Below are 72,089 nucleotides of genomic sequence, written 5' to 3' on the forward strand. Positions count from 1 at the left end.
CATTTAATTATCAATTGAGCAACCAATTCAAATACCGTGGGCGCCGTCTTTTTCGGTTGATGGGGCAGAAAAATCCATTCCAAAATGTGCAAAGGATCAGACCATTGTTCACTCCATTGGCCAATGATACCTGTAGGATGAGACTCTGGACAAGTAATAAAAACAGTGATATCAATGGATGGATCCACCCGGTAAACCTGCCGAGCAGAAACAGCCTGTTGAACATCCTCCAGCGCTCGCTGCGCTTCAGGAGTCAGCTCCCGAGGGGAGTTCAGATCAGGGTCCCCCTTCAAAAGATTGAACAATGGGGACAACTGTGCCGTGGTCAGCCCTAAGTAAGGACGCAACCACGTGATGATACCCATCAATTTTTGGGCATCATTCAGAGTTTTGATAGAATCCACAAATTGCACCTCTTGATGGCAAATGGTTCGATCTAAGATTTTGACCCCTAGATATTTCCAAGAAGGATGCTGCTGAACCTTTTCCGGAGCTACCTGCAGGCCATGAGAACGCAGAGCTCCGAACAGCTGGGGCTGTATCCTCAGCAGTTCATCCTGGGTGGATGCTGCCACCAGGATGTCATCCATGTAATGATAACAATAAGCTTCAGGAAACTGCTCACGGACTCCTGATAAGGCCTGAGCCACATACCACTGACAAATAGTCGGGCTGTTCTTGCAGCCCTGTGGCAAAACCTTCCATTGATACCTCTGCACGGGTTCAGCGTTGTTGATCGCAGGCACTGTGAAAGCAAACTTGCATTTGTCCTCAGAATGCAATGGAATAGTAAAAAACCAATCCTTTAGATCAAGGATCAGGATTTTCCACCCCGTGGGAAGCATGGTAGGTGACGGCATGCCAGGCTGCAGTGCCCCCATGCTTTCCATGACTGCATTGATCTTGCGGAGATCCTGCAACAATCTCCATTTCCCAGATTTTTTCCTGATCACAAAAACGGGACTGTTCCAGGGACTAGTGGAAGGCTCAATGTGTCCCTGCTGTAACTGTTCTTGGACTAATTCATGAAGGGCAACCAATTTCTCTTTAGCCAGGGGCCACTGGTTTTCCCAGATGGGTTTGGTCACCAGCCACCGCAAAGGCAGCGTGGAAAACTGTGTGCCCTTCGTCACAGTGGCCCCTATCAAAAATGTGTCCCAATCCGCACTCCCCATGCTGCCAAGACATCCCGCCCCCAGAGGTTAAGTGGAGCTGCAGTGACATAAGGCCGGACCGTAGCTGTTTGCCCTTCTGGGTTTTTGATCAGCACGGGCCGCTGGCTCACAAATGTCTGCGTGGTACCTCCCAGTCCCTCAATGGCCGAACCCATAGGAGTCAAGGGCCAGGACGGAGGCCACGCAGAGAAGGAGACGATCGTCACATCTGCCCCGGTGTCGATGAGACCTCGAAGCTGAATTTGCGGCGGGCTGGCAGTCGGCAGACTCAGGGTGCATGTCATTTGAGGACGCTGAGTAGAGATACAGGCGGACCAAAGGACTTGGGGCAATCCGGTAGATCCAAAGCCACCATCCCCGCGGGTCCGATCAGCAGTCCTAGGAACACAGGACTTAAAAGGCACAAGTTGAGCAATGCGAGTCTTCTCAGGGATGGTAACAGGGGGGGAAGGAGTAGAAACCAGGGCACAAATCTGTCCCATAAAGTCAGCATCAATGACTCCCGGGTGTAAAAAAATTCCTTGTAGGGTCGCACTAGATCTTCCCACAAGCAGTGCACTCAAACCGTGACCCAGAGGACCAAAAGCATCCAGGGGAACCTTATACACATGACTAGAATCTAATGTAACTGTTGTTGCGGTGTATACATCCACTCCTGCCGCCCCCTGGGTGCTGCCTCTAAGCTGGCTGAGTAGGCCTGGGGGGGGGCTGTGCCCTGGGAACTCACTTGTGTCAGAGCGCAGGTCCCCTGTGCACTCCTGTACACGTTTCCCGAATCCCCCAAAGGCTGACCATTGGCATGATATCTAGATCTACATTGATCAGCAAAATGACCTGGCTTGTGACATCTAGCACACAAGAACTTTCCTTTCCCTTTATTATTCTGCTGCACCTGCCGAGCCTTGCCCTGAGCATTCTTTTGCTTCCTGGAACCACCCTGGCAGCCTGGTTGTTTTGATGCTAGAGCTGCTGCCAGAGCAGACATTTTGTGCCCCACAGAGCCCACCTTGGCACAGGCTCGGACCATTTCTGGTATTGAGGGGTCCCCTGGAAGAGCTTCTATGATCTTCCTACAGTCTTCATTAGCATTATCCCTTGCCAGCTGTTTACACAAGAGCTGTCTCAGGTTATCATCTTCAACCTGCTTCTCCAAGGCTGCAGCAATTTTTTCAAGAAAGGGTAAGAAAGGTTCCTTTAGACCCTGAGTAATCGTTACATATCGTGCCCTGGGAGCAGCCGCTTCTATAGTTTTTAGCAATGCTCCCATACCAATCTTCTGCCCTTGCTCAAGGACTCTGATGTCCCAACGGTCCTGGAGGTCAGGATTGGAAAAGTCACCAATACCCATAAGGGCCTCTACTTTGACCCCCTGTCTGGGATCGTGTGCAGGCAGACGCGCATTCCCGTCTGCAGCCCTTTGAGCCATCTGCCTCCAATTGTCTTCAAAAACTTTAAACTGCACAGGCTGGAACAAAACTTGAGCCAGGTGCCTAATATCAAACGGAGCAAGCACATCAGTGTCTAACACCCTAATAATCTGCATAACCTCAGGAGATCCGAGCCCGTATTGTGCCACCTTACTCTGTATATCCTGCACCACTCTCCATGCTATCACATTATGCTTGTCGGCCTGTCCCGTATTCGGGGCGGCCTTAAACACAGGGAAGGCTTGGGCCGCCCCTTGGGGCGCCCCTTGGACGTCCCGTCCCAGCCGGACCCAGTCATCAGGAGCCGAAGCGGTTTCCAGTCCTCCCGCCGTCTCCCCCGCTCCAGCCCCTACGGTGTTAAAAATCCCGGTCCCGGGTGTCCCCAGCCTCTCGAGCAACTCCCAATCCCCCACTTCCAAAGCTTGCTGTTTCACCACGTCCCAAAAATGCCCCCGATGCATCGGAGACGCGGTCACCGGACAGGGTGGGGATGGGCCGACATGGCCCCAGGGCGGGCTCGCTGCCGGGTCGTTGCGGGCACCAGAAGAGGTGGACGGGCCGGCCACGTCAGGCGGTGCAGATCTTCGCTCGGAGGCCAAAGCAGGTACAACAGCAGAACAGCCGCACCGGGCTCGAGGGAGGGGCGGCACCGGCCCCGGCACGGGCCCCGCCGAAGGCAGCGGGGGGGGAGAAACCCCCGCTGCCGCCGCGGCAGAGCAGCCACAGTGAGTCTGGGGGAGGGGCAGCGCCGGCCCCGGCACGGGCCCCGCCGAAGGCAGCGGGGGGGGAGGAGCCCCCGCTGCCGCCGCGGCAGAGCAGCCACAGTGAGTCTGGGGGAGGGGCAGCGCCGGCCCCGGCACGGGCCCCGCCGAAGGCAGCGGGGGGGCGGGAGAAGCACCCGCCGCCGCTGGCGGCAGAGCCCGCAGCGGCGGTCCTAGGGGGGGGGGATTTCTGGCGCGCAGCCCGCCTCCGCCCGCGGCCCAAATCTTCCGGGGACCCGGGCCACTCCGAGGAAGCGCTACGCCACTCATCCACAGTCTCATCTTCCACCCCGGCCTCACTGTCCTCAGACTGGCTCCGTTCCAGCGCCTTAAAAAGCGCCCCCCAGGTGACTGCCAGGCTGCTCACACTGGTATCCCCATCAGTCAGTTCAGACCATAGACGGTCTCCTACCGACAGCCAAACCTCAAGATCAAAGGCATTATCCATAGTCACAGCAAAACCTTGCTCTTTTATCCACTGAAATAAGGCACGCATGGCATCTTCAGAAACACAGAGTCCCATACGGGGCAGGGCATCCTGCCAAGCGAGGTAGGCAAGCTGTTCATCAGCTGAATTACAGTTCCCCATTATGAGAACTTTATCTTGGTGGCTCCGCGAATGTAATTACACAAACGCTATCGGCTTGGACCCGGGATTTCAAGCTCTGCTTCACCAAGATAAGCCGTTCCAAGCCCGCTCTCCGGCAGGCTCCACTATCCCGTTGGTTAGAAACCAGCTTCCTCTTGGGAAGCCTGGGAGAATTCCACTTTCCCCTCTAGGGGGAAGGGCCGGTGTTTTTCCCGCTCGCTGCTTACCCTCAGGGGTTCAGCGTCACGTCGGTTGTCTTCAGACCTCAGGGGTCAGTAGATACAGTTCACGTCGGGCTACCAGACCTCAGGGGGGTCGGTCCATCCTCACGAGGGGTCACCAGATGTCGTTCTAATTAGGAACGGCAGGAAGAACGACACGGACTCTCAAAGGAGTCAGAACAGGAGAGAATCTCTCAGTTTATTGCTCCAGGCCTGTTTTATAGACAGATACGTGGAAAGTACAGAAAGGAAACTCTTATTGGTTAGTAAACTACTACATCACCATCATTGGTCAGTGGGGCTCACCATCCCCCTGACCTTCTCCTGCAAGGAAAACAAGGAGAACAAAACAACACCTGCAAGACTGTTTTGTTTCCCTGAGGATTGTTTTAATTCTTTCTCATGTTTTTCCCAGGCTACTTTCTCAGGCAAGCCTGAGGAGCTATGCGGCCTGTAATTTGTACAGGCACTCTGATTCAGATTTAGCATCCATAGAGGAGTATCCCAGGAGTAAAGCATGTGTTTGAAAAGGCAGTGGCCCGCACACAGAGGTGGGCAGAAGGTAAACTGAGGTATCATTCAGGGTTGTGGTAGTGCTGATGGCCATGTCCAGGCTGGCACACCCCAGGGTACCCCTTGCAAGGCTTAAGCTTGTATTTGTGTTGAATTGAGTTGGGTCCTGTTGAATTGAGGGGCAGTAGACCCCAGTTTTCCCCCCTTCGAGTTTCCCTGCTGTGGGAGAAGGTTGTCGTGTTTGTCAAATTTAGACCAGCATTGATTGCTCCAATGAAAGCCTTTTTGGCAGCGAGGACAAGGTTTACTGGGCCTTTTATTGCCCCTTTGTCCCTTTGGACATTGCTTCCTGATATGTCCTAGCCCCCCCATTCAAAGCACTTAACAGCTGCTCTGGCCACATGCAGTTGTTGGGCTATCTCAGTAGCAATCAGTTCTGCTTTAAATTGTTCTGAGCTGATATTAGCACATGTCTTGATATGATCATAAAGTTCAACATCATCATGATTACGAATCAGGTCCAGGGCTGTTTTACAGTCATTATTAGAATTTTCATAAGCAAGATATTTTAAGACAGCATCAGCTGCTTCCTGCATATCAGTTTTCCGTCTAACAGCAGATTGTAATCGATTGATAAAGGTAATATATGGTTCCTGAGGCCCCTGCCTCACAGCAGCAAAACCAGACTCCAACTTTTTTGTATCAAGTACCTTTTGTAGTGCCCTCATGGCAATAACAGGAGACTGATCCCATGCTTGGGGTGGGGGGGAGTCTTAACTGAGCCTTAGCAGTAGCATGTGTGTCTGTGCCAGAGAGCTGCGACACAGTGATATTAATGGGCGGTTGTTGATTACCATTATTCAATGCCTGAGTTTGAGCCAAATTTACAAATTCTGTCCACCAGACAGAATGTTGTCCTCCTGTAAAAATTGTCTTAAAAAGAGATTTCCAATTCACTGGTAACATAGTATGTTCTTCTGCAATTGCATCCAATAAATTCATCGTAAAGGAGGAATGTAAACCATTTTCTTTCACCGATCTCCCCAGTTCCTTTACCATCTTATATGACAATTGTTTGTGATGTGGGTTTTGATTACAATATACAACAGGCATTGCTTGAAAAAATTTAATATCACCTTCCTCCAATGCTTGCCTCCAGCATCTCTATAAATCTTTCTGGCTCAGGTCCTATAGGTGGTATTCTTTCCTCATCATAGTCACTAGAGGAATAGGATGAGGTATAAGACAGTGGTGGGATATGTGAAGTATTTGCTTGCAGCCTTTTGTGTGCTGTGTGTATTATTTCTTCCACGCTAGGGGCTGCTGCTGCCATAGCACATACTAGGGCTAAAGGAAGATATAAATCTGGTTCCTGTCCAGAATCAGTAGGACCGGGATCAAATGGATCCTTTTGTGGGCACACAGTTTGTGGTGATTGGGAATGGGGCTGCTGCCAAGCCTCATCCCTAATGGGCTACAACTGTGTAGGACAGGTGAACAGTATTGAAGGTAAAGAAACATGGAATGCTGAGGTGTATAGACCAATCACAGAAGGGTAGAGAGGGCACACAGGTGGAATGCATGTAAGATGAAGCATATAAAAGGTTGTAGTGGAAAACAATAAAGTGCTGATGCTTGAAGCCTTCTTCAATGGCAGTTGTATCTCCATCATCATCTGTTTCACCCAATGTGATCCTGAGGTGGCTTGGGTAGATGACTAAGATGGTGGAGCCCAGACAAACTGAGCAGGCTAACTAAAAGTCTGTAGATCTGAGCCAGGCAAGAGCCTGAAGAACTAAGCAGATTAATTTGTAACAAATGTACCACCCCTGTTGGGGGCAGAGGCACAGAATATGTGCCCTTATCTGTGATGCCTGGCTCTGACATCCAAGAAAGCACTGAATTTCACATAACACCATGGAGACAGCTGTTAAAGTTAAATAGAGAAACTGGAAATGTGAATGTGTAAGTTAGAGTTTTCTTAGGTCACTGGGTGAGAAAGTTAAAGGTTTAGGCTACTTTAGAAAACAAGAGACAAGATGGAGGACTTAGGGTGTTGTCCCTTTCTCCTTCTTCTTCCTTCTTCATCTTCTTCTTCTAAGGGTTTTTGGGTAATAATAAGTGATTTGATAGAGGATGCCGCAGTGCAGCACACAGGTGTCAGGTCATTGGGTCATTAAGAAAAATAATTTACTTGGCATTTGTTAATTGGACAAATAGACATATAAAATAACTTGATGAAGTTCTTTGTTAGCCATTTTGCACCCCTCTATCTTAGTGCATATAGCTTCTTGTACTCTGTATATATGTAATATATATAAGAAAAGAATAAACAACCAAGTCTGAACATGAGAAGACAGCCTCTGTCTCGTCACTCTCAGGCCTGGAGAAAAGAACCCAGTTATCAGTGTTGCTCTCGACACACCCCCAGGTGAGCAGTTGGAAATTTAGGAATTGGGGGCTCGGATATCAGCAGAGGAGGAATGCATATGAATTCACTGCTGTGAATTCTGTCTCTATATGACTCTCGTGGTTATGTTCTTTTTCCCCTTGAACTGAAGTTGATGAGAGGGAGGAAGTTTTTTCTCTCATTTGGACTTGGTTGTTTATTCTTTTCTTATCTGCATTACATGTATACAAGTGTCGTTCTAATTAGGAACGGCAGAAAGAACGACACGGACTCTCAAAGGAGTCAGAACAGGAGAGAATCTCTAGTTTATTGCTACAGCCATGTTATATAGACTAGTTCGTGGAAAGTACAGAAAGGAAACTCTTATTGGTTAGTAAAGTGCTACATTACCATCATTGGTCAGTGGGGTTCACCACCCCCTGACTTTCTCCTGCAAGGAAAACACAGGAACAGACAAACAGCACCTGCAGGCTGTTTTCTGTCTTTGAGGATTGTTTTGAATCCTCCCATGAAATTCCCAGGCTAGCTTCTCAGGCAGGTCTGGCAGGCCATGGGGCCTGCAGCTTGCTCTAAAGCTAGCCTCCACATACAAGGTACAAGGAGCTACGTGCACTAAGATAGAAAGGCGCAAAATTGCTAACAAAGATCTTCTTCAAGGTCTTTTATATGTCTATTTACCCAATTAACAGATGCCAAGTAAATTATTTTTCTTAATCACCCAATGACCCGACACCTGTGTGCTGCACTGCGGCATCTTCTATCCAATCACCTACTACTACCCAAAAACCTCTAGAAGAAGAAAATGAAGAAGAAAGAAGAAAGACAAGAGACAACGCCCTAAATCCTCCATCTTGTCTTCTGTTCTCTAAACTACTTTAAACCTTAAACTTTAACTTTTTCACCCAGTGACTTAAGAAAACTTTCTAATTTACACATTTACATTCTTAGCTTTTCTATTTAACTTTAACAGCTGTTTTCAGGATGTTATATGAAATTCAGTGCTTTCTTGGATGTCAAAGCCAGGTATCAGAGATAAGGGCACACTCTCTGTGCCTCTGACTCCAACAAATTCTATAGAGGAAAGGTAAAAGATGTGAGGAGTAGGCACTATGCATTTTGTTTGTTTGGTGTGGACAAAACGGCGTGAGTATGAATGCACAGACTGCCTTCTTTGTTGAAACATGGGAAGAAGCAGGGCATGCACTGTGGAACGCAGCTACATTGGGGGACGAGACAGCCGCAAGGTTGCTTACGACATGGTGTTTAGTTTGGGATGCTTTGTTACAAATAAAAGCCAATAGAAAAGCGGCAGTCACACCGTCATTTACACCCACCCACCCACCCCCCCCCCCCCCCCCCCCCCCCCCACTGCAGGATATATTCACAGTAGAACCTGTGTCCATTACGGTAAGAAGGCAGACCCAAAAAAAATATGGGCAAAATTGCATGAGCAAGCTCAGGAGGCAGGGGAGTTAGACTTGGTGAATCAGATTCTAATATGTCCCCTGATACAAAATAGTGGTAATAGCTCAGATGAGTGGGAACCTTTTCACTGGAGTGTAATCAGACTTAAGAAACATGGTGATGCAGCATGGCTTTATTTCTCATTTTGCTCAGTCTATGCTGCGAGGTATATTTACTAATGAGTTAACCCCCTTTGCTTGTCGGCAGATAGCAGATTTGCTTCTCCCCAACTCAGACATTAATTTTTGAGTCACAGTGGAGATGGTTAGTGAATGAGGTCACCTTAAGTAATTTAGAACATTCTCAGGATGACCCTTGCTTTGGAGCGGGTCCGCCTCAGCTCATGGCAAACCCTCTGACTAACACCCCACAGCTCCAAGCCCAACTGCATCCCTTAGTGCTACAGCAAGGAAAAGAGCTTGCATTTCTTGTGATGCAGCATGTACTGGATGTAGGGGCTCCTCATCAGTCATGGACAATGATTAAGCAGAAGCCTAGTGAGCCATATATCACATTTATAGATCATCTTAGAGAGGCGACTGAGAAAGAAATTGATAACGTAGCAGCCCAAGAAATTCTGCTTTTGTAATTGGCTAAAGATAATGTGAATGCAGAGTGTAAACGGGTCTTATTGCCACTGCAGAATCTTACGCTGGTAGATATGATGGAGGCTTGCAGCAAAGTCGGGACAACACAATATCAGGTGGAGTAGCTTACAAAACAGGTCACTACAGCTGTGCAAATCTCCAAAAGTTGCTTTTGATGCAGTCAAAGCGGGCATTTCAAGAGAAATTGCCCTAATCAGCCTGGTGGTTTTTCAGTGCCGGGGAATGGCAGGCAACGCCCTGTTGGGCCATGTGTATGGTGCAGCAGACCGGGACACTATGCCAAACAGTGCTATTCTAACTTTGATAGCAAGGGACAAGTGCTGTCACACAGAGGGCCACCAGAAGCTGGGAATACATCCATTTACCCTTCCAGGCTTATGCAGCGCACTCAGTGCCAGAACCAAGGGAAGTGTTGGGGTGGATGTAATCACACCTCAGTCACCATAGGTAACACCAAGGTACATGAAATACCATTAGATGCTTTTGGACCTTTGGGATACAGGTTAAGTGCATTACTGGTGGGATGTTCAAGTGTTACTTTGCAAGGGCTGGTTGCGTTACCCGGAATTATTGATGTGGACTATCCTGGGCATATTTGTGCCATGACATAAACACTTGTATTGTTCAATTGCTGTATAAATATATGTCTATATAGATACATAATTTTGCAGGTGAATAAGGAAGGAAATGAGTCACATGATATTCTTATTTTCTTTTTCATTACATTATTTTTCAAATATTATTTCTAAAAGGTGGTTTGCACTCATGCACTCATCCAAAGGATCCTGAATAAACCCTGGATCTCAGTTAAAGGTGAGAGGAATCAGGGATTTCAGAGTCACTATAATGCATTTGTAAAGATCTGGTGTTGTCAAGACGTGCAGTTAGATTAATTGGTCTCTTAAAATGGAGAGAAATAGGTAATTTGAGGCAGTAGGAAAATAGGGAAAAGTATGAAGGATACTAAGAAAGCTGTGATGTCTCAATATGAAGTCACTCTTGCAGACACCTTTTGTGACACAAGTACCTAGTGCAGAATCTGTTGAAAGAGAGGCTGGAGGGTTCAGATTTACAGGCACCCCCAAGGTCATTGGATCTAAATGGTCACTGACTCTAGACCTATTAGGAAGTGTTGTTTAAAACTCGTATGAGGTCCCCCTCCCCCCCCCCGCAAGTGACTGTTGATGGTATGATTGATGCTGGAGCTGATGTCACTATTATTTCGAAGACACAGTGGCCTTTTAGTTGGCCCACAGTAATTTCTGTAGCAGTGGCAGGAGTTGGAAGAAAAACTGGCAGTTGTCAAGGTCTAGTACTGTGGACATGATTTCTGAACCTGAGAGAATTTTCAAGTTCTCAGACGCTGACTGTTCCCAAGGGAAAGTCTTGGGAACCTTTTCTTGCTCAAGGATTATTTGTGTAAATAAGGTATTACTTTCCCAAAACAAGACACAGATGTTCTGAGCATGTTGTCTCTCTTATCCCACCAATGGGATGAGAGGGGTGTTGTTCCTTCTACCAATCAGGGTGACCTGGTCGGAGAAGCTTATAAAAGGTTTGACAGGACCCCAAAAAAAAGGTTTTTTTCACCTCACAAAAGCAGCTGTGTGTGATTATCTCAGGAACTTCACTCAATACTTAGTGTCCTCTAGCGACATAGTACCTGTGAGTCTTGTTAATCCTGATGGGTGGGTAGCTACAATCAGTCCTTATGTAATCTCAGTACTTTTAGATTTGAGGGGACGTGATTGTTTGACTCCATGATACAGCAACACACTCCCTGGAAGTATTTGGGAATGGAAATCTTAGACCAAACTGTTGAACCTCAGATGGTGTCTATTCTGCACTCCATACAAACATTGAATGGCTTTCAAAAATTGCTAAGTATAATTAATTGTTGGAATTATCAAATGTGCTGTTGGCACCACTTTTTGATTTATTAAAAGGTGATCCCTCCTTGTTATCTTCCAGGAGCTTCTCCCCAGAAGTGCTTGATGCGTTAGAGCAGGTAGAATTAGCAATGCAAGGGAGAACGCAGAAACATGTGGTTGATGGGAACATATAGACTCTATCTTATCCTTGCATGTTACTTTATGATGTTGTATAGTTATTGATGTTGTTAAAGTTGTATAGCTATTGATAGAATTATATGGCTGTTTGTCGCTAGAGGACACGAAATATCGGGCACAGGTTGAGCAAGAATACCGCCGAGGTCAATTTTTCATCTGTCTAAAAAGCCTTTTTCATTCTGAGGTTTTCCAACCTTATATAGTTTTTCCAGCCAGGTTACCCTGATTGGTGGAAGAAACAACGCCCTCTTTGATCCCATTGGTGGGACCAGAGAAAACACACCAAGGACATCTACTCGTATTATTTTGAGAAAAATTATTTCTTTACGATAACAATTCTGGAGAGAAAAAACCGTTCCCAGGAACTGTTCCCTGGGAACAGATGAGTCTCTGACACGCCTGAATTTTCTCTCTAGCTCAGAAATCCTGTCCACAGATGTTGATTTTAATATCCTAGTATATGGCCTTTAGCTTATTCTCGTGTGTTGTTTTATAAAATTGTACAGCTATTGATGTTGTCACTATTCTATAGGTGTAAGTATAAGGGTTTGATAGAGTGCAGGAGAAAGTTACCAGCTATGAGGGAGAAGAACGGGACTTTGAATGCCTGTTGGAGGCTTTTAGGATTAAAGATGACAGGATGAAAGAGTTGGAAGAAGAACTAAATGAAAAAGAATCTACTATTTAAAATCTAGAAAGTAATACAGTAGCTCTGCAAGAGAAATATACCGGTGTAGACAGAAAACTAAAAAATTACATTAAAAGGACATGGACAGACACAGATGGAACAAAACCAAGTGCTTGAAGCCAAATCAGAGGAGATCAACAGATTAGTTTTGGAACTGGTAGCATGGAAGCAGAAATATTGAGAGCTGAATAATCAGTACAATGTGTTTATTTGCTAGTAAAACCTATGTGTTGTATTTAAATATGTCTTTCTACCTATTAGTCCTAAGTGAAATATGTGAATATGTCATAATGTCATTTGCCTAAACATGTCTTTCTAGAGATGCTGCAATTTTATAATTAAAAAAGAAAAGGGGAGTTGTAGAAAGATGGACAGACATGGTGCTGAAGGCAATCTTGCCCCTGATAAAATGCAGCTGTGCCAATTACCAAAGAGTGGGAACAGCCTTGCCCTCGCAGCTATGGATGGGACTTATGAAAATGAGTACGAAACTGCACGAGGGGAAGCGTTGAAAAGAACAAGACGAGGAAGAGAAGCAGCAAGCAGAGATGTTGCTTCAGCAGATAGAAGAACTGAAATTACAGAAGATAAAAGCAACAACAACTGAAAAAGGAATGAGACTTTACTAAAGTAGTAGTGGGAGCTAAAGACAGTTATATTATTCAATACAATGTGTTTATTTGCTGGTCAAACATATATGTTGTGTTAATATTCTCTAGGCATAGGTATGAAAGTTAATTCCATAGACATAAGTATAAAGACTTTGATGGTGCTTGTTAATATCCCATAAGTATAAAAACTTTGAAATGTGATGTAGGTTTGGAGAATGAATCAAGGCCAGTACACGGATGCATTCCAGAATTAGTGGAAACTACACAAAAGATACTTGTACCATGTTTGCTATTTCTTCTGCAAGAGCCTTGTAGAAGGATGGTAAACATGGCATTTATTTAAAATTTTAAAAAAAGGGGGAATTGTGGGCACACAGTTTGTGGTGATTGGGAATGGGGATGCGGCCGAGCCTCATCCTTAATGGACTACAACTGTGTAGGACAGGTAAACAGTATTGAAGATAAAGAAACATGGAATGCTGAGGTGTATTGACCAATCACAGAAGGGTAGAGAGGGCACACAGGTGGAATGCATGTAATATGGAGAGTATAAAAGGTTGTACTGTGTCACACTATATTGGAAATGGCGAGGTAGTAACGACACGGACTCTCCTGTGAGTTGAACAGGAGAGCAAGGTTTATTACCCCAGATCTTATTTTATAGGCAAATACACAAAGGTCCTGAAAGGTAAAACCCATATTGGTCTGTGAACTAACACATCACCATCATTGGTCAGTGGGGTACACCACCCTTTGACATTCTGCAAGAAAACAAGAAACTGAGAAACAACACCTGCAAGGCTGTCTTCTATCTCTAACGATTATTTTGATTCCTCCTTATTGTCACACTATAATAGGAATGGCGAGAAATACGACACTGACTCCCTTGGCTGTGTTGTCCAAAAGAGCAAGGTTTATTATTCTTGATCTTCTTTTATAGACAGGTTAGAGAAAGTCCAAGAGGTAAAACTCTCATTGGTCATTAAAGCAACACATCACCATCACTGGTTAAGTGGATCACCACCTGTTTTCCTAAACACCACCTGCAAAGATTGCTGTCCCTTACCAAGGACTGTTTGGATTCTTTCTTATGGTTTCTCAGGCCACAGTGAGAAGCCTGTGTGACTCAGATTCACATAGGCTCTGTTCGCTGCTTGCTTTTTACATCTAGCATCCACACCTTATGATTTCCCAGGCCACTTTCTCAGTCAAGTCTGAGAAAGTTATGTGACTTGTTTTCCCACAGACACTGGGCTCCCTGCTTGCTGCTTGCATTTAGCATCCATTAATGGAAAACTGCTCAGACTATTCACTGAGTACTCATAGAAGTATAGCAAATGTCATTTATTTCTATCTTTAGCACACTTTTATGGGGTCCTTCAGGGTTCATGGGGCTTAGCAAGCTACTATTGGTTAATACATATTGTTTTATATTCTTTTCCATGTACACAATGCCATTGTTTTTCTTTATTCTCGCTGCTCCAGAAGAGTTTCAAGGACACTGCCCTTAGAATTGTCGCCTGGATTGAAAGCTGGGTTATGCAGACAGGCTTTTACTAAAATATCATGCTCTTGTTCTGCTAAAATATTCTCTACAATTCCCCCTTTTTCTTTTTGCACAAGTCAGGCTTTGGACACGATTCGTTCTAGACATCTACAGATACAGGACAACATACAGCTTAAAACAACTATCCCTATTAATATCATAATCAAAATTCGTCCCCCTTCTAGCACAAGAGACTTTAACCATCCAGTAATGCCCCAGTTGGCTAACCATCTTCCAATGGGGTCACTCTCTTCTTTCAGGGCATGTAACCCATTCTGTAGCTGTTTTAGTTTGTGGATTAAAACTGAATGGTCAGTAAGGTTCAAACAACACATACCTTCAAACTCTTCACAACCATGTCCTTGTGCCAAGAGCAAGAAATCAATTGCAGCTCGATTTTGTAATACGGCGTGACGTACACTACTTACGTCAGCTGAAAGTTCACTTAACATTATTGATGTCAAATTTAGTTCTTTCTTGGTCCAACAAGCCGGCCTTTTTAGAGTTGATAAGCCTTTAGCATCAGCTGCTCCTGGAGTAAAAAAGGAGGCCAGCCATACTATACCACAACACCAAAAGTCTGGGTCTCTAACATCATCATACTGTAATTCATTCAGGCTTCGCTTTGACTGTTTGATGTATTTTACTTTACCAGCTATATTCAGCAATTGGTGTAAATTTGGATGGAACAAAGTAAGTTTTCCAAGGTAACAGGGTCCCCCATGTGGGCTAGCAGGAATTCCATTCCATGCTCTATCTCCACAGATTAGAAATATTGCATTAGGTAATTGCCTTGGTAATCATCCTGTGAGATTACACTGTGAATAAAGGGCTTTACTTTCAGTGTTAGTGATAAGATGAACTATAGGGTTAACTGTAGCACAGTGTTGCATCATTTTGTTGGAGTGGCTTTTTGTCGGGGGCTCAAATATTTGTCCACCTGAAATATTGGTGGAACCTAATAAGTCAAATTCTTCTGGGGGCCCTACGGTAACACTGAGAACGTCAATAATTTTTGCTTGCCAGCAGGCTTCAAATTGTCTTGACATGAAGCCAACAGTGTGATTACACTCTCATAACATTGCCAATTGGTTCAGTCAAGTTTCTTTGCAAACTAAACCTTTAAATACTTGAGGATCCCATTCTGGAACTCCTATGAGACAGGTGCGGAAAGGATCTCCAGGTGTGCCTAGGCTTAAACATATTGATTTTTGGCCTGTTAAGTTTGCTAGAGTGACCCATATGTTTTGTCACTTTTGTATGCTAGTTAGCAGATGGTTGGGACTATATACAAAACAATTACTATGAGTAGTTTGTTCCACAAAAATGACACCATACTTTCAGAATTATAGTTAATCAGGCTTTCGTAATTTGTTGAATGATTTTCTTTAAGGTTCAAGTTTAAATGAACTTTCAAATATGCTCACTTTAACTCTAGAAGGAGGGATAATTTTATCTTATACTAATATCTTCTCTAAAATTATCAATAGTTTGCAAATACCAATTATCACACAAGCTAAACTTTTTGTGTTAAACTATTCTCTAACTACTTTTAACACACATGCTCTGGTATTCATGCATTCGAAGCGTGAATACAATTTGTCTAAAAGGTAAAAATACAGTTACAATTTTGCTTTTATATACAGTCAGATGGAGTTTCTATATGCTTTTAGATCTACAAAATTTTTCTCACAAACAGACTATGATTTAACGTGATTCAGTCTTGGAATATTTGCTGCTCATGCGACGTCAGCTGGCAGCCAATCAGTGACTGACTGAAGGCATCAATGTCGGATTGTTCTTCAGATCCTTCATGGCTGATTTGGTCCATCGGCTGGGCACCCATAGTTGTCCAGTATCTGTGGAAACACAACTGTAACCTCACCCGTTAAACAGCAATGGATTTGGTCCCTCCCAGATACCTGTTTTTGGATTCTTATAATATAATTTAATTTCTGGAGTAGCTCGCATTTTTATCTGACTATTATGAGTTACCACAGGGGGCTGGTCTAAATCTCCAGCTAAACTGAGGAAATTTAGAATAAATAGCACTTGTTGCAATCAAATGACAGGGTCTAATTCTTTTGGTGGTTTTTGTTTATTTAAATACTCTTTTAAGGTTCTATGGGCTTATTCTACAGTAGCTTGTCTGGTTGACACATGGGGAATTCCAGTTACGTGTTTAACTCCCCATTTTCGTAAGAACCGAGAAACTCGTGTTCCTACATATGCAGGCCCATTATCTGTTTTCATCTCTTTTGGCACTCCCATTACAGAAAAGCAAGCTACAAAATGTCTGATTACATGTATGCTTCGCTCTCCCATTTGTGCAGTGGCCCAAATAATTTTTGAAAAGGTATCTACTGTGACATGTACATATTTGAGGCGACCAAATTCAGGCACATGTGTTACATCCATTTGCCAGATCTCACAGGCTTGAAGACCTCTAGGGTTAACACCTAAACCTAGAGTGGTTCCATATTGACTACATTGTGGACAGGACTTTACAATGCCTTGTGCATCTATTGAGCTGATATCAAATTGTCTCTTTAAGGCTTTTGCAGCTTGATGAAAGAGAGCGTGAGTTTCTCTTGCAGCTGCAAAAGAGTCTCTTGGTGCTGCAACAGCAGGACTGACAAGCGTATCAGCTCTTGCATTGCCTTCTCCGAGACCTAATTCCATTTGGTGACTGTGGATGTAAATGATGCAACAAGATTCTTCTCTATCTCCAATAGCTCTCTTAATTTGCAAGAATAGTTGACACAGTCGCTTATTATTCGGTGGCTTGATGAGAGCATCTTCGATACGTTGGACCACACCTACCACATATAATGAGTCAGATGCAATGTTCAGCTTTCTGTCTCACCAACAAGACAATGCCCATGAGATGGCTGTAAATTCCAAGGTCTGCAGTGAGTCATGTGCATCTCCATCTATGGTATTGCTTTTCCAACTCGAGCCTTCTTGCCAGGTGCAGGCTGCTTTTTTCTGTCAATTTCCTGCATCAGTATATAATGTAAGGCCTTCCACTGGTTGCTGCACTACTTTGGGCTGTTGCAACCACTGCTGCTTTAAGATGATCTGTAGATGTGGATCTTTAGGTTGTTTGTTATGTACAGTACCTGGATAACTGAGCAGCGCTAATTGTATTGGTTCTGAATGTCTCAGCATCCACTCAAGGTTTTCTATTTTTATCAGGAGGCTAATATGCTCTGGTTCAGCACCACTAATTTCCATTATTCGCGTTCTTGCCTTTCTGATAAGTAATTGCTTCTGTTCTCTGCCAAATATTCATAGGTGGCGTATGCAGTGTAAAAATCCATTCAAGGATTGTCAAGGGCTTTTCATTTTTTGCTGATAATCTAACAGACTGTACATCCTTGACAGGCTGCTTGGCATCCTGACAGCTTTGAAATTGGTCTTCTCCCCCTTTTTCTTTTTGCCAAGCAGGCCATTGGAATATGATGGCACATGGAGCAATGGGATGATTACAGATCAAAAGTCCCAAGGGCACATCTGGCAATCTTCTGTCTGCAAGCATTGAAAGTAGTTTCTTCCCTAGGAATATAAGACATTTGTTTTGGTTTACAGAAAGGGTAAGAGGAGTTTGTGGATCCGTGCCTTTTAAGAGGCTCATTAAAGGTGCCATGTCATCATTTCTAATGCCAGCAATGGATCTTACCCATTGCAGATCTCCAATGAGTTTCTGTGCATCATTAAGGGTGTTGATCTCAGTAGTCAATTTCAATTTCTGCAGGCGGATGGATGCGGATGTTAAAATCCACCCTAGATACTTCCATGGGGCTTGTTTTTGAATCTTCTCTGGGGCAACTACCAAGCTTTTTGCAGCAAGTTGAGCAGCAATATATGCAAGGTCATCATCTTGGAATCGATCAGGTTGACTGAACAAAATATCATCCATGGAGTGGTAAATAATTGTCTGAGAAAGTTTTGCATGCACAGGTGTCAGTGCCCAATGCACGAACAGTTGGCACATTGTTGGGGAATTTTTCATCCCCTGTGGGAGGACCACCCACTCAAATCTTTGAGATGGACTTTCTTTATTAATTGCTGGTAAGGTAAAGGCAAATTGCACGATGTCTTCTTTTTGCAGGGGTATTGTGAAGAAACAGTCTTTCAAATCTATAACTAGAAGATGCCATTCTTGTGGCAGCATTGTGGGAGAGGGCATCCCTGGTTGTAATGCTCCCATTGCCCACATCTGGTCATTCACTTTGCGCAAATCATGCAGCAATAGCCACTTTCCAGATTTCTTTGGGATTACAAGGATTGGAGTAGTCCATGGGCTGAGCGATGGTTGTATGTGTCTTGCTTGCAGTTGCTCTTTGACAAGTTCATGTGCAATTGCCAGCCACTCCTGAGAGGGAGGCCACTGCTCTACCCACACAGGCTCATTAGATTTCTATTGAATCCTTGGGGTTGGCAGCCTGTCAGCAGTGGCTACTACTGAAAAAGCGATTGGACAGGAAATGTTAATGTTGCTCCGAGCTGGCTTAGAACATCTCGACCAATGAGCCCTCCAAGGCTCCCAGGCAAAGGCATGACATATGGACATAAGGTGGTAGTCTGTCCTTCACAAAATCGAAACTGAATTGGATGAATGCTTTTCAGTGTTGTAGAGTGTCCTCCTACACCTTGTACTGAGTTTAAGGCTCGGTGGAGAGGCCAATCTTTTGGCCACCAGACTCGGCTGACGATGGTGACATCAGTTCCTGTATCCAGCATAATTTTGACTTTTTTTTGTATCATTCCTTGGCGTAGGGTGATTTCAATTACTGGTCAATGGTTCATTTGTTGAACAAGATTCACTACTGTATCTCCAGTAGATCAGAATCCTCTGGCTCCATGTTTAGGGGCACTTCGAAAAATCTCTTTTTCAGTTGCTACCTTTTGAAACAACACCAATTGAGCGATCCTTGTCCCCTTCTTAATCGTGAGTGGGGGAGCTAACATATAGGCACAAATTTGAATTTCACTGGTGTAACCAGCATCAATATCTCCTGGGCGAACAATGAGTCCCGCAACTCCAGTAGATGATCTTCCAATTAGCAAAGCACCAAGTGTGCTGGTGATAGAATAAATGGGTCCTGTGACCCCAGCTGGGATCTTATGGATGGTACTGTCGATAAGAGTGACATCTACTGATGCTGCCAAATCGATTCCCAGGCTTCCCCTGGTTCCTGCTGGGTTGAGTTGCTGTATAGAGTTGGGCTGGTTACTTGTGTCCCCTCTCTTCACGCTCTTGTTCATGTTTTTTGCAAAAAGACATGCAGCAGTAGCATGATTATCTATCTGGCATCGATCACACCATACGGTAGCTTGGCAGGACTTTTGGAAGTGTCCTTTGTTGCCACATTGGTAACAAATGTTTGGGGTAGTAATGTTTGTGTCCATTTCCCAATTTACTGACCGCAGCAGCAAGTAAGTTCGTAGTTGGTTTTATGGCTTCTGCAACTGCATTAGCTACAAGCTGTCCTTGTTGTGATTGATTAACTCTCATGGCTGTATCCAGTATGTCTCCCACATCTGCTTGTTTTGGAAGTGTGGCAAGGATAGGCTTTATTTTTGAGTTAGCATTCTCAAAAGCTAACAATTTAAACATATTCTGCTTTGCCTCCTCAGTCATGTCATTTTGAGCTTCCAGTCCGCTGACAGAAAATCAATAAAATGAGGATATGGTTCTGTGAGGCCTTTCCGTACTGTTGTGAAGGAAGGGTGAGGCTTTGAATCAGGCACAGCATTAAAAGCTTGATGAGCAAGCTGCGCTGACAAGTGATGCATTGCAAGGGGATAATTAAGTTGTACAGCCATGTGACTGTAGACTCCCGAGCCGGTGATCATGTCAGGATTAAGTCCATACAGTACAACATTTTGATCTCGGGGTTGATCGGCTTCCAAAATAGTTAACCTTCTCTGTTCCTTCTCCCACACCATAAACTGTGATGGAGATAAAAGCAGATGTGCTAAGTTCTGGCTGTCTATGGGGCTATTAACGTCAGAGGTGAATAACCAATCCAATACAGTGCTTGCAGCTTTAGATTTAATGCCATGTTCAGTGACTTTTTGACTTGCTGCAGGATTTTCCAGTCGTGCTGTTCATATCATGGATTTTCCTGATCATATAAAATGGGGCAGGCTATTGCTCCTGCTACTTGCCATTCTCCTGCAAGGATTGCATCTCGAATGATGCCAGTCCATCTTTGCCTTGATTTTTGTTTCTTATTCTCTTCTTCTAGGGTAGTAGAGTTGGAACTTGAATAAGATTGTGGTGTTAAGTGTCTCCAAAGGTGGAGCAGATGGTTCAGGACGTATCATATCTTGTAGTTGCTGAACAGATTCTGCTTGTTGTCTCAGCGTTTGCTGTGGAGCTGCTTTCTCTTGATGATGCTGAGCTCCACTTGTACTTAATGACTGCTCAATACGAGCTTGCAGTTGTTGCACAAGTTTTTCTATTTGCTGTTGCCACTCTAATAGATCTTTCTTCAATGCATCATTCGAATTTATTGGTTCTTCTCCTGCTGGTGGTCGCCCGTCTTTTGAATGCATCAACACGTCATCATCTGGGGGGAGAGGAACATCTTGCGGTTTTCCCCAGTGAACAGAAGATAGCAGCGACGGATAGATTTTCGGCTTCCAATCTGGGGCTCTTATTTCCGCTGACGTTTGGGGCTCTGCCTGGCTGGGGCTGGCGCCGTCTCCTTCTGAAGACTCCATCATTTCTACATCCGCATTTCGTGGGGTAACTTGCTGGCTGGACTCCGCTGGCGCGGACCCATCTGCCCCGGTACTTTCCTGAGTTTTTAAAAGTTCTGAGACTGAGCTACATTGCTTTCCTGTGAGCCCCTTCACATGCCAAACATGCCCAACTCCAAATAAAGCACTCAGACAGCTGATTAATGTGGCAGGAGGTAACTGAGACACGTTTTTCTCGGACCTAGTCATAGCTTGCAAGGCAGCGGCAGCAACCGTAGACTCCGCTTTCATGTCTTTTAAGGTATTTATTACAACTCGTTAGACTGGACTGAGAAACAGAGTGTCTTTACTTTTTCCCATAATAGATTTTTCCCACAACTGGTCTCCTATATTTTTCCATTCTTCTACTGCAAAAAGCAGTGGAGGCACCTGCAGGCTCCCATTTTCTCTAGCTTATAAAACGAGCTTTTCAAGGTCCTTATCCTTGACTGCTTCCCCTCGTTTAACGATAATGCTTTGAAGCAGTTTTCATACTGCCGCAAATTTAACTTCCATGCTAGCAGCCCTGGACGGGGAGAGGTTCGTGACGCCTCCTCCCTGGGTGCCAGCACATACTTGCCTTATGTCTTCGTCCCAGGCTCTTCCGTCCCTGGCTTTCCCTGGCTTAGGTTCGCTTCCACGTCTACCCACTGTGTGAACCCGCTTCCCAGGTCCGATCTGCTTCCACATCTAATGGCTGTGCAAATCCACTCTGCTGGCCCCAGTCCGCTTCCACATCTATCCGGCATGCGAACCTGCTGAGCTGGTACCCTTTGCCCGCAATAGGTCCCTCTTCAGAGCACCAGGTAATGGAAAACTGCTCAGACTATTCACTGAGTCCTCATAGAGGTATAGCAAACGTCATTTATTTCTATCTTTAGCACACTTTTATAAGGCCCTACAGGGTTCATGAGGCTTAACAAGCTACTATTGGTTAATACATATTGTTTTACATTCTTTTCCATGTACACAATGCCATTGTTTTTCTTTATTCTCGCTGCTCCAGAAGAGTTTCAAGGACACTGCCCTTAGAATTGTCACCTGGATTGAAAGCTGGGTTATGCAGACTGGCTTTTACTAAAATATCATGCTCTTGTTCTGCTAAAATATTCTCTACAATCCATAACTCCGCTTTTTTGTTTTAGGGAATGTTGTATTGCATTAAGATACATGGTATATTCCCAAGACTTACCCTCTGATCTGTAGTGGGTTAGTACCTTCCCCATCACTCCTACCCTTTGGTTTTTCCTGATTGGTTGTAACCTGCTTTCCCTACCCCCTTTCTCTCTGTTCAAAAGACAGCGTGGGACAAGATTCTTTCTCTTTTCTGCCCTGGATGAGTTCTGATTAAAGCTGGGACACTGTCCCAGCAGAAGAGAGCTTCTTTGCCTGTTATTTCTCGTTCTTGCTACAAAACTCCCCCCTCCCCTGTGGACCGCGGCAGGGCGAGCACTGTCCCGGAGGTGCAGCAAGGGGATTTAAATAGCAGGTGATGCCCAACGTGGGGCTTCTTAGAGCCCTCCTCGAACAGCTGGAAATCCACGCATGGGTTTCGCAAGCCTTGGGCCTGTCAACTACTTTGGGAGCTGCACGCTGTTTTTTGCAGAGCCAAAGCTAATAAGGGTGGGACCGGCAGCCTTCTCAGCCCTGGGAAGGTCGGTCTCAGGACATAGAGTACTTCTTACACCGCCCGAGACACCTGAGGACACAAGAAGTGGTGAATGCGGCCACACAGCGGAGCCAGGGCAAGCACACTGGCGGCAAGCGGCGTCTGGGGCTGGCAGCGGTGGCCGGCAAGGCCAGGGTGGGTGCGCGGGCGGCGAGCGGCGTGTGACCCTGCGGCCACAGCGTGCACGTCCTGTGAGCCGCGTGTTGCCTTGCACGGCCGTTGGCCTCTGTGTGAGAGATCCAGCTCAGCGCGATGAAGGAGCAGCTCCGCCTCCCCTTCAAGTGGCTGCCAGCTGAATTTAAAGGAAGCACGGATTTCCTGGCAGGCAGTTAGTCCCTTACCCCAGTGTGGGGGGGTTGAGCCAAACCAACAGAAGCCTGCCAGTGCTGACTGTCCCTTGTTTTTTTGTGGTGAAGGGAGGTAGACCAGTTGTGCTAATAGCTTTTTAGCATCGAAATGGGTTTACGGCTATCTGCACACCAAAGAAGTTTTAAATCCCAACTCTGGGACATCTTAAGTACCACAAATGACAAATGTTAAGATTTCTAGAAATAAGTTGAAACAGTTTGTCTCCTGGCTGTCTCATCACTTTCCACAGCTTGATCTGCTAGATGTAAATTCTGTCCCTGCATGGGACAGAATCGGAAACTTGTTAACCCTTAAAGTAGACAGGGATATAAATCTTCTTTAAAATATCTTCCGTTGTTCCTTTTAATTCAGAAAGAACTGGTTAACAGGGAAGGGGAAGCGAAGAGACAGTCACTGCAGTTTTTACCAGTTTCCCCTAACCCTTTTTCCAAACCCTCTGCTCCTGAGCTGAAGAAGATACATGAAACAGCCCAAGAAACGCAGGAAACCCAGCTTAGCATTGGCCCTCCTGGTTCCATGTGTCTCTTTCAGCCTCCTGTCTCTGATAGTTGTATGCAGACTAGCAGAGATCTCTCCCTGCACCCTTTTATCCCGGTTGTTACTCCTCAGTTACAATGTTCTGTTAGTTCTAAAAGTCATGATCGCTCCCATTCCCCAAGTGGCTGGGGTCCAAGATGGCACTGGCCATGTGCCAGCCAGCCATGTGGTGGGACCCCCATGTTACTCTCCTTCTCCTTCCCATAATCCCTTTTTCCCACCTATCCCTGCCAACAACCCTTACCCTGCCCACAACCCCTTGCTTCCTTCAGACATTTCTCCCCCCTCCACAATGTTCCCGCCCTGCATGACATCACCCTGAAACCCTGCCCCCTTTCCGGTCCGTTGTTCCCATGCCCCCTCCCCCTGTTCCCACGGGGAGGTAGGGGGGCAGCGGGAGTGACCCCTCCCCCTGTCCCCACAAGAGGAAGGTGGGGGTGGGAGGGATGGTTCTGCCCCCTGCTTCCGCAGCGGGAGGCGGGAAGGTGTCCTGGCCCTGTCCCCCCGGGGGAAGAGATGGATCCCCACCCAGCTCCTGACAGGGTGGGGCTGGGCTCCTCCTTGGACCCAGTGGTGGGGCGGGGCCCGCCGGCCACTGCGAGGGTGGGGGTAGGGGGTGAACCCAGGGTATGGACACCCTAGGGATGAAGAAGATCTGCTTTCAGCTGCTCTTGTAATCAATATTGGTAAAAGAAGAATTAATAGACATTACCAACCTTTCTCTTACCAAGATATAAAAGAAATTTGCAAAGCCCAAGGAGAATTTGGTAAAAATAGTGAAATCCTTAAAGAAATGGTAAGGGCTACATTAACATCTCATGAGTTAGTTCCTGCTGATTTCAGAGACCTCTTCCGGTGTCTCCTAACCCCTTCTGAGTTTGATCCTTGGGAAAGCTCATGGAAAAGGTCCTTAAAAAACCTCCTGGTGGAGCTCAAGGAAAGCACCGATGCAAATAATGCAGAGGATAATTAAATTACTTTGGAACATCTATGCGGTGAGAGGATGTGAGCTAAATCTGAAGACCAGGCTCAGGTACTACCAAAATCCATTTTAGATAAGATCTGTGGTGTAGCAGAAAAGGTTTTTAATCAGTTGCCAACAGTGGAAACCCAAGTCAGCTATGTTAATATTAAACAGCTTCCATCAGAAAGTTTTCTGCCGTTTGTCGACCAGCTTCGAGTGCAAATAGAAAGGCAGGTGTCATGGAGTTACTTTACCTTTAAGGAAAGTTGGAGTTGCTGGGGACTACCTGAAGTCTTTCTCATGACCAATCATCGGTCAATGCTGAGAATTGACAGCAGTTTTAGCCATTGAAAAGTGAGATCAACTTGTGAACCCCACCTTGAAGTAAAAAAAAACAGAACTCTGTTGCTCTCTTTGTTGCTTGGCTGTGAAAGGTAGCAGACCTCCGGCTGGCCTCCGGTTCCCTGCCCAGGCCACGCGGCCGGGGCAGGGGGGCCGGGCCGGGCCTGCCACGTCTCCCGTCTCCCGGCCGGGAGATGGGGCCTGCGGGAGCTTGCTCCGAACCAAGCTAGGCCAGGCCGGTTCCTGGCTTGGCTGCAGGTTTTGCCGTGATGGAATTTACCAGAAAACTGCCGAGTAAAGAAGGAGAGGGGCTCTGGGCCTGCCCCATCTCCCGGCCGGGAGATGGGGCCTGCAGGGGGCTTGCTCCGGGCCAGGTCGGGCCGGGCCGGGCCCGGCCCAATCTCTGGCTCGGCTGCAGGTTTTGCTGTAACTACATTCACTAGAAAACTGCTGAATGAAGAAAGAGAGGAGGTCTGGGCCTGCTGCAAGCAGAGACGGTAACCATGCTCTCCAGAGCAGCTATGAGGAACTTTTCATCGCAGACAGCTCCAGCTCCTGTTCAGCAGAGATCACCGAACCATCTACAAAAGCTTGGGCAAGATTTTAACTCTTTCTTATCCAGATGAGACTTGCAGATTAATCTTTTTATCCAGAAAGAGAAAAAGAGAGTGATCAACATGAAAAGAGACTTTATAAACTACTAGTGGCAAGAAAGAAAAAAAAGCTTCAAGAAAGGTAGAGAATTAAGAAGATGCTTTAATTAAGCTGAAATATCTTTCTGTTAAAACTATGGGGATGGACAATGAAGTCCTGAAAAGAACTCCTTTAATTCATGATAAAGTATGGGGAGGAATAGAGTGTTCAAAGTGTAAATTTGAGTAAAAAGTAGAGTAATTGTGGTATAGTGAAGTGCTGGGAGATTTGAAGCCTTGAGAGGCAATGAGAAAACTGTTTTCTAGTGAAGCTCACAGAAACAGATGAAGAATACTTTTTACCTTTGAATAACTTATCCTTAAAAATGCTATCCCTAAACTAATGACCCATAACACATTTCAGAGTGATGTGGAATGGGAGGGGTGGGCTTTGATAACAGCAGCTCTGAGCAGCTGATATCAAGGAAACAGAAAACTATAACAAAATAGCTTTCTTGTGAAAAACTCCATAAATTAACAGAAAGGAACTTCTGTTTCTCTACAGAAACTGAGGAAAAGACTGTAGAAGGAATTGGGACTGTTTAAACCATCAAAGTTCTAAAGTTTTTGTCTCTGTTGTCATGTGAACAAAAGAATGGTGGGCAGTGAAAAATGAAAAGGTTTTTTCTAAAAGTTTATTCTGGTGTTCTTATTCTTGTAGTTTGTCAATAAACTTTCTTTATTCCTTTTAAGTTTTATGCCTGGTTTGCTCTTATTTTAATCCATATCTCACAGCAAGAAATAAATAATTCTTTTTTTTCCCCTTTTTGTTAATTACTAGTTCAAAACCACGACAGCAGGTGGAAGAACCAGTGGTGCAGGCAGAACTGTTTAAGGAGATAGCTCAAAGGAATGCCAACGAGGCCTGCCGCAGGGTGATCCTGGGACTGCCTGTTAATCCTCCACCCACTACAGCAGAGATGATAGAGGCGTGTACCAAGAAGGCAGAGCTGTATGGTGCGCAGGACAGGAGGCCGAGACTGACAAACCCAATGACTGTAGCAGCAGCAACACCAGGAATGAAAAAGCCACAGATGTCATCGGAGCAGCTCCAGCATATCATCTGCTTCTAGTGCAAAAAGCCAAGACACTTCGCCAGACACTGCCCTCAAAGCCAGCAGCAAAAGAAACACCAAAAAGAAGCAGTGGGCAACCAACAAAAAAACTGGAACTAGAGCGCTGTCCCGCACAGCGCAATGATATAAATGCAGTGGGCTCTAGAACGAAAAAAGCCTCTATTTTAATTGAAAAGGGGGAGAAGGTGAGCATGGTGCGGGACTGTGAAAAAATAATTGTGGGGAACTCGTGCCTAACAAAGTCTGGCAGCCTCAAAAGCAATCCAGACTTGTAACTGCCAAACCTTTTCTTTTCAGGTCTACTCGTTGGATAGTCATTGGAGTGGACCTGCAGGACAATTCACAAGACATGGCAGGACTAGATAGTAGGTATTTTGTTATTTCGGACACAGCACACACACCCATGGAGATCAAGGTGGCTCCCATGACAATTGAGACCGAACACACCTCGCTCTCTTGGCGCATTGTCCTCAGCCACTCTTCTATTTGACCAAGGGGCAAATCATCGCCCAGGTGATCCCTGTTCCAGCAGAGGTCCCAGTAGATGACAAAGCACCTGGAGTCTACTGGGCAGAAGTGGTTGGCAAGGATAAACCCATCATGGGATGCAACCTAACCCATGCATCAGAGCATCTCCATGTGGAAGGTTTGATTGACACGGAGGCAGATGTGACTATCATACCTGAAAGGATGTAGCCTTTACATTGAGACTTGCAACCTGAGGATGGCAAAATACAAGGTGTGGGAGGGGTAAAATTGGCAAAAATCTCTAAGAGCATTGTTCAGATCGAGAGGCCAAATGGGAAATTGGCTAGTGTCCATCCGTTTGTCACTGCCTACAAGTGTCCCCTGTAGGGGAGAGACACCATGTCCCAGTGGGGAGTCAAACTAATTATCCCTGAGACTCCTCAGGATTTTTAGAAGCAGCCACTGTGAAGCACCCCACACAAAAGTTAAAGTGGCTGGATGATAATCCAGTGTGGGTAAATCAGTGGCCACTCAGTAAAGAAAATCTTACGGCACTCAAAGGGCTTGTGGAGGAACAATTAGCAAAAGGCCACATAGAAGAAACAACTAGCCCCCGGAATTCCCCAGTCTTTGTAATAAAGAAGCTGGGGAAGGATAAGTGGCACCTCCTTCAGGACTTGAGCAAGATAAACAAAGTAATTGAGGACATGGGGTCACTCCAACCTGGAATGCCCTCTCCAACAATGCTCCCACAAAATTGGAAATTGGCAGATTTAGATATTAAATACTGTTTCTTCCAAATTCCCTGACACCCAGCAGATGCACCACAGTTTGCTTTCTCAATCCCTACGATCAACCAAGAGACCCCAATGACATGGTACCACTGGAGAGTACTACCTAAGGGGATGAAATGCAGCCCTTCTATCTGCCAGTGGTATGTAGCTTCATTTCTGTCCCCTGTACACACTGAAAAAAGAGAAGCCATCATCTTACACTACATGGATGATGTGCTAGTGTGCTGCCCCAATGACACTATACTCCAACATACACTTGACCTAGTGGTTAAAGTTTTAACCTCTGCTGGATTCCAACTGCAGGAGGACAAAGTTCTAAGGATGCCGCCTTGGAAATACCTGGGCCTGGAGATCACCGTGCGAACCATTGTTCCACAGAAATTAGAAATCCTTAGTAATCCCAAAACCCTAGCAGGTCTCCATTCCCTCTGTGCGTCTTTGAACTGAGTCAGACCCTGACTAGGTCTCAGTAATGAGAACCTAGGTCCCCTGCTCAATTTATTGAAGGGGGAGAGAGAGCTGCTTTCTCCCTGGAAACTGACCCCAGAAGCAAAAACCGCAATTGAAAAAGCACAAAGGGCTTTAACAGAGAGACAGGCTCACTGCTATAAGCCTGAGCTGCCTTTCAAATTCATTGTCTTGGGGAAACTACCACACTTAGATGGGTTGATATTCCAATGGGCCGAAGGGCAGAGAGATGCACTCTTAATCATAGAGTGGGTCTTCCTCTCCCACCCATGACCCAAAACCATCACCAAGCCACAAGAGCTGATGGCTCAGCTAATCCAAAAGGCCAGGGTGAGGCTGCGGGAACTGGATGGTTGTGACTTTGTGTGTATTCACCTCCCGGTCAAACTTTCTGAGGAGGGAAAGCACTCTCCTGAGAAACTGACCAAGGAGATATTTGAGCACCTGCTGTAAAGCAATGCTTACCTCCATTTACATCTGGACAGCTACACGGGACAAATATCAGTCCATGCACCATCGCACAAATTGTTTCATGAGGAATTCCACCTCATTCCTCGTGAGAAAATGAGCTGTAGGCTGCTCAACGCTCTTAGAATGTTCACTGATGCATCCGAGGCGTCCCACAAGTCGGTGATGACTTGGAGAGATCCCCAGACTCAGCTTTGGGAAGCTGATGTTGAATTTGTGGAGGGGTCATCCCAGGTAGCCAAACTGGCTGCGGCCGTGAGAACCTTTGAGAAATTTTCAGAGCCAATCAATTTGGTTACTGACTCAGCCTACATAGCAGGGATGGCTGTCCAGAGCAGAGCAGGCAGTTCTCAAGGACATCGAGAATGAGCATCTCTTTAGGTTGCTCTCAAAACTAATTTATTTAGTTTCAACTCAAGACCATCCTTTCTATGTGATGCATGTGAGGTCACATACTGGTTTGCCAGGTGAAATAGCAGAAGGGAACCGGAAAGCAGGCTCCCTTGCTGCCCCAGCTGAAAGGGTACGTCTTCCCGATATATTCCAGCAGGCTAAGCTGTGCCACCAGCAATACCATCAAAATGTGCCAGGTCTGATCCGTTTGTTCCAGCTAACACGGCATCAGACTAAGGCCATTGTGGTCACCTGTCCCAGTTGCCAGCTCCAGGCTGTGCCATCGCTGGGTGTCGGGGTTAACCCCCAAGGCCTTGGGAGCTGGGAAGTGTGGCAGACAGACATCACACACATTCCCAGTTTTGGTCACCTTAAGTATGTACATGTAAGCATTGACACATACTCAGGTGCTGTTTATGCCTCTGCATATGCCAGAGAAAAGGCTGTGCATGCCAAACAAGACTTGGTGCAGGCATTTTCACTGCTGGAGATCCCTAGGGAAATTAAAACTGATAATGGCCCAGTGTACAAATCCAAGGAGTTCCTAGAATTTGTCCAGCAGTGGGGGGTGGAACATAAAACTGGCATCCCCCACTCCCCCACAGGTCAAGCTGTGATTGAGCGTACCCACCAGACACTCAAACAAATCCTAGCCTGGCAGGGCCATGGGACAGTGTGGATGTGGCCACAACAAAAGCTTTGCAAAGCCATGTTTATTGTCAATTTTCTGAACTGTTCATTTGAAAACATGAGTCCCCTGGTGGCGCAGCATTTTAACAGTGGTGATTAATTTGTCACAGCGTCCACCAGTCCTAATCAGGGACTCAGACACCTGGCAGACTTACAGCCCCTATGAACTTGTCACCTGGGAGTGTGGCTACGCGTGTGTGTCCACCCCTACAGGCCCCCGATGGATTCCTCAAAAGTGGGTAAAGCCTTTTGTTCCCAAAAACCCAGCCCCAGCAGAAGGAGATGGAAAACAAGAGGCAGTGGCTTCCAAAAGAAGACGCTTGTCGTTCTATTAGGAACGGCTGGGAAGAAACGACACAGACTCTCTAGGAGTTAATCAGGAGAATTTCTCTCAGTTTATTACTTCAGGTCTTTTTTTATAGACCGATACGTGAAAAGTATAGAAAGGAAACTCTTATTGGTTAGCAAACTACTACATCACCATCATTGGTCAGTGGGGCACACCACCCCCTGACCTTCTCCTGCAAAGAAAACAAGGGACAGACAAACAGCACCTGCAAGGCTGTTTTCTGTCTCTGAGGATTGTTTTAATTCTTCTCCATGATTTTCCCAGGCTACTTTCTCAGACAAGACTGAGAAAGTTATGTGGCCTGTAATTTACACAGGCACTGTGCTTCTCTGTTTCAGAGTTAGCATCCATAGACGCTGCCGAAAAAAGCAAGAGGAAACCTTCCGAGCCTCTGGTTACTCTCTGACTTGCACACCCTGACTGTGAACATGCTTTAAAAATGTTTGTTTCCTTTTTGTTTAGAGAAAACCTACCTCCCACTTAACCCCATGATGAGCCCTACCCCATCTGTCATCCTGCTCATGCTGAGCAGTCTGGCAGCTGCCTGGATCGTCCCTCAGCCATGACAGAACATCTGGGTGACCCTGGCACAGACACTCCAGCAAGAAAATATCTGCCTGTCCACTGCGGCAGCAAAAGACCCATGTCCACCTGCCTGGTAAAAATTCCATTGCAAGCTGGAGAATTTTAAGCCAGCTTTGACATTCCCATGCCTAACATAGCTGCCAAATCACACTGCATCCGACCACATGGAATTTGTAGGCGGCGGGCTGTAATGATTAAGAGCCCTGTGGAAGAGTGGTTACCAAAACTGCCCAAAGCAGATAGGGAACCGCAAGTATTAGAACTATTGGCTTCCTCTCCAGCACCTTATTGTGTTCACCTCACTTACAACTCTCTGTCTGATACTAAAGTCTTTAACAACATGTTACAGTTTCGAGAATAATTCAAAGCCAAAAAATGGTGTGGTCTTCTAAGTCACATTACAGCAGACGAACCTCTCCACTCTCATACAAATTACCTCCCTAAGGGTTTATTTTTGATTTGCGGAGACAGAGCATGGGCAGGAATCCCATCACGTCTTCGAGGAGGGCCGTGTACCATAGGGTGGTTGTCCCTGTTAGCACCCAACCAAGCCCAAATTACCAAATGGAATCGGAAAGACAATTCGACCAGCAAGGTCCACAAAAGAAGCTCTGATATTTTGGACCCAAACTGTGATTCTGAAATTTTTCATTGGGTAAAATCAAAAAGAATTGCTGCATCCATATTTCTTCCATGGATTGCAGCTGCCAAAGCACTAGGTGAGTTAGGACACCCAGAGGGCTGGATGGTCAAACAGGCAAATTTAACATCCACGACCCTCAGCTCCCTCCTAGAAGACAAGGAGATCACCAGGCAGGCTATGCTCCAGAACCGGGCAGCCATAGATTTCCTTCTGCTGCTGCATGGGCATGACTGCCAGGAATTTGAAGGACTTTGCTGTTTAAACTTGACCTTGAAATCTCCCAACGTCCATGTAGCCCTTCGAGAGATGGAAAACCTGATTGGACAAGTGAAGCAAGAATCCGAGGACTAGTTTAGCGAGCTGTTCAAAAGCTGGGGACTCACAGGGTGGTGGACTTCAATAGTTAAAAGAATCCTGTTGTTTTTTGTTGTTCTGTTTCTGATCGTACTGGCATTTAGGATTGTTCATTATTTGATTTTAAAAACTCTCAGTAGTTTAATCCCCTCTACCTCATAAGTCAACCACATAGAACTAGCAGACCAAAAGCAACCTAACTGGCCTGCCAATCACGAGTGGTGGACAAACTCCTGTTCTGTGTAAGAATAAGTCCAAAGCCCTATCTTTAATTTTATATAATTAAAAATGGTGAAGTGTTATAATGCATTAAGGAACATGGTATGATCTGAAGATATACCCTCTGAGCTGCAGAGTGGTTAGCCCCTTCCCCTGACTCCTCCCTTGTAATGCTTTTCTATTGGCTGTAATTTGTAACCCTTCCCCCTTTCCCCTCCATTCAAAAAGCAGTGTGGGTCTCTTCCTCTTTTCTGGTCTGGATCCCCTGAATAAAGCCAGGACATCGTCCCAAGGAGAGAAGAGCCTTGTTTTTACCTCTAATCCTTGCTATTTGGATATAACCCCCCCCTCCTCTGGACCATGGCTGGGAGGAACACGGCCCCAGGGGAGCAGGGGGACTAAAATAACAACTAAATATTGATGGGGAATGGGGTACAGGGAGGGAGAAAATATTTAACAGAGCATTTTGGTTTATGTTCTTTCCTCATAGTTTAGATGCACTAAAAATAAAAAAAAAATCTAAAAATATTTAGAAATCATCCTGTCTGAAATGTGTAGAAGCCCATTGTACAAGCCTATTTGCTTTAGTATATTTTGTGTATGACTGAAGTTCAATTCTGATCCTGTGAAAGTCAGTGAAAGTTTTCTCATTGATTTTAAAGCACTCAGAATTTCTTCTATAAAGTAAAATTAGGGATTTTGATTCTGTGGCTCAAACCATATCTCTCTTTAATCTACTGGAAGGAGTTGTAGGCATGTGTTCCTATGATATAGCTTCCATTTAAGGGACAAAACACTGCTCTTAAAAATACATTTCTTTGTAAACAGATATAAACCAAAAAATATTACTATCTCAATTAGCTGGGTATAGCAATGCAGCTTGTTCTGGGTTTGTTAGATGTCTCTGAACTCTGGTATTTTTCTTGGGACCTGACTTGGCACTGCATTTTACAGTGTCGATGACCACTGATTTTGGAAATTGGGACCTATTGGCACCAAAATGTTTTTTGCCTTCATATATTCTTCATGTATATTCATAGTTCTGTAGACTATTATTGTATAGTTATATAGTTTCCTAACTCTGGAATTTTTTCAATTAGACAAAAAATTCCTGAAGATCTGTTCTAATCTTGCTCCTTATGGGAATTAAAGGCAAGACACCATCCCAAGACACTTTCCCGTGTATTAGACATAAATAACTAGCAAGGAAGGGGGCTTCAGAAGGGCTTGAACCAAGAGAGGGAATTGCTTCACTAACTATGCTTCTAATTGGGGATTCTTGTCAATTATGCTAATTTCCTAAACTTATAAAACTACCTGCCCTGTATCCCATGTGCTTAGACACGTGTGCATCTTTGACATGTATTTGTGTCTTGGTTCTAGAAGACAGGTGTCTGCTAGGGAGAGCAGGAGCCTCCCTTGAGATGAAAGAATGTAGACCCCCTCCCTCCGAATTATTATAATTTTGAAATCAAGGGGGCTTTCAGGCAGAGATCTGGGGATAGGAATAACAGTTCTTTACTAGTATGACCAGGTAAACAAACAAACAATAACTACAGCAATAACAAGAAAACAGAACCAGGGACTCCGGGAAAGCTTTTTCGGCTGAGACGGGATGGAGGAGAGGCTTTGTTTTCACAAACCCCTCGGGCAGTCAGTCTCGGTGCTCCTGCAGGGCTCCGAGGAAACAGTCGGCTGGGACAGCAGGGACGAGCTGAGATCCTGGGCTGGTGGATGAGGTGTATCAGCAGCTCCACGGCGATGCCTGGCAGGACAGGGGGTGCGAGGCCACCAACCAAGAGGGGAGAAGGAAAAGAAGCAGCTCCGCGACTCAGCGCACGAACGTCTTTCTTCCTCGAAGCCGAGGAAAAAAAGCCAGCTAAAAACTGTCCCCACCCTCCTTTTTCTGCCCCCTTCCCCCGCCACCCTGGGCCCGGCCACTCTTTGTCTTTTGTGAGCACCCCTAAGTACCGGTAGTTACGTTGTCTCAGCACATAATGGGTAAAAATTCCCACCTAACCCTCAACAATTTGGGCGTGTTGTGCACCTGGAAGGACCCTATATTAAATGGTAACCCACATTTTATCATCTAACCTTGTTTGGCTCTTGACTGTAGGAGCTCAAAAGGCAATACTATGAGCCTCTGGGTTTAGCTAGGGAATGCTAATTATCTTGGTGAACATTTCTGACGAGCTATCTCATAGGCCCTACTGGTTTTGCTTTTGTTGACTAGTGTTCACCATCATAACTAAGGTTATACAGGTGAACTCTCAGAAGTGCTTGGAACTCAGTACCTAAGTAATCGCCTTGCATTATAGGGGATAATCTCTATAGCATTTATTCAGCCTTGCAGAATATATAATTAAAGGACTAACATTTTTGCATATTTTTCCAAAACCTGTGTCTTGTTAGAATCCCAGATCTCCCCTCTGATAGGAGGTAACATATATCCCATTTTTTTTCACATGATAACATGAATGATGCAAAAAGTCCATGATTATTCTGAGGGGTACATTTTGCATTCACATTCATCCTTCCCTGAATGTCTTTAAATGGCATGTAATATTTTTTTTCCCCTAGAAATACTGTGTATTGACTTTATGCAACAAAGTCGTGACAGGGGGGTGGTGGTTTACAAAGGTGGCCTTTCAGGTGTGAGAAGAGACATGGGGCTTCCCCATGCCAGACACGGATGGCTTGGGAATGGATCTACTGCAGGCCACAGCTGAGTCAAACTATTGAGAGACCGCCAGTTTATTCACCACTCTTCACAGAAGTAATCGTGAACACCGTTTATTTCTATCTTTAGCACACCTTTTATAGGGTTCTACGGGGTCTGCGGGCAGAGCAAGCTACTATTGGCTAACACACACAGGTTTACATTTTTTCTCCTACACACAAGGATATTGTTTTGCTTTACTCTCTCTTCTGCAGGAAGGTTTCAAGGACTTTAGCCTTTAATATCACGACTTATTTCAAAGGCTGGTTTGTGCATACAGGCCTTTACTAATATATAAAATATATCAACATCAAACAGTGAAGCTGATGATGCCTCTGTAAAAAAAAATATTTAAGAAAGAAAATACCATTGCGCAGCAGTGAGAAATTAAGAAAGGAAGTGTTAGAGAGAACCCTGCAGTCACCAAGGTCAGTGAACACAGGGGAGGAAGTATTCCAGTCACCAGAGCAGATATGTCCCAGCAGCCTGTTGAAGTTTTGGAAGAGAACATGGTGAAATAGGCTTTTCTCTGCAGCCTATGGAGATGACCATGGTGGAGCAGGAATTCCCTGAAGCCCTTGGATGACCCCATGCTCGAGCAGGTGGATATGTCCTGAAAGAAGTGTGGACCATGGAGAGGAGTCCATGCAAAGAGCAGGCTGCTAGTGGGAACTGCAGCCTGTGGAGAAACCATGCTGGAGCAAATTTTTTTTTTCATTAAGAGATACAGCTCATAGAGATGACCCATGCTGGAGCAGGGGAAAAGTGTGAGAAGGAAGTAGCAGCAGAGAGAAACTATTATTGACTGAACACAAACCTCCATTCCTCCTGTGTCACAGAGAGAAGGTGGAGGTTGAGCCTTATGAAAAATGGGGGGGAGAGGTTGTTTTAATTTTGGTTTTGTTTCTCTATATCAAAATCTGTTTGAATTGTCAGTAAATTAAATTCATTTTCCAGAAGTCATGTCTGTTTTGCCCATGATGGTAACTGGTAAGTGATCTCCCTGTCATTATCTCAACCCATGAGCTTTTTCATTCCATTTTCTCCCCCTGTCCTGTTGAGGAGGAGGAGTGAAAGAATTGTTTGGTGGGCATCTGTCAGCCAGCCAAGGTAAATCCACCACATCCTCCAACAATACTTCTTCCTATTTCCAGATGAGACTTTTCCTCAGATATTATCTCCCTTTGGAGACTGAAGAAAAAAAGTCTTCTGCAAGATCACTGCCTTATTATGGAATCTGCATCAAATTACAGTTTATATTTTTCTGTTGTATGCAAAGAAAAATAATTTTTGAGGACTGTGTGTATTAGCACTACCTTATGAAAAATGTCACGTAAACCAAATACACTGATATTCAGACAGAACCTCCTATGTTTCAGTCTGTGCCTATTGCCTCTGGTCCTGTTACAGGGAACTACTGAAAAACATCTGGGTCTGTCATTTTTGCACTCACTTTTCAGGTATTTATAGATATTAATTAAAAAATCCCAGTGAGACAATGAGTTTAGAGGGTTTAAGATTTAATTGATTAAGAATATGGTAAACATAAAAATGTATATTGTTTTTAGAATATGTTAGGCACAATAGAAATAACATATTGTCTGTAACCTTTTACCATCCCCATGAAAGCTTCTGCTGTGCTCAAAAGGACATGCAGGAATGTAAGCTTCTTGTCTTCTTGGGTGATAAGGAGAGAGACTAACCTAAATATACAAGGCCAGGAATGCAAAACGCTGAGATAAATGAGTCCCTCAGACTCCTGAACTAGATAGAGCTGACCCAGTGGTTTGGACAGTTACCGAAGAACAACAGGGCACCCATAAATTGGAAAGGCGAAAAGTTCAACATGATGAAGAGTTCCAAGCCTTCATCACTGATGAGCACCCTGAAGACCACCGGAGCAAATTATGCATGCCCAGAGGGGTGTGGAGCTCATTAGCATATGCAGCGGGGATAGGAGGGGCCAAGAAATGAATATACATGAAGCAAATTGTGCAATCCGATGCATATGTAATACTTTAGGGGATCGAGAATGTATGCCTTGTGACATTTGCACATGTTTTTGGAGAAGCAATTCCCCCATGTACCCAGGTGCCTGTCAATAATAAATCATACCTACTTTAAAACTACTATACTTTTAGAGTCTTTCCATGAGTCACTAGGACTCTGGAGCTCTAGGCGTTATGGTTTTCTCAACCCTAACCATAAACCTGACACCTGCCCTAACCCTAACCCTTACCCTTACCAAACCATAAGCTTAACCCTTTTCTCAACGCTAACCATAAGCGGAACCTGAACCCTAGGCAGAGCAGTAAAACCCCCATGGAGGTGAGGCTGGTTGCAAGGACTAAAGTCCTTGGAGCAATGGAGGGAGCAATGTTGGGGGAGTGCCCTGCTGGCCTTGGCATGCCTGTTTCAGCTGCAGTGTCCCTGGTGCTCTGGACTTTGTGGTTTTCTCAATGCTATCTCTCCTGGGGTGACTTTATGATACTTGTATCCCCAATCGCCTTGTTTATGTTACATATTAAGTTCTGCACCTTTAAGACTGGCTCTGAGAACGAAAATGGGGAGAAGAAGAAGCACGCAGTTTGTGTTGAGAAAGAGCACTCACTCCCCCGCATCCTGCTCCTGGTCTGTTGTCTGCAGCATGGACAGACAGCAGGACAGAGCTCTCCTTTTTTTTTTTTAGTTAGTTTTTAGCTACCTGATGCAGAGAAGTTCCCTGGACTGTTTTTTTTCCTTTTTTCTTGGATCTGTTCAAACCTGCTCTGGACTGAAAACTCAGACAAACCCCGGGAGCTCATGCCTGTGGCCCACCGGGGCCTGGGCCTTGGCACTTTCCAGCACCGATGGTACTGATAAGAACCTGAGTGAGCCGAGCTGCACCAAATGAAAAAGACTTTTTCTGGATTTGCCATCTCGTTGAACAGCAAGAGGTTTTATTGTTTAATATTATTCAATTTCTGATAAATAAACAGGTTTTTTCCACTTTTCTCCAAGGAAATCTTTTCCTGATGCAGTTGGGGGAGGGGCTGCTTGAATTTGCTTTCTGGAGGGACCCCATTCAGAGGTTCTTTCTGAAATTTGCCCTAAATAAGGAGACTAACCCTAAGGGTTTCCCAAAATGTACACATGGCAAGAATAGCTACATGGAAGAGAGGCTGATGGAAAGGAGAAAAGTGTGAAGGCAGTAATACTGGGGCAGCACCATGATGGCCTTTTCACGCCTTTTGCAGCTGCAGTGACCCTGGAGCTCTGGGCTTTGTGGTTTTCTCAACCCTAACCCTATGCATAACCTGAACCCTGGGCAGAGCAGTAAAGGCCACTTCGGGTAGTTCTGGTGGTGACAAGTAAAGTCTGGAGGTGGCAATATTGGGGTAGCACTGTGCTGCTCTTGGCATGCCTTTTGCAGCTGCAGTGTCTCTGGAGCTCTGAGCTTTGTGGTTTTCTCACCACTAACCTTAAGTGTAACTCGAACTCTAGGAGGGGCAGTAAAAGCCGCATGGGAGTAGAGGTGGTGGCAAGGAGAAACGTGTGGAAGTAGCAACGTTCTGGGAAGGCTGTGCGGGTTTTGGCATGCCTTTTGGAGCTGCAGTGTCCCTGGAGCTCTGGGCTTTGTGGTTTTCACAATGCTAAGCCTAAGCGTAACCCTAACCCTTACTGTGAAGGAGACCCAGTCCTCTGACAGGCATCCTCCCTGGAGATCGATCCCCTAAGATAAGATAAAACTGCCTAGTCACTGTGACTAAGCTGTGGACCCCTTCCTGCTTCAGGACCCCATGTTATCTCCCTGTTAACTATTGGTCATCTTATCCCCTCTCAGACCATTGGTCCCCTTCCCAATCCTCCCCTTCCCTATAAAAACCCCAGCTTTTGCCCAGGTTAGTGGTTAGATCAGCACTGGCCCCCTTCGCTGAAGCCTGTATTAAAAACTTTCTGTGGAACGCCATATGATCTTCCCATCTCTTATCTGCATTGGCAGGGGTAACCCCTGAACGGAGCTGGCAGGGCGGAACACAGCTGATCACAGAGCAGAAATTGCTTCCAAAAGAACTGATCACCTAAAGCCTCTGCCCCTGCTCCAAGGGCTACCCCTGGCTGGAGTCTGCTTGGAAACTCTGGACGGTGGCTCCCCCCCTGGGACAACTATATGGGTAGTTGGTGGCAGAAGCTGAGGGTCAGACAGGCCCCCAGGATCCAGCCACAACACCTTACCCTGTCGCCCTGAAAACTCAGCTTCTGAGCTTGCTAACATAGTTTTCTAAGGACTTTCCCAGGAGAGTAACTGTAAACATAGATATGTGTACATACTTTCTGTTACATGTCTTGTGATGGGCATCTCTCATAGCCAGTGCAGTGAGAAAGTGTTATCCTGACCATCCAATCCCTGGCCATGGTCAAAAGCCTATAAATCCTGGGAGGAAAAATAAACTCTGCTCTTCTTTTCACCACACCTTGACCTGCATCCGTGTGATCTATTCATCTTCAGTGGTGTCCTGGGGTGACTTTATGATACTGGTATCCCCAATCGTCTGGTTTATGTTATATATTAAGTTCTGCACCTTTAAGACTGGCTTTGAGAGCAAGAGAGGGAGAAGAAGAAGCGCGCAGTTTGTGTTAAAGAAAAACATCACTCCCCCACATCTCGCTCCTGGACTGTGGTGTCTGCAGCACGGACAGACAGCGGGACAGAGCTTCTCTCTGGTTTTTAGTTCGTTTTAGCTAGCTGAGGCAGAAGAGTTCCCTGGACCTTTGTTTTTTTTCCAATTTTCTTGGATCTGTGCAAGCCTGCTCTGGACTGAACACCCAGCCAAACCCCGGGAGCTCACGCCTGTGGCCCACCGGGGCCTGAGCCTTGGCACTTTCCAGCGCCGGAGGGACTGATAAGAAACTGAGCGAGCCAAGCTACACCACATGAAAAGGACTTTTCTTCCTAGATTTGCCATCCCATCGAACAACAAGAGGTTTTATTATTTAATATTACTCAATTTCTGTTAAATAAACAGCTTTTTCCACTTGTCTCCAAAGAATTTTTTTTTCTTTTCCCGGACCAGAAAGTGGGGAGGGGCATTTCCCTGGGGAAATCCCCATTTAGAGTTTTCCTTCCTAATTTGCCCTAAACTAAGACAAGCGGTAACATTACCCTAACACCAACCCTAATCTTAACCCTTACCTTAACCCTAATCCTAGCCCTAACCCTTACTTTAACCCTAACCCTAAGTGTAACCCTAACACTATGCAGGGCTGTAAAAGATACACTGTGGTGAGGCTGGTGGCAATGAGAAAAAGTGCCAAGAGAGTAATGTTGGGGAAGCGCCATGTTGGCCTTGGCATGCCTTTTGCAGCTGCAGTGTCCCTGGAGCTCTGGACTCTGGTTTTCTCAACCCTACCCCTAAGTGTAACTCCAACCCTGGGTAGGGCAGTAAAAGCTGCATGGTAATGTCTGATTTTGGTTCTGCACTGCCTTTTGCTAGTGATGTATTTAAAAACAAGATTGTCTCCCACAGTACTGGCCAGATTCAACTCAAATTGAGCTTTGGCTTCTCAAATTTTTTTCCTACAGTGACAAGCAGCATCTCTGCATTCTTCCCATGTCACCTGACCTTGCTTCCACTGTCCATACACCTTCCTTTTTTGCCTTAGCTTCAGAAGAAGATCTCTGCTCAGCCAAGTTAGATCCAGGGAGGAGATTTCAGTCCACTTCTGTCTGGGCAATTACTGATTGCCTTCTTGTGTCTGTTTTTTCCCATGCCAGGCAGAGGGAGTATCTCTTGAGCTGTCTCTTACAGCTAAGACAGTGGCTCACATGGATGAGGAAGTATGACAATTTCCTTCAAAGTTAAAGAGCCAGGAAGATGGTCTCTCCACTATTGGTGTATCCATTTCCTGGTAATACATTGCTTCCAAGCTGCTGGAATGTGATGCATGGGTGCTTTGAACCACCTTCCTCCACATGGCCATTGTGCAAGGGACATCTTGATCTTTAGGGACCTTATCACTTTTTAGATCACTGTAGATGATTTCCAGCACTGTTAATTCTTTCAAGTACTGGATACCTTTGTCTGTAGTCGTTCACTTCCTTGGGGAGTTCTCAAGATCCCTCTTAAATGGATATCTTGCCCTCACACTTGAGAGGAGCCATCTCTAGAGACTGAAAATTGCTCCTTCTTTTGCAATTCCTCTTTCAATTTCCTGGTCTTTAGCAAGGGATCCCAGCTTTTGGATTTCATGACCTAACTGCTGACTGTCAGCCCTGTTATCCCAGCACTGAAGCAGCCAGGTGGAAATACACTCACCTGGCTAGCAGCTGTAATCTTTTTGCAAGTCTCAATATTCTGATGAGGTCAGGGACCTGGTAGTTTCCGCTTCCTGTTTGAATTCCCTCACTCCTTTCTCTCATTCCTTTGTCAAATGACTGGCTTCTTGATCAGACTCTTCTTCCTCTTCATCCCTTTCTAATAGATGATATAATAGATGATATGGACCTGTAACTCGCCTTGTCCATTACTGTAGTTGCTGTGGTTAGAATCCCTGTCTCAGCCATTGTGTTCTCAGATGCTGTTTGGGTTCCTGCCTCAACTAAAATCCTCTGAGAGTACTGAAAAGTGGCTTGGTTGGCACAGGCCAGGCTCCAGTACAAGTCAAGAACGCTGCAGTATTTTGGCTACTGCTGAGCAGCACTGGCACAGCATGATTGCTGTCTCTGACATTCCGTGCCTCTCCTAATAGGCTGGAGGTGAACAAAACCTTAGGAGGGGACATAACCAGGACAGCTGACCCAAATTAACCAAAGGGATATTCTATGAGATGTCAGCCCAGATACAAAAGCTAAGAAAAGTAGGAGAAAGGGGTGACATTCATTATTTTCAATGTTTGCATTTTAGAGCAACCGCTATGAGTGCTGAGGCCCTGCTTCCTGCGAAGTGGCTGGACATTGCTTGCTGATGGGAAGTAGAGAATAAAATCTTGTGCTGGTTTTGCATTAATTGATATTGGGTGATTTTGGATAGCCTAATTCTGTAACTTTTCTCTAAAAAATCCTTTTTCTCTTTCTCTGATTCTGCTGCACTTCTTCTGTATTTTTCTTTCTCTTCCTGGATTTCTCAGCCTCCTTTGGTCTGAATTATTTTGGAATTCTCTCTCATGGGGAACTCTGCTTATCTCAGTTCTTTAGTTTTGATGAAAACTCTTGAACTCGTTAGAATCTTGTTTCTCATGTTTATTAGAAGGTCATCACAAAACTTGTCAGGTCTCTCCAGACTAGCTGCACAAGTCTAAATCACTGCAATCTGGTACATTTCTTTCTTCTGATGGTACAAAAAGGCCCTGTGGTGCACTTTGTGTCTGATGCACAAAATGGCCCTGAGTTACGCAGTGCTTTTATCTTTATACCTATTTTTACTCAATTAACAATAGACACGTATATTATTTTTCTTAATGACCTAATGACCTATCACCTCTGTGCTACACTGCGGTGTTTTCTGTCTAATCACTTACTATTACTCAAAAACCTCTAGGAGAAGAACATAAAGAAGAAAGGACAACACTCTAAATCCTCCATCTTGTCTCCTGTTCTCTAAACTAACTTTTTCACTCAGTGACTTAAGAAAACTTTCTAATCTACACACACTTAGCTATTTCTATCTAACTTTAACAGTTGTTTTCATGTATCACCATGAAAACATGCTCATGAATTTAATGTTATATGAAATTCAGTATTTTTCTGGATCTTACAACTAAGTATCAGAAACAAGGGCACACACTCTGTATCCCAGACTCCAACAAATTCTAGTAGGATTTAGTGTAGTGTTTTTGGTTTGCTAATTTGAGTTTTTTGCCTAATGTATTAAATAATGTAATGGGTTTAGTACTGGCTAAAATTGCCAGTGCACTTACTAGATTTACTTAGTTTTTGTTGTGAGATATGAATTAGGAGGAGGGTAAAGCAGGCTTAATATTTAAAAGGCATTAAAAAAAACTTTATTAATAGAATTAAAATAATAAGAAGAATCAGAATAAAACTTTCAGATTTACTTTTTTTCTTTTTACTTGACTTTTTTTAATTGACAATGTAGGGACAAAACTTGGGATTTTTAATTAGTTACTACTTCTGTAATAGTCTTTTATCAGTTCTTGTAGGAAGACGAATTTTCTCTTGCTATGCTATGGAGACTTCTACAAGAAAGAGTTTTCTTGTGGCTTTTAATTTCTACAAATAGCAGCTGCATGGGGAAAAAATTGCAATCATGAAGCTCTTCCTATTTTTACAGCCTTCCCACAACTGAGTTAATGGGCTATGTTAACTCATGGGGCACTATTTTAAGGATGAGCTGTTTAAAAGTAAATGTTTTCTTCATTTATCACTGTGATTATTTTTATTTCTGGGAACAGAGGTCTTCTTCTTTCCCTGGGGACAAAGGGTCTTTATCACTCTTATGTCTCTTTGTTCAAGCTTCTCATGGAATTACAGCTACTTTAACATCTGCTTTGCTTCATTAGAGATGCATCTCCTCACATCTACAGTTTGAAGACTCCATCCCCCTATACTTTCTCATGAATTAAAGGGGGATATTTTAGTGTGTCATAGTCCATCTCTATGGCCTTACCAAAAGAACTTTCAGCCCCAATACTAAGGTATCTGTAGAGAAACATTTTAACAGAGTAAAAGCATGACATTTTAGTAAAAACCTGTCTGCGCAAGCCAGCCTTTAATCCAGGCGACAATATTAAAGGCAGTGTCCTTGAAACTCTCCTGGAGCAGTGAGAATGAAAGAAAAACAATAGCCTTGTGTATTGAGAAAAGAATGTAAAACAATATGTATTAACCAATAGTAGCTTGTTAAGCCCGCAAACCCTATCAGACCCTATAAAAGTGTGCTAAAGATAGAAATAAATGACATTTGCCATACTTCTGTGAAGACTCGGTGAATAGTCTGAGCTGTTTTTCAATATCTGGCACTTCAACCAGGAACCTTTTGCGGGCAAAGGGATTCGGCAGGTCCATATGCGGGAAGACATGGAAGTGGGTTGGTACTGGGTCGTGGGTTCACATGCGGTGGGATGTGGAAGCGAGCCTAGCTGGGGAAAACCTTGGGCAGAGGAGCTGGGGTGAAGACCGAAGGAGAGTGCGCATCGGCATCCAGAAGGAGGGGTCGCTCCCGTCCCCTACCCAGGGCCACTAGCATGGATGGGTTTGCGGCAGCACAAACTGCTTCTAAACATTATCGTTAAACTAAGCGAAGCAGTCAAGGATAAGGACCTTGGAAATATCGTTCTATGGGCTAGAGACGATAGGTGCAGGCACCTCCAGGTCCCGCTGCTGATTTTTGTGGCAGAAGAATGGAAAGACATAGGAGATTTGTTAGGGAAAAAAGCGATCACGGGGAAAATCAGCCATCTGGGTGTTTTCTTTGGAGTTGGGCACATTTGGCTGGTGAAGGGGCTCATGGGGAAGCAATGTAGCTCAGTCTCGGAACTTTTAAAATCTCAGAAGTGTGCTGGGGCAGGTGAGACCGTGACAGTGGAGCCCAAGCCAGAAGTTACCCCACCGAATGCAGATGTAGAAATGATGGCCTCTCCGGAAGGAGATGGTGCCAGCCCCAGCCAGGCGGAGCCCTGAATGTCAGCAGAAATAAGAGCCCCAGATTCCCAGCCACTATCTACGGTTCACTGGGGAAAGCCGCAGGACGTTCCTCTCCCCCCAGATGTGTCGATGCATTCAAAAGACAGGCAACCACCGGCAGGAGAAAAGCCAGGAAATTGTAATGATGCATCGAAAAAAGATCTATTAGGGTGGCAACAACAAATAGGGAAACTTGTGCAACAACTACATGCTCATTTTGAGCAGTCATTAAGAAAAAGTGGAGCTCAGCGCCATCAAGAGAAAGCAGCTCCACAGCAAAAGCTGAAACAACGAACAGAATCTGTTCAGCAACAGCAGGATGTGATACGTCCTGAACTATTTTCTCCACCTTTGGAGACACTTTTAACACCACAGTCTTATTCAAGTTCCAACTTTACTACCCTAGAAGAAGAGAAGCCAAATTTAGGTTGGTTTCCACCCAAACCAGGGGGTCATGGGGGGGAGCACTGAAGTGTGTGCAAAGAACAAAGGCACCCCCAGGGCAGAGGCAGTGCAGGAAAAGCTCCAAGGCCACACGGGACAAATATCAACAATTGCAGAAACAGTTGAGCAGAAACAGGTGGCTCAGACAGCTTCAAAGGGAGACAAAATAGCCAAAAAATCGCTAACTATATGATATCTAGTTCGAAATTCATCACTGTAATTAAAGGTTGATAAGTTGCAATGATCACCCTTGTTACCACCTGGCCCTGAGAGGCTTTTCATGTAACATCGCCTGCTTTTGTAAAATCGTGCCCTTTTCCCCTCTATCTGTGAACAACAAGAGAAATATTGAGAGAAAGAACTGCATTTGTTAAAGTTAACTTGGTGAGGTTTTTTTGCTCTGTTTTTCCCATCTGCGAGAGTATGTGGGGGATGACGAAGATTCACTCAAACCTTTTAGAGATAGCAGCAGCAGAGCAGCAGCAGAGCAGGGCAGTTCACGCCTCGCCACCACTCCCTCTCTAAGAAAAAGCACCAGGATAATACCCAGTTTGTTAAAAAGTCATGATTCATTGGGTTTTTTTAAATGTTTTTATATACCCTTTTAGAGTAAATTTTGTGTTTTAAGTAATTATGAGTTTATGCAGTTGCAGTTTTTTTAGAGTTTTACTAGAGAAATTATTGCAATTTTAAAAAAAATTCAAAATCCACTTTTTAAAAATGTTTAAAGTGAATATTAACAAAAGTAAAAGTTACCTTGCAATAATTAATTTTAAAACCTAATGTTAAAATATTGAATGATTTACAGCTACTAATAAAACAACCTTCTATTTAATGTTATTTACAAAAGATATTTATGGTTTAAAAATAATTAGCTAGGAGAACTTTACCGTACAAGACAAAGTTAAGTTAACCATATATTACCCATTTGTTTGTTTTTTCCATAATTCTAATAAGATAATTTCAATGTGAGTCCTTTTGCTATAAAAAACATGTATAACAGCATATATATACCAATTAGGACTTCAGATTTTAATTAAGAATTAGACTTCATGTTTCTAAAAAGTGCTACAAAAGATGAATGGCAACTTGCCAAATCCTGTGTTGTTGTGGTTTTTCTCTAGTAAAACTGCACTTTAAAAATCCTAACCAACTTAAGCATATACTAGGCAAATTCCTGTTATGAATAAGTATTTTTAGTAACATTTGCAGTCATTGTGAGTTATTTTTAAAGCCAAATGACACAGAATTGTGATGTATTTGTTACATTTTTATAATCTTTAGAGTGAATACATGTTATTGTTATATTGTGTCCAAAAGGTATATGCCAAACTTTCAGTAGTCTCTTTGTAGTAATAGAGTAAGATTAAGTTATGCTTTTATTTGATATAGATTAAGTGTTAATAGAATTAAGCAAAGTTAAGTTTCATTATATTTAAGTTCGAATGTTTTTAATTTAAGTTTTATAACTTCGATATTTTTTTAAGGCTAAGTTTTGTTATTTCCTTTTGTTATAATTAATTTTTGACAGGTTTAAATATTGTTTAATTTAAATTGTTTTGCATTTTGTTGAAGACACTTGTTTAAACTGCAAAATATAGTTATTTTTCTAGAGATGACAATAACTACAACTGAAACAGCTGTGATAGAACACTGATGAACCTGCTTGTGGATAGAAGTGTTTCCATAATTCCAAGAAAATGTATCATTTCTGAGGGTTGGCTGCCATGGGAGAGGCTTCAGATTAAACCAACTGCTGCATGGTTTAATTGGTCTGGTACCTAAGGCTTCTGATCATTTGCTTTGTAAAAATGCATTTTAACAGTTTGCTGTGCTGTAAGCATCTCATAGCTGCTACTATTAAAAACCTTGTTTTGAAAACGGGTTAAGAGGCATCTTTCCAGTTTAAAGCCTAAGGCCCTGGCCAAGCCTTGACTTTACCTGGATGGTATGTTTGCCAACAGATCCAGATGTTTTCTGTACCAAATCAGTATTTGAGTCACTTTTGACTTGGCAATTTGACATTATTAATATGACAGCTGGATCAATTTTGAAGTGGGCTTGGAGAATCATTTCTGGAGGTGGTTATCCAATCCTTCACTGATTTTGTTGTGTGTTTGCAGACTATGAGATGGTGGTGCAATGTTTTAGTAGTTAATAGTAATTCTATATTACATATGTTAATAATAATGTTTATTATTTGATTGATTTTTTAATTGCTATAGTTTTTTTATTCATTGTGTATATGGTTTTGTGTTGATATTGATGTACATAATTGAAGTGCATCTAATTTTTAAAAAAAAAAAACAAAAACAGAGGGAATTGATGCCCTAAAAGCATTTGATTAGTGTAATATGTGCATCAGAAATTTGGACTACAATAATGGAATATTTACATCAAAAATTTAGATCATATAATTTAACTTTACAATTAATTGTACCACAGCTAAGTCAAAATGATTCATTAACTTCAAGAGGAGAAGTGCCTGTGTTTTGTTGACAGGTTCAAAAGAGTCACCTGTTCATCTGCCCAGACAGTCTATTCCTGAAAACATGAGACCCAGTGAACGGAGAAGTCACCACACAACCTTGGTATTCCAGACAAGATCAGAAGTAGGAGCTGCCAGGACACAGTTGTGTCTGAAAACTACACAGACAGTTTGCCAACAGAAATTTTACGTTGTTATCATGATGTTGTGTCTTTACCAATTTTTTTAAATTATTTTCTGTTTTAAGATTTAGAATAATGTGAAGAACAATCTAAACATCGATGCCCTCAGTCAGTCACTGATTGGCTGCCAGCTGACGTCACAGAAGCAGCAGATGTTCCAAGACTGAATCACGTTAAATCATAGTCTGTGAGAAAAATTGTCTAGAAGATATAAAAGAGTATAGAGACTCCATCTAACTGTATATAAAAGCAAAATTGTAACTGTATTTTTACCCTTTAAGCAGATTGCTTTCACACTTAGATTGCATAAATACCAGGGCATGTGTGTGAAAAGTAGTTAAAAAATAGTTTATGATAAAAAGTTTAGCTTGCGTGATAATTGTTATTTGTAGGTTATTGAAAATTTTAAAGAAGATATTAGTATAAGGTGTAAGTATTTGTCGCTCTTTTGGGAACGGCGAGAAGAACGACACAGACTCTTTTGGGAGTCGAACAGGAGAATTTCTCCCCGGTTTATTACCTCCGATCTTTTTTATAGACCGATACGTGAAAGTACAGAAAAGTAAAACTCTTATTGGTTAGTAAACTAACACATCACCATCATTGGTCAGTGGTGTACACCACCCCTCGACCTTCTCTTGCAAGAAAACAAGAAACAAACAAACAACACCTGCAAGGCTGTTTTCTATCTCTGAGGATTGTTTTAATTCCTCCTTATGATTTCCCAGGCCACTTTCTCAGGCAAGACTGAGAAAGTTATGTGGCCTACTATTCCACAGGCACTGTGCTCCCTGCTTCATAGTTAGCATCCATAATTTCCCCTTTTTATTTTAAAATAAAAAAAGCAGTGTTTGTAATCTCCTGCTGGGCCCTTGCAGGAAAGAGAAAAAACACAGCACAAGGGGTCTCCTTTAACAGAACCTTGAATGGACACTAGCTTAGAATGATCAGGGAGATTTTCTAGTTTATGTTACTGAATTCTTGATGTTTAAGGATTGTTTTCCTTGCAAGGAATTGATGGTTGACTCTAATACAACTAGTTCAGTGAACTAACACACACAGCAAATAAAACATTGTTAGTCTGCTCAAAACTGACAGTCTAACTTGTCAACAGGGAAGAACGCTCACTCTCTGCTTGTAGAAGGACGATCTGAATGATGATTGGTATCTTGATCATCATCTGAGGGTCGCCTGTTGCTATTATAACTGTGTCCCCAGCCTCTCTGCTACCACTGTCCACCCCGCAGTGGGCAGGGAGGCAGGTGAGATAGTTTTAGCTTGCCAAACGAGGCCCTAAAAACGAGGCTCTTTCCCTTTGCTGAGATGGCAGTTGCAGCTTCATTCCTTGGGATCCTTTGGGGTGAGATGGCAGGAGGGAAAGAGAAAGAGGTATGAGAGGCACCCCTTTTTTAGGACAGGGGAAGGGGGTGTGGGAAATTTACACAACCAATAAGGGAACCTGGGGAGAACAAGATATGGGAAAGAACTTACAAGTCTACATTTTTGGGGGTACATTCTTTGGGTCATACCATTTTTCCTAACTGCATTACAACAGCCTGTTGGCTGCTTTCGGTTCTTGGTATCACAGATCAGGGCGAACGCACCTCACAGCTATCCACCGTATCCCAGCATCTGTGGAAACACATGCATACGCACGACCCCAAGCGATGAGCTCACACGGGCCTTGCCACTTGTTAGTGGTTAGGTCTCTCACCCAAACTTTTGCTCGAGGCAGGTGCGTCTCACCTGAGGACTGCAACAAAAGAAAATGATTCAAAATGACAGGGTTATCAGAATTCTTTTGCACTGTGATATGATTGATTGTATATAGAGCTTTCTCCAACTGACTGTGTGGAGTTTCTCCAATCATTCCCATTTTTTGTTTTTCCAGAACACGCTTTAGGGTACCATGAGCGCATTCAACAATAGCCTACCATTACATATTTTTTGAAAATTAGTAATTTTTGGCTTAGAGTCCAAATAAATGAAACTCAGCAAAAAGTCCATCAGCTGAAGATGATCTTCAACATCACCAGATGTCTTTTGAATCACTCCCTGAAGGTAATGGAGCTTAATGTGGCTGCTTGGACCTGCTGACAACAAAACACAAGCATACTTTCTTTTTTAAATTAACAAACCAACTAAACTTCATTGTTCTTAGTCAGTTAAAGTTTAGATTTGATAATTTATTTTCTAATCTTCTACTACTTTCAAAATATTCATGCATTGAGAATACTAAAACAAAGCAAAAAATCCCCCAAATTTCTTGGGATGAATGACTACCACTTTCTCATGCTATTTATAAAACAAACTCAGTAGATATCAAATATGTGTTACTTATATTTCAAACTTGGTAGAGATTAGTTTTGACATAAGGAAATAACAAACTTAACTTTAAAAGAATACTAAAGTGATAAAACTCAAGAACAGTGAGATCTAAACCTAGTGAAACTTTACTTAATTCTATTATGCAATATCTATGAACATTTTACAGATTAGATAACAATGCAATTTACAATGCTTTTAATTTTTCATTGTCTAAGTAAAATCCTATGGACGCTAGCTTTGGAGCAAGCTGCAGGCCCCATGGCCTGCCAGTCCTGCCTGAGAGCTAGACTGGGAAATTTATGGGAGGATTCAAAACAATCCTTAGAGACAGAAAACAGCTGCCAGGTGCTGTTTGTCTGTCCTCTTGTTTTCCTTGCAGGAGAAAGTCAGGGGATGGTGAACCACTGACCAATTATGGTAATGTAACACTTTACTAACCAATAAGAGTTTCTTTTCTGTACTTTCCACGAACTAGTCTATATAACATGGCTGAAGCAATAAACTAGAGATTCTCCTGTTCTGACTCCCTTGAGAGTCGTGTCGTTCTTTCTGGCCGTTCCGAATTAGAACGACAAAATCCCCCTTTCTTTTTTTTTTTTTGGTTGACCATTGGATTTTCACCTCAAATATGATTTGTATTATTATTTGTATTGTCGTGAAAATTGTTTCTGAGGGACTTGTAGAGTTCACATGGCTGTGGTCAAAAGCTTTTTGACTCTCTGTAGTCAGTGAAGTAACCAGTAAAGTTATCTGTGGTGCAGACATGGTTGCTTCGTCAGGCTGTTGTTGTTCATAGGGTTCTGCAGTTGTGTTGCTGAGCGGTTTGAAGTTTGCAGGTTTTGAGTAAAGCTGACTGTTGTAAAGTTGCAGTTGCTGCTACTTGCTGAAACTCCTGCCCAGCTGCTGTTGCTGTGTCCAGCAATGATTGCCATGGCAACAGCATTGCAGTAGCTGGCACAGGCAGAGGCTCTGCTTGTGGACCCGTCTGCCCCCCCGCGCTGGGCTGGGCACGGAGGGAAGGGACCACGCCTGCCTCTGCTGTGGTGGGTGGTCCTGCTGCCATCAGGGGGTGGTGCAGAGGCAGTACGGAGGCTGGAGGGAACACCTCTGATGAGGGCTGCAGCGATGGGTGCCCCAGCAAGGCTGGCGCGTGCGCGGGCCCCGCGGATGGACGTGGCGGGGCTGAAAGCCCGTCTCCCCCCGCCGTGCTGGCGGTCTGCTGCACTGTGTCTTGCGGCACAGGAGAGCGGGGCGCAGGGGACGCGGGGGGGCCGAAGGATATGATCGACAGTGAAGGCCCTCCTGTGCTCGCTCGCGGCGGTGCTTGCAGTGCCGGTGAAGGCGCTGCGGAGGGCGCAGGTGAAGGCAGGTGGTCTCTGTTCCCCTGCCGCCTCTCTGTTGATGAAGCTTGTGTGCCCAACTCCGAGGGCGACGGATACTTGAACTCTCGGCGACAGGGAGATTTCGGGGGCACAGACTGTTTCTGCCTGAGGCCAAAGTCGTCTGAGGATCTGGGCAGAGCTGAGGGAGCGCTACGCTGCTAGTCCTCGGGCCCATCCCCCAGTGTCTCATGGTATACAAAAGAGGCACCCCCGGCATCCGAATCCTCCATCCCGGTATCACTGTCCCCAGACTGGCAACGCTCCAACGCTCTAAAGAGCATGGTCCAGGTGGCCGCCAGGCTACACACACCGGTATCTCCTGCAGCTAACTCAGACCATAGGTGGTCTCCCACCGACAGCCAAGCGTCGAGATCAAAGGCATTCTTGACAGTCACACTAAAACCCTGCGTTTTCGCCCACTGGAATAAAGCGCGTATAGCATCTTCAGAAATATCGAGTCCCATGCGTGGCAAGGTGTTCTGCCACGCAGAGAAGACAAGTTGATCATCAGTTGAATTTCAGTTCCCCATCATGAGAACAGTCTATCTTGACGGCCAGTGAATGCAATTATGCAGACGCAGTGGCTTAACCTGGGACTTTAAGCTCTAGCTTCGTCAAGATAAGCCATTCCAGGCCTGCTCACTGGCAGGGCCCTACTATCCCATGGTCTGAAAGACCAGCTCCCTCCAGGAGAGCGCAGGAGATATTCGCTTACCCCTCTGTGGAGGAAGCGGGTGGCACGTCGTCCGTTGGCTGCACCGAACATCGGGGTTCACCAGATGTCGCTCTATTGGGAACGGCGAGAACGACACAGACTCTCTTGGGAGTCGAACAGGAGAATTTCTCCCCAGTTTATTACCTCCAATCTTTTTTATAGATCGATACATGAAAGTACAGAAAAGTAAAACTCTTATTGGTTAGTAAACTAACACATCACCATCATTGGTCAGTGGGGTACACCACCCCTTGACCTCCTCTTGCAAGAAAACAAGAAACAAACAAACAACACCTGCAAGGCTGTTTTCTATCTCTGAGGATTGTTTTAATTCCTCCTTATGATTTCCCAGGCCACTTTCTCAGGCAAGACTGAGAAAGTTATGTGGCCTGCTATTCCACAGGCACTGTGCTCCCTGCTTCATAGTTAGCATCCATAAGTATTCCCCCTTCAAGAGTTAAAGTGAGCATAGTTGAAAGTTCATTTAACTTTAAACCTTAAATGAATTCATTCAACAAATTACGAAAGCCTGATTAGCTGTGATTCCGAAAGTATGGTGTCATCTGTGTGGAACAAACTGCTTATATTAATTGTGTTGTGTATAGTCCCAACCAACTGTCTGCTAACTAACATACAAAAGTGACAGAACATATGGGTCACTCTGGCACACTTAACAGGCCAAAAATCAATGTATTTAAGCCTAGCTACACCTGGAGATTTTTGTTTCACCTGTCTCATAGGAGTCCCTGAATGGGATCCTCAAGCATTTAAAGGTTTAGTTTGCAATGAAACTCGACTGAACCAATTGGCAATGTTATGAGAGTGTAATCGCACTGTTGCCTTCATGTCAAGATAACTTGAAGCCTGATGGCAAGCAAAAATTATTGAAGCTCTCAATGTTACCATAGGGCCCCCAGAAGAACTGAACTTGTTCAGCTCCACCAATACCTCAGGTAGAGGGATAATGTTTGAGCCCCCAACAAAAAGCCACTCCAACAAAGTGATGCAGCACTGGGCTACAGTTAACCCTATAGATGATCTTATTACTAACACCAGAAGTAAAGCCTTTTATTCATGGTGCAATCTCACAGGATGATTACCAAGGCAATTACCTAGTGCAATATTCCTTACCTGTAGAGATAAAGCATGGAATGGAATTCCTGCTAGCCCACATGGAGGACCCTGTTATCTTGGAAAACTTGCTTTGTTCCATCCCAATTTACACCAATTTTTGAATATAGCTGGTAAAATAAAAAACATCAAACGGTCAAAGCGAAGCCTAAATGAATTACAGTATGATGATGTTAGAGACCCAGACTTTTGGGGTCGTGGTATAATATGGCTAACCTCCTTTTTAGTCCAGGAGCAGCTGCTGCTAAAGGCTTGTCATCTCTAAAAAGGCTAGCTTATTGGACCAGGAAAGAACTGAATTTGACATCAACAATGTTAAGAGAACTTTCAGCTGATGTAAGTAGTGTACGTCATGCCCTATTGCAAAATCAAGCTGCAATTGATTTTTTGCTCTTAGCACAAGGACATGGTTGTGAAGAGTTTGAAGGTATGTGTTGTTTGAACCTTACTGACCATTCAGTTTTAATCCACAAACAACTAAAACAGCTACAGAATGGGCTACATGACCTGAAAGAAGATAGTGACCCCATTGGAAGTTGGTTAGCCAACTAGGGCATTACTGGATGGTTAAAGTCTCTTGTGCTGGACGGGGGACTAATTTTACTTATGGTATTAATAAGAAAAGTTGTTTTAAGTTGTATGTCATCTTGTATCTGTAGAAGTGTAGAATGAATCACATCTAAAGCCTGGCTTGTGCAAAGAGAAAGGGGGAATTGTAGTAAAACATTTTAACAGATTAAAAGCAAGACATTTTAATAAAAGCCTGTCTGCACAAGCCAGCCTTTAATCCAGGCGACAATATTAAAGGCAGTGTCCTTGAAACTCTCCTGGAGCAGCGAGAATAAAGAAAAACAATAGCCTTGTGTATTGAGAAAATAATGTAAGCAGTATGTATTAACCAATAGTAACTTGCTATGCCCGCAGACCCTGTCAGACCCTATAAAAGTGTGCTAAAGATAGAAATAAATGATGTTCGCCATACTTTTGTGAAGACTCAGTGAATAGTCTGAGTGGTTTTTCAATAGGTATCTCCTCATTCTCTTTCTATCTGGTGTTGCTAAAGGGCACAAAATGATTCACACGAACACCTCTCCATGTCAGAACTGAAAAAACAGTGCCTTTATTCTCTGACTCCAGTATTTATAGATTCTCGACAATGACCAGGGATTGGATAATTAAGTTACCACCTTCCCAAGCACACTGGTCATGAGAAATGTCCATCAAAAGATGTTTCTTAGAAGGAATGTGATAAACAACTTATGTTTATAGAACTTTCATGGGAAAGTAACTAAAACTATGAAAACATTACCAGAAGGTTTTTAATTCTCAGGGCTACAATCTGGGACTTGACTCTTTCTTTACCGACTTTGGTGTCCTCATATTGTCTTCTACGTGTCCTCACTCTGTCCTTTTCTCTTATCTGAGGGGAGGATTGAGGTCTGTAGGTCTCATCTGTGTAGTGAAAAAGTTAATATCTCGCCCAGGCCTGCAGATGGTCATGATGGTTTCTGCCAGACAGTGGCCAAAGCTGTCATGGTGATGGATTTCAGTCCATGCTGGGGCTGTGCCAAGATCTCAGGGGGCCTGGCCAGAATGGTCGTGGCTGTTCTGGCTGCATGGCTCGTCTCTGCCCCTTGCTTCTTTCAGTTTCAGCTGTGGGCCGATGACTTCCCCTCCGTCTGCCCAGCATCCTGGCCTGGAGCCACTCCCGGGTCTTGGCGGACCCTGGCTCGGAGTGGGCCGACGGGGGGCCTTAGTGTCAGCAAGGTGTTAGCAACCGTGGACTGGCCCAGCCTCGGCTGGGTTCCCGCAGCCTCCAGTCCCCTGCCCAGCCACTGCTGGGATCTGGCCCGACCCCTCCAGACCATGCAGGGCGTAGCGGAGCGGGGCTGGCCCCACCAGCACCCAGTTTCCTTTTCAAAGCTGGAAACAAGAGAGAGCTTTCCCGAGCTCGCCTGTCTTTAAAATGTGGAATTCACAAAAATGGACCCAGCTTCTAAATGGTTTAATAGGTTGTGAATTCTCAGAGCTGGCCAGCTATTTGTTTTTTCCAGGCACAGAGGAAGCTCTTAGCAGCTTCTCAGAAACATCACTTCCATGGGTGGCTTCTTCCCTCCTCACCAAATATCAATTAATGCAAAACCAGCACAAATATTTTGATTTTTTCTGCCCTTTGCTTGTGCATGTAACCTTTGCTGTTGCTTTGGTAAACTGCCTTTATCTCGACCAATGAGATTTTTTATCCATCTTCTCTTATCCCCCCCCCTTTCCTGCTGAGGAGGGGAGTGATAACATTATAAAAGGCTTGGTGGAAAATGGATCCAGAGCAGCCCTGAGGAGAAAGATTTGGGGAAGTTGATGGATGTAAAGCTTGACATGTCTTGGCAATGCGCACTTGCAAGCCAGAAGGCCAGCCATATCCCAGGCTGCATCCAAAGAGAGTGGCCAGCAGGTCAGGGGAGGTGGTTCTTCCCCTTCACTCTGCTCTTGTGAGATCCCACATGGAGTCCTGCATCCAGCTATGGGGCCCCCAACATAAGAAGGACATAGACTTGTTGCAGCAAGTCCAGAGGAGGGACACTGACTTGATCACAGGGCTGGAGCACTTCTCCTTTGAAGACGGACTGAGAGAGTTGGGGTTGCTCAGCCTGGAGAAGAGAAGGCTCAAAGGAAATTTTATAGTGACTTTCCAGTACCTAAAGGGAGACTACAAGAAAGTTGGAGAGGGACTTTTTACAAGGGCATGGAGTATCAGGACCAAGGGGACTGGTTTCACACTGAGGGCAGGTTTGGATTAGATATCAGGAATGTTATAAATACATATTTTGATGTTGGCTTTTCACAAGTATTAAGATGAATGTTATATGTATAATGTTAGAATGGCTTTTGCTGTGTGAATGTATTTTTTTTTCTTTTTTCCTGCTATTAGCAAGAATTTAAGTGTAGGTCAGAAGAATTTAGTCGTTAGGTTCAGGTCCTGCCTGAATGGCAGGATAACCTCCAGTGAACAGATGATGGGGCCCAGGCTGCTATCAACACTCACTGCCTGTGGAAGAAGGAGCCAAAGCCCAAATCAAAAGATCATAAGAAAGGAATTAAAAGCACAAAGCCAAGAAATGTGCATGCTCTAAAAAGGCAGACCCAAGGAGTGGCAATGCAAAACAGTTCCTGGAAAAGTTTATGCATGAAGTCCATGCAGTAGAAATGGTATATAAAGGGTGTTCCCAAGACATCAGGTGTGCTCTTGGCAGAGAGCCAAACACCCGGTTGTTTTAACCCTTTGCTTTATTGTCTTTGTTTCCTATTGTCTTTTTGTTTTTATTAAACCTTTTTAAATTTATAAGGAGAGTAAACCTCTTTTTTGACAGGAAGAAATTCTTCCTTGTGAGGGTGGTGAGGCACTGGAACAGATTTCTCAGAGAAGCTGCGGCTGTCCCATCCCTGGAAGTGTTCAAGGCCAGACTGGAGGTGACTCTGAGCGACTTGGTCTAGTAAAACTGTCCCAGCCCATGGCAGGGGGTAGAACTGCATGGTGTTTAAGGTCCCTTCAAACCCAAACCATTCTATGGTTCAGTGTGCAACATGCAGTACAAACAACTTTAAGGGAGAAGAGAGGCATATGAAGTTGGATATTTTGTAATCTTCCAGTATGTCTACATTTTAGATGTATATTATCAAACATGGGATTAATTTGGAATTTAATTTGCAGAAACCAGAAACCTTGCCTGGTCATACCAAAGCAAAACACCTTTATAGAGAAGATGCACAATGGCTTAAAGGTCAGCAAATTGGTCTTGGAGCTTTTTCTTCCTGTTACCAAGATCAAGATGTAGGAACAGGAAGATTAATGGCTGTAAAACAGGTAAATACTTTACTTTCTGGATATACTGTGCTCTTTTATCAGTATTTTTTTTAAATATTACGTATAAAATCTTTTTTGTCCCAGACTTCTGTTCCCTACTTCCTCTTTTACCTGTCATGTAAACTTACATGATGCATAATGGAAAGTCTTTATGTGTATGTGTCCTAGGGTGAGTGTGATGTTAAATTGTATCCCCATTTGTCCACCTAGCCCAGAAATAGGTTTTGTATCTTTAAAACTTCATCTAAGAGTAGAAGTGAGTGGAGAAGAAGCACCGAGTCTGTTATCAGAGACTGTACTTACTCCCCCCCGCATCCCGGGACAGGGTTTTGACTACAGCACAGACAGACAACAAGGGACAGATCGCCTTGGCTTTCCAGCTAGCCAAAGCAGAGAGGTCTTCCTGGACTGTTTTCTTTTCCGTTTCCTTGAAACCGATCGAACCTGCTCTGGAGTGGGGACTCGGGGAGCACCGGGAGCTTGCACCCATGGACTACTGGGAGCCTAGCCTGGGCAGCGGCATTTTCTAGCGCCAGAGGGACTGATAACAGAGCGAACACCCACAGGAAAGAGACCCTCTGAAGTTTGTCGTCTCTTCGGAACGGCGAGAGGTTTTGTAATTTGATATTGTTCATTCTTGTGCTGGGTAGTGCTGTGCCTGTTAAATAAACAGGTTTTTTCCACTTCTCTCAGAGAAATCTCTTACCGAACCGGTTGGGGGGTGGGAGAAAGGGGCCACGTGGGTTTGCTTCCCGGGGGTGGGGGCATTGGAGGTTTTCTCCCAAATTTGCCCTAAACCAGGACAAATACATTTATTGGTGCCCAGAGCGGGGCACGAGAGAGTGGAAAACCCTGTACTGATTGTACTGAAGTGGCAATTACTCTGTGTTGGGATAAGATAAAGCAGTCCCTAGCCATCCAGCCATGCTGTTTGAATTAATGTCTTTTGGGGTGCAGGCCTTCATGTGTTTCTAGTCACTAGGCTATTTTGAGGTTTTAATACCTTTATGGTCCCTTGGTTTATTTTCTTATCCAGAACTAGCCCCAGTATTGTCCCTAACACATAGCTTTTACAGTAGAGGGGCACAGATTAGAATAGCTATTAGGCAGGGCCTAGTGATTATGATTTCTAAAAAGTTTATTCAGGTGCTGGAGTCTGTTCCAGGTATAAAGGATTCATGGTTATGGTTATGCACATAGTTTGTTAGAGGAGAAGCAGGGGATGAGGCTTTTTAGCCTTTCCATTCCTTCTTCTCCTCTGAATCTGTTACATTGTCGCTCTATTAAGGAACGGCCGGAAAGAGACGACACAGACTCTCATGGAATCAAAACAGGAGAATTCCTTAGTTTATTGCTTCAGCTTATTTTATAGACTGGTTCCTGGAAAATACAGAAAGGAAACTCTTATTGGTTAGTAAATCACTACATCACTATCATTGGTCAGTGGTGAACAACACCCTCTGACTTTCTCTTGCAAAGACAACAGGAGACAGGAAAACAGCACCTGGCAGTTGTTTTCTGTCTCTAAGAATTGTTTTGATTCCTCCTTAAAACTTCCCAGGCTACTTTCTCAGGCTGGACTTGAGAAAGCTATGGGGCCTGCAGTGTCTGCAGGCTCCCTGCTCCAAAGCTAGCATCCATATTACATCACTATTGGAGAGTGTTCAGTTCCCCCTGAATGTTAAAGAGACCATCTTTCTGGCATTTAATCTGGCAAGTTTCCTCTATACAGTCTTCAGCCTCTCTAGAATGAGGGCTGAGATTTCTAGAGGGACCGATAAGACCCCTGAACCAGGCGTGGAAAATCCTGAGTGGGGTGGAGAATGGGAGGATATGGGCCAAATTCTGAAGCAATTTTCTGACCCTATAGTTTGGGACTTTCCACATGAACAAATTCAGAATCCAGCTGAGGTGGGGAAATACCTGAAAGAGAAGTGTCATGATGATTCCAAGGAAAAAAAGATGATTGCAGTAAGCTGGGCCCTAACATATACTTATAGTACATTGCTAGATACTGTAGGGCAGCAAACAGGAGAAAGGGAACAAGGAGATAAATCAACAGCTACCCCAGTTTCTCAGGCTGCAGCCAACCTCCCAGTTACAAAGCTGGTAGCTAAACCAGACAGCAAGCCTCAACCAATGGCTGTTGCTACTAGCATGAGAAGCGGAAAGTGCACAGACAAAACCGATCGACCAGTGGATGATGGTGATGATGATGATGATGCAGGAGAAGGACCCTCAATGCCTCCTGACATAAAATCGAGAGTCAAAGCAACTGGAACAAGATCAGAGGCTAATATTGAGTCCTTTTCCCTCAAAGACCTTCGTGGCCTAAAGAAGGACTACACTCGACAACCTGATGAATCTATAATTAATTAGTTGGTTAGTCCGTCTGTGGGATGCTGCAGGTGAAGCTACAGTTCTGGATGGTACTGAAGTGAGGCATCTGGGGTCCCTGTCACACAATCCGGTTATCGACCAGGAGATGATGAGGGGGGCTAACCCTCACAGTCTCTGGGCACGGGTCCTTGAAAGTGTAGCTCAAAGATATCTGTGTGTAGACGATCTCTACATGCAGCAAACACAGTGGAAAACCATCGAACAAGGGATCCAACACCTGAGAGAAATGGCAGTGGCAGAGATTGTCTTTTCAGATGACATACCAACTAAGAATCCAGACTTGGTGCCATGTACATCCGTGATGTGGCGAAAACTTGTTCGACTTGGGCCACAAGAATATGCATCTGCTTTAGCAATGATGAAGCGGGATGAAAGGGAGGAGACTGTGCTTGATATGGCGAAGAAGCTTCGAGCATAAGCAGATGCCGTGCATGGCCCCACACATGCAAGAATCACAGCTGTGGAAACAGATCTGCAGAAATTAGAAGAAAAGATAGAGGAGAATCACAAGAAACTTAGAGATGAGATTAAAGAGGACCTTCTCCAAATCTCAGCAGTACAGATCAGAGGACCTGGCACTCAACGCAGACGTTCCCCAGATCGGGAGAGAAGGTATACCCCATGAGCTGAGCTGTGGTTCTTCCTGCGTGATTGCGGAGAAAACATGAGGAGATGGGATGGGAAATCTACTGCGGCTCTGGCACAATGGGTGCGTGAATTGAAGGAAGAGAAGAGTCACAAAAGAAATTCCACCAAAAGGGAAGCAGCTCCAGTTGCCCGTAGCCGAACTGCCAGGTATGATGATGATGACATGTCCGATCCCCTTGAAAGAACCTCCAAGACATATATCCAAGGAAAGAAGGATAACCAGGCTTAGAGGAGCCCTGCCTCTAGCCAGGTAGAGGCTAGGGAAAATCGTGTTTTTTGGACTGTGTGGATTCGTTGGCCTGGCACATCAGAACCACAAAAATATGAGGCTTTGGTTGATACTGGTGCGCAGTGCACATTAATCCCATCAAGACATGTGGGGACAGAATCTGTTTCTATTGCTGGCATGACAGGGGGATCGCAGGATTTTACCTTGGTGGAAGCAGATGTGAGCCTGCCGCGGCGGTGGAAAGCCCGGAGCACCGCGACTTCTCCAGAAGCAGCCTTGAAAAAGGCTGGCCCGAAGCGCATGCGAGCAGCTTCGAGCAGTCGAGTGATTCCAGCTCAGCTCAGTAATAGTATAGTGATTTCAGCTCAGCTCAGCTCAGCAGCAGCGGCGGCAGGCAACACAGGAAGCAGGGACGAGACAGCTGGTCCAGCGTTCCACCAAGGCACAAGCCTTTATTCAGGCAAAGCTTCGGCGAAGGGTGCTGGTAACAGCGAATCTCCCGAACAGAGGAAAACCCGGGATATTTATGGGGAAGGAGAGGGGCGGGGGGAAGCCCGAGATACCTGTATCGGGGTGGGACAGCAGGGGGAACACCAATGAAACACAACAGTTTAACATAACTAACTCAAAGACCCCTGGGAGCAACATTGTGTCGCTCTTACAGAGAAGTATCTCCTCTCCAGGGGAGGGCCAGTATCTCGGGCCCAGCGGGCTCCTCCGCACCCACATGAGCCTGACTGGAAATGAGTGGAAGAAACACCCTATTGTGACAGGCCCAGAGGCCCCATGCATTTTGGGCATAGACTACCTCCGAAGCGGGTATTTCAAAGACCCAAAAGGTCTCATGTGGGCATTTGGGATAGCTGCTGTGGAGACAGAGGGTGTCCAGCAACTGAATACCTTGCCTGGACTGTCCGAGAATCCATCTACAGTAGGACTCCGGAAGGTGAAAGAACAGCAAGTACCAATTGCCACCTCGACGGTGCACCGCCGACAGTATAGAACAACTCAAGATGCTGTGATCCCCATCCATAAGATGATCCGAGAGCTGGAGAGCCAAGGGGTGGTCAGCAAAACCAACTCACCCTTCAACAGCCCCATTTGGCCTGTGTGTAAATCTGAAGGAGAATGGAGATTGACTGTGGACTATCATGCCTTGAAGGAAGTGATTCCACTGCTGAGTGCTGCCATGCCAGATATGCTGGAGCTCCAGTACAAGCTGGAGTCCAAGGCAGCGAAGTGGTATGCCACTATTGACATTGCCAATACATTTTTCTCCATTCCCCTGGCAGCAGAATGCAGGCCTCAGTTTGCCTTCATATGGAAGGGAGTGCAGTACACCTGGAACTGACTGCCCCAGGGGTGGAAGCACAGACCCACCATCTGCCATGGACTGATCCAGGCTGCCCTGGAAAAGGATGAGGCTCCGGAACATCTACAGTACATAGATGACATCATTGTGTGGGGGAACACAGCATCAGAAGTGTTTGAGAAAGGAGAGAAAATCATCCAGATCCTCCTGGAAGCCAGTTTTGCCATCAAGAAGAGCAAAGTTAAGGGACCAGCTCGTGAGATTCAGTTCCTGGGGGTAAAGTGGCAAGATGGACGGCCTCAGATTCCTACTGATGTCATCAACAAGATCACAGCAATGTCTCCACCAACTAATAAGAAGGAAACACGAGCTTTCTTAGGTGCCATAGGGTTTTGGAGAATGCATATTCCTGAATACAGTCAGATTGTGAGCCCTCTTTACCTGGTCACCTGGAAGAAGAAGAATTTCCACTGGGGCCCTGAGCAGCAACAAGCCTTTGCTCAGATCAAGCAGGAGATTGCTCATGCAGTAGCCCTTGGCCCAGTCAGGACAGAACCAGTTGTGAAGAACGTGCTCTACTCTGCAGCCGGGAGCCATGGTCTGTCCTGGAGCCTTTGGCAGAAGGTGTCTGGTGAGACTCGAGGCCGACCATTAGGATTTTGGAATTGAAGCTACAGAGGGTCTGAAGCCAATTACACCCCAACAGAAAAAGAAATTTTAGCAGCCTATGAAAGAGTCCAAGCTGCCTCAGAGGTGATTGGCACTGAAGCACAACTCCTCCTGGCACCCCGACTACCGGTGCTAGGATGGATGTTCAAAGGAAAGGTTCCCTCCACCCATCATGCCACCAGTGCCACATGGAGCAAGTGGATTTCTCTTATCACGCAGCGCGCCCGTATTGGAAAACTGAATCACCCTGGAATTTGGGAAATAATTACAAACTGGCCTGAAGGTGAAAATTTTGCTCTCATAGATGAAAACAAGAAGAAGTGACAAAGGCTGAAGAAGCTCCGCCATATAACCAGCTGCCAGCAGAAGAAACACGCTACGCTCTTTTCACTGATGGTTCCTGTCGCATCGTATGGCTGAACCGCTAGTGGAAAGCAGCCGTATGGAGCCCCACACGACAGGTCGCAGAGGCCACTGAAGGAGAAGATGGATCAAGTCAACTTGCGGAACTCAAAGCTGTTCAACTGGCCCTGGACATTGATGAAAGAGAGAAGTGGTTGAAGCTCTACCTCTACACTGATTCATGGATGGTAGGCAATGCTCTGTGGGGATGGTTGGAGAGGTAGAAAGAGGCTAATTGGCCTCATAGAGGAAAACCAATTTGGGCTGCTGATGAGTAGAAAGATATTGCTACCAGGGTAGGGACCCTACCAGTGAAAGTCCGCCATGTAGATGCCCATGTCCCCAAGAGTAGAGCTAATGAGGAACACCAAAATAATAAGCAGGTAGATCAGGCTGCGAAGATACAAGTGTCAAAGATAGATTTGGATTGGGAACATAAGGGAGAGTTGTTCCTAGCCTGATAGGCTCATGATGCCTCCGGTCATCAGGGTAGAGATGCCACCTATAAGTGGGCATGAGAACGAGGGGTGGATTTAACCATGGACAGCATTTCTCAGGTTATTCATGACTGTGAGACATGTGCTGCAATCAAGCAGGCCAAGCGGTTGAAGCCCCTCTGGTATGGTGGGCGGTGGTCCAGATACAAGTATGGGGAGGCCTGGCAGATTGACTACATCACATTTCCCCAAACCCGCCAAGGCAAGCACTACGTGCTCACAATGGTAGAAGCCACCAAAGGATGGTTGGAAACCTACCCTGTGCCTCATGCTACAGCCCATAACACCATCCTGGGACTTGAAAAGCAGGTCCTTTGGAGGTGTCCTGGGGTGACTTTATGATACTGGTATCCCCAATCGTCTGGTTTATGTTATATATTAAGTTCTGCACCTTTAAGACTGACTCTGAGAGCAAAAGAGGAGGGTAGAAAAAGCTGCAGTTTGTGTTAAAGAAAATATAACTCCCACACATCTCGCTCCTGGACTGTGTTGTCTGCAGCACAGACAGACAGCGGGACAGAGCTTCTCCCTGGCTTTTAGTTAGTTTTAGCTAGCTGAGGCAGAAGAGTTCCCCGGACCTTTGTTTTTTCCCTTTTTTCCTGGATCTGTGCAAGCCTGCTCTGGACTGAACACCCAGCCAAACCCCGGGAGCTCACGCCTGTGGCCCACCGGGGCCTGGGCTTTGGCACTTTTCCAGCGCCGGAGGGACTGATAAGAACCTGAGCGAGCCGAGCTACACCACATGAAAAGGACTTTTCTTCCTAGACTTGCCATCCCATCGAACAGCAAGAGGTTTTATTATTATTTAATATTACTCAATTTCTGTTAAATAAACAGCTTTTTCCACTTCTCTCCAAAGAATTTTTTTTCTTTCTTGTCCCGGACCAGAAAGTGAAGAGGGGCATTTCCCTGGGGAAATCCCCATTTGGAGTTTTCCTCCCTAATTTGCCCTAAACTAGGACAAATACAGTTTTTGGCGCCCAACGTGGGGCAAGAGAAAGTGGAAAAACCTGTACTGATTGTTGGTTGTATTTATTCTGTATTGGGATAAAGCAGTCAGTAGCCATGTTGCATGGATACATAATATCTCTCGGGGTGGAAGCCTTCATGTGGATCTGGTCCCTAAAAGTTTTTGAGGTTTTAATACCTGTCTTTGCCCTCTTTCCCAGTAGAGGGGCACGGATTAGAATGGTTATTGTGCTGGGCTCAGTGATAATGATTTATAAGAAGTTTATAGAACTACTGAAGTTTCTGTCAGGTATGTTTGGCTTATGGTTTCTTCGCCCGACCCTGCCTCCCAGTCCCAGTAGCACATTTTGGGAGTTTATTAGTAATTGTACCCAGTTTGTTAGAGGAAGAGCAGGGGATGAGGCTTTTCAGCCTTTTCTTTCCTTCTTCTCCTTTGAATCTGTTATGTCCCTCTTTGAGAATATCCAGTTTCCCCTGAGTGTTAAGGATACCACTTTCTTGTTAGTTCAGCTGTTAAGCTTCCTCTATATGGTCTGCAACTTCTCTAGAGTGAGGGCTGAGATATCCAGAAGAGCCAATGAGACCCCTGCCCCAGACGTAGACTCAGGTGTGAGAAATCCTGAGTGGTGTAGAGAATGGGACAGAATTGGCCGAACTCTGAAGGAATTTTCTGTGTAGATTCGTTGGCCTGGCACATCAGAACCACAACGATATGAGGCCTTGGTTGACACTGGTGCACAGTGCACCCTAATCCCATCAAGATATGTAGGGACAGAATCTGTTTCTATTGCTGGTGTGACAGGGGGATCACAGGACTTTACTTTAGTGGAAGCTGATGTGAGCCTGACTGGAAATGAGTGGAAGAAGTACCCCATTGTGACTGGCCCAGAGGCCCCATGCATTTTAGGCATAGACTTACTCCGAAGTAGGTATTTTAAGGACCCAAAGCGACTTAAGTGAGCATTTAGAATAGCAGCTGTAGAAACAGAGGGCATCAAGCAATTGAACACTTTGCCTGGACTGTCAGAGAACCCATCTGCAGTAAGACTCCTGAAGGTGGAAGAACAGCGAGTGCCAATTGCCACATCAACGGTGCACCGCCGACAATATAGAACAACTCGAGATGCTGTGATCCCCATCCACAAAATGATCCGAGAACTGGAGAGCCAAGGGGTGGTCAGCAAAACCCACTCACCCTTCAACAGCCCCATCTGGCCTGTGCGTAAATCTGGAAGAGAATGGAGACTGACTGTAGACTATCGTGCATTAAATGAAGTGACTCCACCGCTGAGCGCTGCCGTGCCGGACATGCTGGAGCTCCAGTACGAGCTGGAGTCCAAAGCAGCAAAGTGGTACGCCACTATTGACATTGCCAATGCATTTTTCTCCATTCCCCTGGCAGCAGAGTGCAGGCCTCAGTTTGCCTTCACCTGGAGGGGAGTGCAGTACACCTGAAACCGACTGCCCCAGGGGTGGAAGCACAGCCCCACCATTTGCCATAGACTGATCCAAGCTACCCTGGAAAAGAGTGAGGCTCCAGAACATCTGCAGTACATTGATGACATCATTGTTTGGGGAAAGACGGCTGAAGAGGTCTTTGAGAAAGGAGAGAAAATCATCCAGGTTCTCCTGAAAGCCAGTTTTGCCATCAAGAAGAGCAAAGTTAAAGGACCAGCTCGTGAAATTCAGTTCTTAGAGGTAAAGTAGCAAGATGGACGGCGTCAGATTCCTACTGATGTCATCAACAAGATCACAGCAATGTCTCCACCAGCCAACAAGAAGGAAACACAAGCTTTCCTAAGTGCCATAGGTTTTTGGAGGATGCACATTCCTGAGTACAGCCAGATCGTGAGCCCTCTTTACCTAGTCACCCGCAAAAAGAACACTTTCCAGTGGGGCCCTGAACAACAACAAGCCGTTGCTCAAATCAAACAGGAGATTGCTCATGCAGTAGCCCTTGGCCCAGTCAAAACAAGACCAGATGTGAAGAACGTGCTTTACTCTGCAGCCGGGAGCCATGGTCTGTCCTGGAGCCTTTGGCAGAAAGTGCCTGGTGAGACTCGAGGCCGACCACTGGGATTCTGGAGCCGAAGCTACAGAGGGTCCGAAGCCAACTACACTCCCACAGAGAAGGAAATCTTAGCTGTCTATGAAGGAGTTCAAGCCGCCTCAGAAGTGATTGGCACAGAAGCACAACTCCTCCTAGCACCCCGACTGCCAGTGCTGGGGTGGATGTTTAAAAGAAAGGTTCCCTCTACCCACCACGCCACCGACGCTACATAGAGCAAGTGGATCACTCTCATCACACAGCGCGCCCGTATTAGAAACCCAAATCGCCCTGAGATTTTAGAGATAATTACAAATTGGCCGGAAGGTGAAAACTTTGGTCTCACTGATGAAGAAGAGCAGGAACAAGTGACACGGGCTGAAGAAGCTCCACCATATAACCAACTTCCAGCAGAAGAAACACGCTACGCTCTGTTCACTGATGGTTCCTGTCGCATCGTAAAGATGAACCGGAAGTGGAAAGCAGCCGTATGGAGCCCCACACGACAAGTCGCAGAGGCCACTGAAAGAGAAGGTGGATCAAGCCAACTTGCTGAACTCAAAGCTGTTCAACTGGCCCTGGATATTGCTGAAAGAGAGAAGTGGCCAAAACTCTACCTCTACACTGATTCATGGATGGTAGCCAATGCTCTGTGAAGATGGCTGGAAAAGTGGAAAAGGGCCAACTGGCAACGCAGAGGAAAGCCAATCTGGGCTGCTGATGAGTGGAAAGACATCGCCACCAGAGTAGAGAAACTGTCTGTGAAAGTCCGTCATGTAGATGCCCATGTTCCCGAGAGTAGAGCTAATGAAGAGCACCGAAACAATGAGCAGGTAGATCAGGCTGCAAAGATAGAGGTGTCAAAGACAGACTTAGATTGGCAACACAAGGGAGAGTTGTTCCTAGCTCGATAGGCCCATGACGCCTCAAGTCATCAGGGTAGAGATGGCACCTATAAGTAGGCACGAGACCGAGGGGTGAACCTGTCCATGAACAGTATTTCTCAGGTTATCCATGACTGTGAGACGTGTGCCATGATCAAGCAGGCCAAGCGGTTAAAGCCCCTCTGGTACAGTGAGCGGTGGTCCAGATACAAGTATGGAGAGGCCTGGCAGATTGACTACATCACACTGCCCCAAACCCGCCAAGGCAAGCGCTACATGCTCACAATAGTAGAAGCCACCACAGGATAGTTGGAAACCTACCCTGTGCCTCATGCTACAGCCCGAAACACCATCCTGGGACTTGAAAAGCAGGTCCTTTGGAAGCATGGCACCCCTGAGAGAATTGAGTCAGACAATGGGACTCATTTCAAAAATAACCTTATAAACACCTGGGCTAGAGAACATGGCATTAAGTGAGTGTACCATATCCCCTACCATGCACCGGCTGCAGGGAAAGTGGAAAGGTACAATGGACTATTAAAGACTACCTTGAAAGCGTTGGGTGGGGGATCTTTCAAAAATTGGAAGCAGCATCTAGCAAAGGCCACCTGGATAGTTAACACCCGAAGTTCCACCAACCGAGCAAGACCACCCCAATACGAGACCCTACATATAGTAGACAGAGACAAAGTCCCAGCAGTACACCTCAGAAGTTTGTTAAGAAAGACAGTTTAGATCAATTCTACTTCGAGTGCAGACAAACCCATTCGTGAGGTTGTTTTTGCTCAGAGACCAGGTTGCACATGGTAGATCATGCGGAAAGATAGAACAACACAATGTGTACCTCAAAGAGATCTGATAGTTAGGTGAAAATCATGAATTAATTCCCTTGTCTGTATATAATGTATGTGTTGTAGAGTTAAAATATATATATATTAATTTTGATAATAAGTTGACAATATGAAGATAAGAGGTAGAATGTCCTGGGGTGACTTTATGATACTGGTATCCCCAATCGTCTGGTTTATGTTATATATTAAGTTCTGCACCTTTAAGACTGACTCTGAGAGCAAGAGAGGAGGGTAGAAAAAGCCGCAGTTTGTGTTAAAAAAAAATATAACTCCCACACATCTCGCTCCTGGACAGTGTTGTCTGCAGCACAGACAGACAGCGAGACAGAGCTTCTCCCTGGCTTTTAGTTAGTTTTAGCTAGCTGAGGCAGAAGAGTTCCCCGGACCTTTGTTTTTTCCCTTTTTTCCTGGATCTGTGCAAGCCTGCTCTGGACTGAACACCCAGCCAAACCCCGGGAGCTCACGCCTGTGGCCCACCGGGGCCTGGGCTTTGGCACTTTTCCAGCGCCGGAGGGACTGATAAGAACCTGAGCGAGCCGAGCTACACCACATGAAAAGGACTTTTCTTCCTAGACTTGCCATCCCATCGAACAGCAAGAGGTTTTATTATTATTTAATATTACTCAATTTCTGTTAAATAAACAGCTTTTTCCACTTCTCTCCAAAGAATTTTTTTTCTTTCTTGTCCCGGACCAGAAAGTGAAGAGGGGCATTTCCCTGGGGAAATCCCCATTTGGAGTTTTCCTCCCTAATTTGCCCTAAACTAGGACAAATACAGTTTTTGGCGCCCAACGTGGGGCAAGAGAAAGTGGAAAAACCTGTACTGATTGTTGGTTGTATTTATTCTGTATTGGGATAAAGCAGTCAGTAGCCATGTTGCATGGATACATAATATCTCTCGGGGTGGAAGCCTTCATGTGGATCTGGTCCCTAAAAGTTTTTGAGGTTTTAATACCTGTCTTTGCCCTCTTTCCCAGTAGAGGGGCACGGATTAGAATGGTTATTGTGCTGGGCTCAGTGATAATGATTTATAAGAAGTTTATAGAACTACTGAAGTTTCTGTCAGGTATGTTTGGCTTATGGTTTCTTCGCCCGACCCTGCCTCCCAGTCCCAGTAGCACATTTTGGGAGTTTATTAGTAATTGTACCCAGTTTGTTAGAGGAAGAGCAGGGGATGAGGCTTTTCAGCCTTTTCTTTCCTTCTTCTCCTTTGAATCTGTTATGTCCCTCTTTGAGAATATCCAGTTTCCCCTGAGTGTTAAGGATACCACTTTCTTGTTAGTTCAGCTGTTAAGCTTCCTCTATATGGTCTGCAACTTCTCTAGAGTGAGGGCTGAGATATCCAGAAGAGCCAATGAGACCCCTGCCCCAGACGTAGACTCAGGTGTGAGAAATCCTGAGTGGTGTAGAGAATGGGACAGAATTGGCCGAACTCTGAAGGAATTTTCTGTGTAGATTCGTTGGCCTGGCACATCAGAACCACAACGATATGAGGCCTTGGTTGACACTGGTGCACAGTGCACCCTAATCCCATCAAGATATGTAGGGACAGAATCTGTTTCTATTGCTGGTGTGACAGGGGGATCACAGGACTTTACTTTAGTGGAAGCTGATGTGAGCCTGACTGGAAATGAGTGGAAGAAGTACCCCATTGTGACTGGCCCAGAGGCCCCATGCATTTTAGGCATAGACTTACTCCGAAGTAGGTATTTTAAGGACCCAAAGCGACTTAAGTGAGCATTTAGAATAGCAGCTGTAGAAACAGAGGGCATCAAGCAATTGAACACTTTGCCTGGACTGTCAGAGAACCCATCTGCAGTAAGACTCCTGAAGGTGGAAGAACAGCGAGTGCCAATTGCCACATCAACGGTGCACCGCCGACAATATAGAACAACTCGAGATGCTGTGATCCCCATCCACAAAATGATCCGAGAACTGGAGAGCCAAGGGGTGGTCAGCAAAACCCACTCACCCTTCAACAGCCCCATCTGGCCTGTGCGTAAATCTGGAAGAGAATGGAGACTGACTGTAGACTATCGTGCATTAAATGAAGTGACTCCACCGCTGAGCGCTGCCGTGCCGGACATGCTGGAGCTCCAGTACGAGCTGGAGTCCAAAGCAGCAAAGTGGTACGCCACTATTGACATTGCCAATGCATTTTTCTCCATTCCCCTGGCAGCAGAGTGCAGGCCTCAGTTTGCCTTCACCTGGAGGGGAGTGCAGTACACCTGAAACCGACTGCCCCAGGGGTGGAAGCACAGCCCCACCATTTGCCATAGACTGATCCAAGCTACCCTGGAAAAGAGTGAGGCTCCAGAACATCTGCAGTACATTGATGACATCATTGTTTGGGGAAAGACGGCTGAAGAGGTCTTTGAGAAAGGAGAGAAAATCATCCAGGTTCTCCTGAAAGCCAGTTTTGCCATCAAGAAGAGCAAAGTTAAAGGACCAGCTCGTGAAATTCAGTTCTTAGAGGTAAAGTAGCAAGATGGACGGCGTCAGATTCCTACTGATGTCATCAACAAGATCACAGCAATGTCTCCACCAGCCAACAAGAAGGAAACACAAGCTTTCCTAAGTGCCATAGGTTTTTGGAGGATGCACATTCCTGAGTACAGCCAGATCGTGAGCCCTCTTTACCTAGTCACCCGCAAAAAGAACACTTTCCAGTGGGGCCCTGAACAACAACAAGCCGTTGCTCAAATCAAACAGGAGATTGCTCATGCAGTAGCCCTTGGCCCAGTCAAAACAAGACCAGATGTGAAGAACGTGCTTTACTCTGCAGCCGGGAGCCATGGTCTGTCCTGGAGCCTTTGGCAGAAAGTGCCTGGTGAGACTCGAGGCCGACCACTGGGATTCTGGAGCCGAAGCTACAGAGGGTCCGAAGCCAACTACACTCCCACAGAGAAGGAAATCTTAGCTGTCTATGAAGGAGTTCAAGCCGCCTCAGAAGTGATTGGCACAGAAGCACAACTCCTCCTAGCACCCCGACTGCCAGTGCTGGGGTGGATGTTTAAAAGAAAGGTTCCCTCTACCCACCACGCCACCGACGCTACATAGAGCAAGTGGATCACTCTCATCACACAGCGCGCCCGTATTAGAAACCCAAATCGCCCTGAGATTTTAGAGATAATTACAAATTGGCCGGAAGGTGAAAACTTTGGTCTCACTGATGAAGAAGAGCAGGAACAAGTGACACGGGCTGAAGAAGCTCCACCATATAACCAACTTCCAGCAGAAGAAACACGCTACGCTCTGTTCACTGATGGTTCCTGTCGCATCGTAAAGATGAACCGGAAGTGGAAAGCAGCCGTATGGAGCCCCACACGACAAGTCGCAGAGGCCACTGAAAGAGAAGGTGGATCAAGCCAACTTGCTGAACTCAAAGCTGTTCAACTGGCCCTGGATATTGCTGAAAGAGAGAAGTGGCCAAAACTCTACCTCTACACTGATTCATGGATGGTAGCCAATGCTCTGTGAAGATGGCTGGAAAAGTGGAAAAGGGCCAACTGGCAACGCAGAGGAAAGCCAATCTGGGCTGCTGATGAGTGGAAAGACATCGCCACCAGAGTAGAGAAACTGTCTGTGAAAGTCCGTCATGTAGATGCCCATGTTCCCGAGAGTAGAGCTAATGAAGAGCACCGAAACAATGAGCAGGTAGATCAGGCTGCAAAGATAGAGGTGTCAAAGACAGACTTAGATTGGCAACACAAGGGAGAGTTGTTCCTAGCTCGATAGGCCCATGACGCCTCAAGTCATCAGGGTAGAGATGGCACCTATAAGTAGGCACGAGACCGAGGGGTGAACCTGTCCATGAACAGTATTTCTCAGGTTATCCATGACTGTGAGACGTGTGCCATGATCAAGCAGGCCAAGCGGTTAAAGCCCCTCTGGTACAGTGAGCGGTGGTCCAGATACAAGTATGGAGAGGCCTGGCAGATTGACTACATCACACTGCCCCAAACCCGCCAAGGCAAGCGCTACATGCTCACAATAGTAGAAGCCACCACAGGATAGTTGGAAACCTACCCTGTGCCTCATGCTACAGCCCGAAACACCATCCTGGGACTTGAAAAGCAGGTCCTTTGGAAGCATGGCACCCCTGAGAGAATTGAGTCAGACAATGGGACTCATTTCAAAAATAACCTTATAAACACCTGGGCTAGAGAACATGGCATTAAGTGAGTGTACCATATCCCCTACCATGCACCGGCTGCAGGGAAAGTGGAAAGGTACAATGGACTATTAAAGACTACCTTGAAAGCGTTGGGTGGGGGATCTTTCAAAAATTGGAAGCAGCATCTAGCAAAGGCCACCTGGATAGTTAACACCCGAAGTTCCACCAACCGAGCAAGACCACCCCAATACGAGACCCTACATATAGTAGACAGAG

This window comes from Poecile atricapillus, chromosome W, assembly GCF_030490865.1.
Source record: "Poecile atricapillus isolate bPoeAtr1 chromosome W, bPoeAtr1.hap1, whole genome shotgun sequence".
Lineage (NCBI taxonomy): Eukaryota > Metazoa > Chordata > Aves > Passeriformes > Paridae > Poecile > Poecile atricapillus.